The following is a 60,948-nucleotide window of genomic DNA, read 5'->3' on the forward strand; positions in this document are numbered from 1 at the left end:
TACAGGCCAGACCGTTTGACCTACAGCTACCAAATTTGGTACATGTATACCTTGGAGGTCGGGAATGTGCACCTGAGGTCCCGTTTTTTTAATTTTTAATTAGAATTTTAATTATTAATTAAACGCTAACTTTCCCGCCAAAAAAATCTCCATTTTCCCCACTTCCAAATGAGTAAAGCTTCAGTTTTTTCCCCTACAATCATGAGCCTAGGCTTAAGATTTTTCAGCCGATTATTTCAAACGATTCTGTTTATTTTCTTAATGTTTGATGCATTTAAAATTAAAGATTGTTAATTAATCGATCTCTCAGATTCATTCTGAAGTACTTTTGAATATAAATAAAACAGAATAAAGGAAATTAAAAATTTCTAATCTGCGTAGCGTTACCCCAACTGGCGTAGAAAAATTCACGCATTTGCGTTACCGTAACTGGCGTTGAAAATTCACGCATGCGCATTGTGTTCTAATTGTTGACAAACTATTTTCAACAGATGCGGACTTGATTTAAATTATTTTTAGGTTTGTTGTATGCTTTTGTAATTAAATTGTATTTATGGTAGTTTTTGTATATGCTTATAGTTTTAAGTACATCTTTTTTTTAAGTATCAATTTAACCTGTTTTCGACCAATTATTTTAAACTATTCTGTTTATTTTTTTTTAGTGTTTGATGCATTTAAAATTAACCATTGTTAATTAATCGATCTACTCATAATGAATCGGAGAAAATTTTGTTGACAAATTCTTGAGATTTTACATAAATTAAGAAAGATATTCCTTAGTACCCATGAGGTTTAAATGCTCAGTGACTCTGTTTTCAGTAATCATATTATTAAAAAAATGCTTTGTTTCAGTAAAAAATATTATTATATTAATTGTATATTAATCATTTCCACTTTAATTTAAAGCATACATTCTACGGGTGTTAACAGAAATTTAGAGATATGTATTACGTTATGACTGAAGGGCTTTATAATATTATGAGTGAATTATATGACTATCAAAATTTGAAGTTTTAAAATATTTTGATGAAGAAGCTATTAAAGTAGGAATTACATAAAATATTTAACTATTAAAATTTTAACGAGCATTAAGATTGGCGAACAGGCTGGTCGCCAAAGGCGGCTAGCAAGTAATAAATGAAGTGAAACGATGTTTATATAAAAAAGGTGAAGATTCGAAATAATAATAAATACATCGATTATTACAAACTTAGTGCTGTTATCGCAAATTTCATTATACGATATTATTGCAATAGATCTAGAATTTTACAGATTACTGATAACAGTGATTAAGCGTGATAATTAAATAGTTATGGTAAAAGTGAGAATTTCGTTTTCTATATCTTGAGCATTCATTATGCATTCTTATTTGATACCATCTTTGTGTATGCAGGCCTTTATTTGAAAGAAATCCTTTATCATCATCTGGTGAGCCGATTTCCATTAAATCTGAGGTATAAATATTTCAAAAATATATGATATCATTATCACGATTTCTCGTAGAAAGCAATTTCGGCTGTTAGGAAATCTCAATCCTCTTCACTCCGAAAAATTGGAATTTGTTGAAATGAGCCGCTTTGTATCGCGAACACAGTATTTCTGGATTTTTTACATTGAATAAGCGGACTACTTAAGCGGATTATAAGAGTTACAATGCAACTGAGATTGTGGCGAAACGTCGCATAAATAATTTATGAATAAGGACGCCGGTTCCAGGTTGAGGTGTAGCGCATTTTCCCTGTGATCTGGGCGTTCTGGGTTCGAGTCCCAGTTCGGCCATGGTTGTTCATCTGTTCTATCTGTGAGATGTGTGAATGTGTCCTCCTGTAAAAAGGGGTTGTGCAAGCGAATGAGTGATGCACGAGTGGTTAAGTCGTACACTTGGCCCTGTTGTTGTTTCTTCTGACACTTGCCATGGACAATCCCGCTGTTACAAAGACAGTGATTTAAGCACGTGGGGAACGTCATTTGTCTTTTTTAGTAGCTCCAAAGGGAGCCAAGAGTAGAACTTAGTTACTCACGCATCACTCATTCGCTTGCAAACCCCTTTTTACAGGAGGACACATTCACACATCTCACAGATAGAACAACCATGCCCAAACCGGGACTCGAACCCATGACGCCCACATCACGTGGAAGACACGTTAATTCTATGCCAGGACGCCTGCACTCTTGGCCCTAGTTGGCGCTACTAAAAACAAGAGATGCCCCCATCGGCTTAAATCGCTGTGTCCGTAACAGCGGGCTCGTCCAAGTGGCAAGTGCCATAAGAAACAACAACAACAACATGAATAAGAAATCTGTAAATACAAAGCTTCAAATGCTACAAAATGAAATGAAATTTTCATGGTGTATTTTTGCTCATCGTGTGTGAAATAGAGTATATATTTTTACGGTTGAATCGGTTTATAGATTAAATGAAATTTAAATAAGATGTAATGGCGTACGTGATTAGAGAGGCAACAGGCAGAGTTATGTACCCTGGGCGCCACTATGATCGTAAAATTGAAGAATCAGTTTGTTAAATTTAGGAGAAAAATACTTTTTTTCTTCTGCTCTTTTTCTTTCATGTTATTCATTCAAGAGAAGAAGGTCATAAGAGAATATATTTCTTTTTACAACCTGAGGACAAATTTAAACTAAGTTCCTCAAAATAAAATAACATAAAGGAATTTATGCAGATATTTCACTTAATGGAAATTTTAAAAATATTATATATTTTTCCACATATGGTGCTTACTTATACTTATTTGTCCATAGGCTGAGTTTTTGTGTTTTATGATCAAATTTCTTAAGCCTTTAGATTAAAAACGGTATTGAAAAATATAATTATGATTGACGATCAGTTCGATTTACTATTTGTCAATCGGAACTAAACGAGTATTAATGATAATGCTTCGTTCAATACGGATAAGTATGACGTCAATGAAACTTGCTATGGCATGTTGAAATGAAGATTCGCTTAGTAAATGCTGTGGAATTCCGCGCACGTGCAATGCCATCTATTGTGTATATCAAGCATTTCCGACACACCATTGGTATGGGATTTCGAGATTTTTAGGTATATCTTGCCAATTCTAGAAGTTTTTAATTCTGATGCTGAGACAATATGCATGAAGAAGACCGAAAAGGAAAAAGAAAAGAAAATGAAAGTTTTTCTTCAAAGAAAGAAAAGTTCCAAACCTTGTTTCAAATTCAGTTCATTTTTTTTCACTCTTTCATGTTTGATGACCGATAAATATTTTCGAAATGGATCTCATACAGCTACCGCAAAGTGATACCTTTATGAAACAGATGGTTTTCGTTATAATCATCACACACCTTGTTTCAAATTCAGTTCATTTTTTTTCACTCTTTCATGTTTGCTGACCGATAAATATTTTCGAAATGGATCTCATACAGCTACCGCAAAGTGATACCTTTATGAAACAGATGGTTTTCGTTATGATCATCACACACCTTGTTTCAAATTCAGTTCATTTTTTTTCACTCTTTCATGTTTGCTGACCGATAAATATTTTCGAAATGGATCTCATACAGCTACCGCAAAGTGATACCTTTATGAAACAGATGGTTTTCGTTATGATCATCACACACCTTGTTTCAAATTCAGTTCATTTTTTTTCACTCTTTCATGTTTGCTGACCGATAAATATTTTCGAAATGGATCTCATACAGCTACCGCAAAGTGATACCTTTATGAAACAGATGGTTTTCGTTATGATCATCACACACCTTGTTTCAAATTCAGTTCATTTTTTTTTCACTCTTTCATGTTTGCTGACCGATAAATATTTTCGAAATGGATCTCATACAGCTACCGCAAAGTGATACCTTTATGAAACAGATGGTTTTCGTTATGATCATCACACACCTTTTTTCAAATTCAGTTCATTTTTTTTCACTCTTTCATGTTTGCTGACCGATAAATATTTTCGAAATGGATCTCATACAGCTACCGCAAAGTGATACCTTTACGAAACAGATGGTTTTCGTTATGATCATCACACACCTTGTTTCAAATTCAGTTCATTTTTTTTCACTCTTTCGTGTTTGCTGACCGATAAATATTTTCGAAATGGATCTCATACAGCTACCGCAAAGTGATACCTTTATGAAACAGATGGTTTTCGTTATGATCATCACACACCTTTTTTCAAATTCAGTTCATTTTTTTTCACTCTTTCATGTTTGCTGACCGATAAATATTTTCGAAATGGATCTCATACAGCTACCGCAAAGTGATACCTTTACGAAACAGATGGTTTTCGTTATGATCATCACACATAACCAGAATTCCCAAATAAATAAATAAGAAAAAGCTTGAAATTCTGAAATTTCAAACAAATTCTTACTATTCAAATTTTAATTCTTTATATTTCATTATCTAGAGCAGGGCTATGACTAAAATAACGATTAGTGTTCTGTAAAAGTATATTTTAAAATTACAAAAAATTGTTTTTTAAAATTTGAATTCATGTTAGGCACAATTCAATCAAATAATATTCATCTTCTGAGATAAAATTGTAGGCATAAATATTATACAATCACCGGGGGTGGTCCTCAAAGCATTTTCGTATACTTACTAGTAAATGTATTCGTGTAATATTAACGAAATGATATCGGAGAAAAATAGCTGTAAAAGAACGTATAAGTGTACGACCTTTGACGATTTAACTGGCGATAATCACTATGATAGCTGTATTGGCGATGGAACTGGCGATAATCACTAAAACTTCGAATGTGTATTTAAGCTCCATTTTTCCAACCAACTGGAATCCAAAATGATACAGAACTACAACTTTAATCACAAAATTCCATACTAAATTTCATATATTTAGTGAATTATCATGTTTATATGCTTGCAAAAATACAAACCAGCAGAACGCCAAACTCTAGACGGATTTGGTTCCAAATTTGATCGGTATCCATACATTAGATGTGAAATTTGTGAACAAAATTTTGTCGGTAGTAGTTATATTGTTAAATTATTTTCGGACAAACCGAACAGGTAGATTTCCCTCTTAGTGAATTTCTTATGAAATTTGATAAAAATCTAAAAATTTAGTAGAAATTAAAATTTGGTGGATAGACTATATATCAAATTTTTTAACATCTTACTCAAAGAGTTTTTGAATTATCGTTTTCGTAGCCAGACACACAGATAATTCCACCCTTACCCCCACCCAGAGTTTTTTTTGGAGTCAGAAAGGTCTAAAATGGAGAGTTTTGTCAAAATCTTGAATTGAAATTTTTTTGACGATTACAATACTATATTAAAACACTTTGCATACTACATTTACGAGGACATAAATATAACATTTCTTAAATATTGCTGGTTTTGAAAAAAAAAGTTTTATTTGTAATTAAAGAAACTTTCACAAAGTATAGACATTTTGAGTCAAAAGGATGGCTCACTGACTGGAATTTTAGAGTTTTGCCGTTTCTTTTAAAAATGATTACAATCTTTACAACAATTTTGTTCATTTTTATCAAAGTTTGAACAAGATTACTGGGAAAGAAGCTTTTCTGTTGGGTTGTCCATATACATATAATGAAACTTAGTAATATACTTAACATAACTAAAAAAAGAAGAGAGCTATATGGATGAAATTTGGTACACAAATATAGCATTCAAAATGTAGATATCTACCAAATGTGGAACTATCTACAGGTTGACCCTCTGCCATTCTGGACTTTCATAAGCATGTAAATGCGATAGCTCGAAAACGCGATGAATTAAATATAGCAAATTTTTATGTGTGTTTTCAATTACATTTGCTGTTTCGTGTCCAGTTTCGATTTCAATATCAGGGTAGAAAGAGATGCCCAAAATACGCAGCTGGTTTTCTTTTTATTGAATACTAGCTGGTATCCGGTACGTTGCTGCAGCAGAAAAAAATAATTTGGGAATTATCGTTTGAAATTTGAAACAGCTATCTTGTTTAATTAGGAATGATAGAAAGAACGATATTTGTTTTCTTTGCGACGATGAATATATTCATTGAAATTGAAGGATTTTTAAAGAAGAAGTATAAATAATATTTCAAGTTTTGTATGGTAGACAATATTTTGTTTTTTTGTTTTTCCGACTTTAGCAAAAACAAATAAATTTCTTAGCTGTCCGATTCTTGAGTATCCAACAGAAACTGATCATATGGAAAACATGGATTTTATAGGTTCAATCCGCAGATTTGAAGTGATTGATTGACTTTGCGCCTTGTTGATGGTCATCGAGAATGCAAGTCGAATGAGGAGCTGCAGTCGTTTCAAATCGAAAAGCATGTCGGTGAGAATAATGGGAATGCGTGGAATGAATCTTCTCCATTCGATTTTCCGTTAAGAATAGTTGTCTCGATTCTTGCCCATGTTGTTCTTCTGATTCTGATGCGCGTGATCGGTTAGAATATAAACGTTGTCTTTCGATTCTTGCCGCATGTTGATCTTGACATTATGAAGCACATAAATATGCAATTCATGAACGATCTGCTTCACTGCTCACTTGTCGTTCCTAGTTTGTTTGAGAAGCTCGAATTTGCTTATTTCTAGGTGCTACCCTGGTAGATCTACTAAGTGACGAGCTTTTGAGAGGCATATTTTGTGATGAAGCAGTCAGCACGATATACGCTTGTATAACCGAAATATCGTTTCTCGATTCCGAATAAAAAGAAAAATTACTGTTTTCACTGTACAATTTCCATTATTACTGTTTTCACTTTACAATTTACCTTCCGCCTCGGGGGGGCACCTCGAAATGAGGATGAGATGCTTCCGGCATGGTGGTTGGATCTCGCCACCCTGGAGGGTACACTAATAGGTGGGGGATCTGACTCCCCCCACCGATGACGGGACGTACTTCCTTCGGGGAGGGTTGTACCGTGGCCGGTGACGGCCCTTAGGACTCAACCACAGTTCCCGCCATTTGCTGTTGCGGCGGTCCGGTCATTCAGTTCTATGGTTTAAATCCGTGTGCCTTAGGGCGGGTCGGAGAGTTAGAAGGTTGACTTACAATTTACCTTGATCGGAATCGATAATAATAATTCTATTTTGCATGTGGGAGATAAACTTTAAATTTTATATGCGGTTCGCCACAGCTAAAATACTGTGTATGCTGCATGACAACATCCTGTGTAGATGTCTATTCATTAACGAGAAGAAAAAAATTAGCGCTTGCACTAAATATTTTCTATTTCATTTCACTCATATGGACGGACATCGATGACAATAATTTTATTTGGTTTGATATATTTACGATTAACTCCGAATGTATGTGCCGTTTGCTGTATATCATTTATCTTTTTTCAACTGTCAATTTTAAAATAATGTTGAAAAATAGAAATGTATCGAACGACTTGTTTGTAAATTTTATTCTGCTCAAAATAAATGCTAATAATTGTGCTGGGCCTATACCCTTCACGCAAGTGTAAGCAATAAGTTTGCAAAGTTAAATCGTAATCAGATGAAAGGTACGGCAGCGCATAAAATACGAAGAAACAAACATTAATTTTTATATTTTAGATTAACCGCTTCCCAGCGATTTATCGCCAAAAATATCATCCATGATTCCATGCTATTTCGAAATTATTATTTGTCAATGGAAAGCGGCTAATATGAAATGTTTGAATATCATGCATTATATATGTTACCGTTAAAGTATGAAATCCGTTATTTTATAGAATACCTAGTTATTCCATGAAATAACTGATCGTGTCAGTTAAAGTGTAAAGCTCTCTTGTATTTCATGGTTTAACTAGTTATTTCATAGAATAACGATCTGCAGCCCGTTAAAGTGTAAAATAATCTATATCATATATCTCGCACGACAAATACATTTACCTTCCACCCCTACTGAATTTATGAACTACAGCTCAAAGTTTAGGTACTGGTCAGGGATTTAAAAAATGTTCGTGTAAAACCCAGTGTATCAACAAAAAAGGTTTTTATTTTAGAAATAATATTCTTTGTAATTCTAAGTGTCATTTTAGTAATCCTTGTTGTAACAAATGATTTTATGGTACGTTTCCATAAATACCATTTATACGCTGCATAAATTAGATAAATTGCTTCTTTTTCATTTTAATTGTCTATCAGTTTAATTTCATTTTAGATAAATTGTTTATTTTACACTTTAGCTGTCTCTCATTAGTTAATTTATAGAATACCCAGTTATTTCATAGAATAACGAGTTAAAGTGTCAAATGAATAACATATTACACACTTTAAAGGACACGATCAGTTATTTCATGGAATAACTAGGTATTCTATGAAATAACTGCATTATGTACTTTAACGGTAACATATATATGAAAATGTTTATGTGAAAATGTTTATATGAAAATGTTTCGGGAAGATCATGTCTGTTTTCTTCTTGATTACAATATTTCAAATTTCATATAAAAAATCTAAAAAGTTTTTTTTAAATATGCTTGAACGCACCTATGTGTTTACTAAATGGAAATCAAAATTTTCATCATCGAAGCGGAAAATTTTCTCTCATAATATTTAAATGGTTAAGTAAGATTTTAATCCAAATCAATCCAATCGTCATTGGACAATAGCTGGCATTTGTCTCCTTCTGCGCAATCGGCATTTAAATGGTTGTGTCAATTTACATCTGCTTTCAAAATATACAGCTTAGGAGCAGCCGAAGTACAATAATAAGGCGCATTAAAACTGCAATTCTTTCGTATTAGGAGACAGTATTATCGTATACTCTTTTCTCGCTGGATTTTGAATTTTTCAAGAAATAATGTATGTATCCAAATTTCAATTTCCTTTTTTAAATTTAAAAATTAGAAATTTTATTGTGTCTGTTTTTTGCACCATGAAAAATGACAGTTGTAAAAGCTCGTATTTTATATTCTTCCAATAAGAATAAAATTCCATATAAGTGGTACCCGTATATCAGCAAATTCAAAAGTCACAAAAGAAATTATCTTTATTATTTATTGTTATTATATTTTATTATTATTATTATTATTATATTTTATATTCCCCTAATAGGAATAAAATTCCATATAAGAGGTATCCGTATATCGTCAAATTCAAAAGTTATAAAAGAAATTATCTGATTATATTAAGAGCGTGGTTTATCCGTTTATATGTTATTCATTTGAAATGCGAAATTTTCACTATGAAAAAGTGAAATTTCGCAGAAATAAAGAGACTGAAATTTGCGTACTATTAATGAAATATATGCGAGTTCATTCACAATGAATTTGACATTATAGCGGATGTTTTCTCTAGTGAACAATGTGTACAGATAAATAAAATAAAAGCGATACGAAACTCTACTTCGAAACATCGAAACACGGTAATGTTTTAGAATTCATACACATATTTTTATTAGTTACTAGCCGCCTTTGGCGACCAGCCGTTTCGCCAATCTTAATGTTCGTTAAAATTTTAATAATTAAATATTTTATGCAATTTCTACTTTAATAGCTTCTTCATCAAAATATTTTAAAACTTCAAATTTTGATTATCATATAATTCATTCATAATATTATAAAGGCCTTCAGTCATAGCGTAATATGTATCTCTCTCATTTTCTGTTAGCACCCGTAGAATTTATGCTTTAAATTAAAGTGGAAAGAATTTATCTTCAATTAATATAATAATATTTTTTTACTGAAACAAAGCATTTTTTTATAATCTGATTACTGAAAATAGAGTCACTCAGCGTTTACACTTTATGGGCACTAAAGAATATCTTTTTAAATTTATGTAATATCTCAAGAGTTGGTCAACAAAATTTTCTTAGATTCATTATGAGCAGATCGATTAATTAACAATGTTTAAATTTAAATGCATCAAACACTAAGAAAATAAAACGAATAGTCTAAAATAAACGGTCGAAAACAGGTTTTAAAAAACTACTTAAAAAACGATGTACTTAAAACTATAAGCATATACAAAAAATATATAACTAACATAAATACAATTTACTTACAAAAGCATGCAACTAACCCAAAAATAATTTAAATCATCCATTGATAACGTTGTCATGGCAACAATCAGAACAGAATGCGCATGCGTGAATTTTCTTCGCCGGTTACGTAACGCAAATACGTGATTTTTTCTACGCCAGTTGAGGTAACGCTATGCGGATTAGAAATTTTTAATTTCCTTTATTCTGTTTTATTTTAATTCAAAAGTACTTCAGAATGAATCTGAAAGATTGATTCATTAACAATGTTTAATTTTAAATGCATCAAACATTAAGAAAAAAAACAGAACCGATTGAAATAATCCGCCGAAAAATTTTAACCCTAGTCTCATTACTGTTGGGAGAAAAAAAAACTGAAGCCGTTCTCGTGTAGCGCTGGGGATAATGGAAGATTTTTTTGGCGGAAAAGTTGGCGGTGGGGAAAATGGAAGATTTTTTTGGCGGGAAAGTTAGTTTTTAATTAATAATTAAATTTCTAATTAAAAATTCGAAAAAAGAAACCAGAGGTGCACATTCCCAACCTCCAAGGTATACATGTACCAAAGGGACCCCAGGTGCACATTCCCGACCTCTAAGATACATGTACCAAATTTGGTAGCTGTAGGTCAAATGGTCTTTTCTGTGGAGCGCCAACACACACACACACACACACACACACACACACACACACACACACACACACACACACACACACACACACATTGAACTTTATATATAAGTATAGATGTTTTTTTAAAGCAAGCGAAGAGGGGAAAAAAACTATTCTAAAAAATTGGGTAAAGCAGGTGTTCTTATTAAATAAGTAATTTTTAAAAAAAAATGAAACAGAAAAGGGGAAAAGTTATTCTATAAAATTGTGTGAAGCAGATGTTCTGTCTTAGAAACTTCTTTTCTTTCCAGCTGTGTTGCCATAGAAACCGGCGCACAGCTGTTTACTCGTTTATGTTTATCTATTCAGATTTTATAACATCTAATCAGAGTAACGGTGAATATCAGTGTGTTCGTGTTCGTCAATAAATGTTAATTTTTTTAATAACATGATTAACGAAAACAGAGTCACTGAGCATTTAAACCTTATGGGAACTAAAAAATATCTCAAGAATTTGTAATATCTCAAGAATTTGTCCACCAGAAGGTTCGCCAATCTTAATGTTCGTTAAAATTTTTATATTTAAATATTTCATGCAATTCCCACTTTAATAGCTTCTTTATCAAAATAATTTAAAACTTCAAATTTTGATAGTCATATAATTCACTCATAATATTATAAAGGCCTTCAGTCATAGCGTAATATGTATCTCTCTCATTTTCTGTTAGCACCCGTAGAATTTATGCTTTAAATTAAAGTGGAAAGAATTAATCTGCAATTAATATAATAACATTTTTTACTGAAACAAAGAATTTTTTTATAATCTGATTAATGAAAATAGAGTCACTCAGCGTTTAAACTTTATGGGCACTAAAGAATATCTTTTTCAATTTACGTATTATCTCAAGAATTTGTCAACAAAATTTTCTTAGATTTATCATGAGCAGATCGATTCATTAACAATGTTTACTTTTAAATGCATTAAACACTAAGAAAATGAAACGAATCGTTTAAAATAGACGGTTTAAAACAGGTTTTAAAAAAACTACTTAAAAAACGATGCACTTAAAACTATAAGCATATACAAAAAATATATAACTAACATAAATACATTTTAATTACAAAAGCATGCAACGAACCTAAAAATAATTTAAATCATCCGTTGGTTGCCATGTCAACAATCAGAACACAAAGCGCATGCGTGAATTTTCAACGCCAGTTACGTAACGCAAATACGTGATTTTTTTTCTACGCCAGTTGGGGTAACGCTATGCGGATTAGAAATTTTTAATTTCCTTTATTCTGTTTTATTTTAATTCAAAAGTACTTCAGAATGAATCTGAAGGATCGATTCATTAACAATATTTAATTTTAAATGCATCAAACTTTAAGAAAATAAACAGAATCGTTTCAAATAATCCGCCGAAAAATACTAACCCTAGCCTCATTACTGTTGGGAGAAAAAAACAAACCGAAAGCCTTACTCATTTGGCGGTGGCGAAAATGGAAGATTTTTTGGCGGAAAAGTTGGCGGTGGGGAAAATTGAAGATTTTTTTGGCGGGAAAGTTAGTTTTTAATTAATAATTAAAATTCTAATTAAAATTTCAAAAAAAGGGACCCCAGGTGCACATTCCCGACCTCTAAGGTATACATGTACCAAATTTGATAGCTGTATGTCAAATAACCTGGCCTGTAGAGCGCCAACACACACACACACACACACACACACACACACACACACACACACACACACACACACACACACACACACACACACACACACACACACACATTGAGCTTTATTATAAGTATAGATAGATAGATATAGATATAGATATACCAGCAACAAATTAAATTTAAAAAATATATTTAATATTGTTACAACGTGAGTCTGTATAAGTTTAGAATACAAAACAATGAAAAACTTATTATAATATATGTTTAGCCAATATATTTTTAAATTCATTTAAATTAAAGAAACAAAAAAGAATGAAATTAAGATTAGTGTCACTGAAAACCTTGTATTTTATTAAGTCGCATAGAAACATTTTTTTCAATTACATGTTCTTAATTTAGTGAATAAGGATTATGGATTAGAAATATGGATTATTCTTTGAAATTATATTTAAAATTTAAAAACGCGTTTTTGTTGTTATCTACCATCCAAAAAGAATATACTTAATTGATTTCTCTAGGTCGAAACAGCTGTAAATACAACTGTCAATTTTGTAGAGAGTTCTGAATAATATTTCCATGATGCATATTTTATTACAGATAGTATGTTAGCCCATACACATTATTTTATTAAAAAAACAACAGGTTTGAAAAACTTTTAAACGTCCGTTGGTTTATATGATATTCAAATTGTACAATATCGGTTTTTTTCCCCAAGTTCTAGTTTTAATATTAAAGATAATATTAAAGTGTGGAAAAAATATGCCAATCATTCTGATTTTGAATGTATACTCAATGTAATTTGTATTTTCGATTAAGAGTCTATTCAAAATATGAGTCTTGACCAATAAGAAAATTAATTCTAAATTAAAGCGTTAACATATCAGCCCATCAATTTAGTCGCAGTAGAATTGTATAGTGTTCATTTAGAGCTTTCATCTTCACTTTAGAAAATAAATTCATTTTGCAACTATATTTGTAGAGTGAATGAATCGATTCACTCTTCTTTAACATTTTATGCGCTGAAAATACAACAGTTAAGAATTTGTACGTAATCGTGGAAGAATTATTTTTGAAATATCTTAGCTACAGCATCGAACTGAGATAAAGAATTATTTTAGCCCATTCAGTAGTACACATGTAGTGACGTTTCAAACCAGACAGAATAATCATTGAAGACGTTTTGGATGCTACTTCACAGAGAACATCAATTGTAGAGCTTCATGCTGAGAAGCCCCGCGATTTAAATAATAGAAGTCAACATTTAAATGCCAATGATAATAAGAAACATCACTAAAATATTTCTTACAATTTTTACTCCCTTGATACAATTTTCTTCACATGCAGAGAAATTTTGCATAGCCTCTTGATTGATGAAAACTTGAATTTTCTCATCATTAATTAAGAATAGTTGGCTGATTCAAAGATTTTTGGTTCTCAAAAATTAAATTTGGGCATTACCTCTTGAGCGATGAGTAAAATGCGATCGAATGATTTGCATTGTAGAGCTTCAATATCTACATTTATACATACAAATATTTCCTTTTAAAATGTAGATAATGTTTTTTTTTTTTCGAATTCCTGATATACTCGAATTTAAAATTTTGCCTATCATCAATCGTTATTTCATGATTAATATAATGCAATCAAAGCTAAAGGAACTCTAAAATATTTATCTTATCTGTTCACTTTAAATATAAAAAGAAAAATATTGTTAACTATAGTTTTTATTTATTTATTGCTTCAAAGCGAAAGAAAATTATAATAAAAATTTTACGTATCCTAAATAAAAGCATTTTTTAATAGAAAAATTTATTTATCTGAAAATGTCTTGAATGTACAAATTTCTGTATTTTTCCCTATGTTTTAGGATTTTCAGATTCCTGCTCCTCGCTGGGTTCACTCTTCTGCTATTTCTGACCGAAAACACAGCTGATAAATCAAAAACTATTCCTAATGTCAAAGCCTTTTTTTACTACAGGCTACTAGGTAATTACAATTTGCTAGAAAGCTTAAATTGAATTACTTATCAGTTAAAGCTACTTTTCTTTTATCTATGGGTTATTTGAAGTTTCAGATATGTTTTAAAGAAAAAGATGCTGTCAGGATAGGCTTTTAGCACTTTCATTTTTTTTTTTGTATACCTAATAATTTTAGTATTTTGAATTTTAATGTAAAACTTTTAAAAACAGTCTTTTATCATGTGAGAACACGCTGTTGTTTTGGTGAGAGGGTTTTGACGCTCGAAATTGCGTAGGCAATGAATACAGCATAAATGGCAATTTTCATGATCATCTTTTAATCGCACATATTTTTTTATCTGCTTTTACCAGTATCGCATTATCATTATGTATACTTCTTTGAAAGCAGATGCGTATTTAAAAGGTTGACCTCCTTTTACCAGAATTGCATTATTATTATGTATGCTTCTTTGACAGCAGGTGCGTTTTTAAATGGTTGACGTAGAATTATGACATCATAGCTGTTATTTCATCTCATAATCGGTCGAGCTCCCAACCTTTGTTTGCCAGCTAGAAAAATTGAAAATGAAAGTTATATATATATATATATATATATATATATATATATATATATATATATATATATATATATATATATATATATATATATATATATATATATATATATATATATATATATATATATATATATATATATACAAAAGTATTAGAATCAAGTTAATAGGAAAAACAAAAATCAAATAAAAATTAAACCAAAAAAATTATTAAAAAATATTAAAAAAGAATCCGGCCTGAAGACTTTTTCAAGGGTCACCCTCAGGCAGGGATTCAAATAAAGGGATTCCCTGCCTGAGGGTGACCCTTGAAAAAGTCTTCAGGCCGGATTCTTTTTTAATATTTTTTAATAATTTTTTTGGTTTAATTTTTATTTGATTTTTGTTTTTCCTATTAACTTGATTCTAATACTTTTGTATCAATTCATCTGTGTTTTAGAAGTAGCTGCAATTGCGCTCTCTAAATACTATGAAGTTCCTTTTTTGTTTTAGTTTAAATAGGTAATAAATTTTAGTTGCGATTTCGAAACTGTTTTGTTTCGTTTTCATTTTAGTTTCGTTTTCAAACTTTTTCTTACTTTGGATTGGTTATATATATATATATATATAAAACTTTCATTTTCAAGTGATATCGATAGATAGAGAGAGAGAGAGAGAGAGAAAGGGATTAAGAGCGATAGAGAAGTCTCGTGATTGTTTCAAATCGGTTTAAACTGGTTAATGATTTAAATTAGTTAAGACAAATAATGACTTAAAAATAATAATGTTCTCAGATGATAACTTGAAATTTGCGATGTAGATTTCATTTTAATTTTATTTCTTTATTATTGTGCTAGAAAGCAGAAATTTTTTACAATAACTTTCCGCTATTTTACTTTTTAATTAGACGTTATATTGTAAATAGCATCAAAACTTGAAATATATTGTCTTTGATAGTCAATACCAAACAATATGAGATTTAGATTTTTATATGTATATGTATAGAAAATTATGTAAAAATATAATATGGATGGACAAATATGACTATTGCTTTGTTCCTCTCTTAATCTGCTATTGATAAGACAGCAAAGTCAACGCAAATTATGTAATAGCATAATTCACATATAAGTATAATTGATAAATGATAATGCATATGGATTTTTGCAGATTAGCATTATTGAGTAGGTGATGTGTGAGTTGATTCCCATTTAATCAGAAGACAATGATAATTAATAATTAAAATATTTATTTACAAACTGGCCCAATTAATTTAAAATTAAATGTTGTAATACTTAATTCGTGCTGCTCGATATGGAAATCATACAAATTACGATACACCTGAATCGATTATCGAAAATCTATCAAAGAAGACATCTATTACCAGAAGAAGACAATTTCTAAAAGGTCCAAAGTCTGGAAAGAGTAAAAAATGACAGTGGGCAAAAACATCTACTTCTGTCTTCATTATAAATACTAATTTGCGGAAGCCTGACGCATCCTGACTGCTGCCAACAGATGATTCCAAATCAGAGCGGTAGGATTGACTGGTAAAATAGACAAGCAGAGTGGCTGATTTTAATATATAAACATATTGTAAAGTCTCGATCCAATAAAAGGTAGCGTTATGATCAAATTCTTTATTTACAGCTTCATTTACACAAAATTACAGTTCATCATCTAGGTTAAATGAGTTCTAGGTTAAATGATTCTTATTCGACACAACAAGGATAGTTCTTCAAATACTTTCGGAGAAACCTCCCGAGGAAACAGCTAGCCGACTCTTTAGCGTTCTCGGAAACAGCTCCAGGGATCCACCGAACCTTCTCGGGTGGAATTTTCGTCGGACACACCGCTCTCAGACTCCTTCTGCACGATTCTCCCCTCTCTTCCAATCTCCTCGCACTTTTATCCTGTTCCCACCCTCATTCACATCGGACCATTTTCCCGGTTATCCAATAATCGTTCAGGAAAAAATTCACTGGTCTACCGTCGACCGTGGGAATCCGTTGGGGAGCCACCCTCCACAATGTAAAGAATGCAGCTTTACATCTGTTTCAAATACAATGCAGGTGGGGTCCCTTATCTGGACTCGCACTAATTGCCCAGATGTCCTCACTTTAAAGGGGTTGACCACCTGGCACTTCTGGAAGCACTTACACTGCGGTAGGGCATCGCCATTGCTGATATTGCTGTCTGGATGCTAATTATGAAGCGTGGGAAAAGAAACGTCACCATGGTCAAGCAGGGAAGAAGCTGAATCATTACTATATAGAATCAGGCAGAGGGATGATTAACATTCATATTCGAATCTCTGTTCTACAGAAATAGCTTTACTGTTTATTGCTAAAACAGAACGCTTAACATGGAATCCAAAAAGTGAAGTACTATTTTTATATTTAGTAATTCAGTAAATTTATGGAAAATAATTTTTCTTCTTACAAAAACTATGGAAAACAAACTAAAATATCAACAACCACCTGCTAAGAATGTTTTTTATTAAGAAACAAAAATACTTATATCTTATATTTAGAATATAAACAAGTATTTAAAAAAGTGTTAAGTCAATTCCTACCTTCGCAAGAATTGAACTCGCATTCTTCACCTTCACGTGAAAAATACTGAAATACTTGCATTTTACCCATTTAGCTATCGTCTGTTGATTTCAAATCTCATCACAAACTGCCAAAACTCTATTTAAAGTATTAAAAATTAATTAATTTTAATATTTAATCAATTAATATTTGAAAAAACTGTATTAACATCAAGTATCAACCACTACAAGTTTTAAAAAATGTATTTGGACTTGAGTGGATGAATAAAAAGTCTTTTATTAACGATTGAAAATTTGAACAAGATATATAAATATATATAGGGAGAGTGTGAACTAATAGTAGGAATTGAAAAAAACGTATAAAATATGAATAACCTTGTTTGTTAATTAGTAAAAACTGAAAATATTTGCTGAAGTAAGCAGCTTTAAATCGTACATGATTTTGTTTATTAATCTTTCTTTTGTTTGCATACAGCAAATGATACACTTTGCGAGGACATGGAAAATAAGGATTGTCAACATGGGAGCTATGACATGTAAGTATAGAAAAATAAGTTCAAATATCAAAATGCAAAGGTGCACTAGCATTTGGAAGACATGTTTAATTCCATAGATTATTCTCTTGAGAAAAGTGAAATTCTAAAACATACAGTGTGCGATTTCTTTAATAACTAAATGCAAAGCGTATCATAATTCCGTACAAATTTAAAAAAATTATGAAAAAAAGATGTAAGGTCAAAAAGAATTCTGCTTTGTGAGAATATGATCTGAAGATTTGTTTCATGTGCAAAAACTGAGTTTAAAAGAAACAGAACCTCACATTACATATGGAGACTCATTGAAATCAGGCAAACATAAACTGATAATGAAATAAATCACAATAACATGTTATTGCGTTTTTGTGATAAAGTAAAAGATGTTCAACATGATGGAACCATAAGGTATCAAATATATATATATATATATATATATATATGTAATGATATTTTAATTCTAATTTCAATTTAATTAATTTCCAAAACTTTATCTTAATTTAGCCCATAGTAACTTCATTCTAAAATATTCTCTTATTTCGTGATCCAATTCCACTTTCAGTTTAATTAATTCCTCTGTAAAAGATAATGCGCCATCAGAACTACGTTTCAAATGAAAGTGATACCTCGGTGCCCTTGAAAAGGTGTCAAAGTTCATTCCCTCAGCGCGTGGCCGGAAATCCTATGTTATATAAGGCTAGTGATCATCTGTTCGTCCCTTTTTTTGCCTCTACTTAACTTTTGTGTTTGTGCCGCTCTGCGTCTAGTAAAATAATCATGTTTGTCTCCCGGGAGAGAAGAGAGAGAAGAAACCAAAATTAAAAATACCAAGTCTCTTCACTGCTTCGAACCTGCATTCTACTTAAACCAAAATATGTTACATATTATTTAGCCGACAGGATTCAAAAACCTTACACACACACACACACACACACACACACACACACACACACACACACACACACACACACACACACACACACACACACACACACACACACACACACACACACACACACACACATAGTATTTTACGTGAAACGGTCTCCTCTCTCTTAGTGATTTGAAAATTGCTCAAGCCAAATGAATGTTAATAATTTTTATCTCGCTAACTGTTTTACTTAAGCAGATTTTTCAGAATAAGAATTAAACTGATGACCATTAGAATTCCGTTACCTTATTTGTTTCATTGTAAAGAAATAGACATTTTTATAACAGGAATTATATTGATTATGAGCTCTATTATTTTATTGGTTTTATTTTACTTTAATAGATCTTTTCATACTAGGAATTCTGACGATGGATACGTGGATTCGGCTACCTTGTTTCTGGATGATCAAACCCAATGTGAACTCAAACAAACCATACGCTGTGATCCTTTATATCCGTACCGAAGAATAAATGGAAGTTGCAACAATTTAGCTCATCCAACCTGGGGAATTTCAAGAGGATGTTACTTGAGATTTCAGCCAGCATTTTATCATGGTAAAGTTGTAAAAGAAATGTCTTTAAAAACTATTTATTAATGAAAGTGCTTAAATATTTTCTCCTATGATAATATGAGCTTCAAACGCGTTATATGTAATGGTAGCTTTGCAAATCAAAAAGAAACTACGTAATACAAAACATAAGAAAAACTTGCTTTCAGCTTTTATTGAAGTAAAACTGTAACACTTAATAAAATATGTTTTAACAGCATTAAATGAAAATGATTTACTGTATACTTCATCCATTGTCATCCCGCAAGAATGGGCATTAAAAGGTATGTTAAAAAGATAATTTTGCTCTCATAAGATAATATTTTTAATCTGAATAAATGAATTATTGAGAAGGCATACAAAAAGGAAAATAAAGTATTAAATATACTAGGTAGAAAGTATTACATTTTAAAAACAAAATAATAAAGCAAATAATGTTAATTAAAAAAGAAAAAAAGTCAAGTAAAATATTTTAAGCAGAAAAAAATTGTTATTCCTAAAACAAAATATGAAATTAAATGATAATAATAAAAGTAATGATAAAAAACAATTGCAATGAAATGAAGTAAAAACTAGAAAAAGTGGAGCCACTGATTTTATTTTAAAAAATAAGAAAGAGACTTAAAATATGCAAATTTCCTGAAAAGAAGTCGAAATTTTGAGCCTATATGATGATAAAATAATTAATCGGAACAATAAAGTGGATTGTGAATATATGATTTCGAAACATCATTGGAAAAATAGTTATTTATAGGAAAATTTATGCTTATTCCAATCTTTGTTTATAACATTTTTTTTTCAATCGATGTTTATCTTCGATAAATAACTATAATTATACAATAACTATTATTAATGAATAATTTTTTCCAGCTCCGATGGAGAATAAAAAAAGGATATCAATAGAGAATAAAATGAATATCATACCAAATTGGGCAAATATGTTTATTTTCTTCCAAAAGAACCATGCGATTTCGGACATTTATCATGTCGTTGAAAAAAGTTTCGATCTCCTCTTCGAAGAATGTTGCCGCGAGGGATGTGAGATGAGCTATAACGAAGCTTTTTAACCCTTGAAAGTGTCATTTTTTTCTAGTCATATTATGTTAAAATATTTTTAGGCTTGAAATTAGAATAAGAAAAGGGATTCATTTAGCTTATTAGGTAAATTTAATTTGATTCATTAATTAATTTGGTTCATTAATAATTAAGTAACAAATCAATACACATCATTTTGTTTGAGATAAAGAACTGAAGCCTCTAAGTTTGTGACTTACTATAAAAATTTGTCAGAACTTATGCCAGCCTACATAATTTTATACAAAGATTGATAAATTTGGTGGGAAGCATACTTCCCACGGCCCTAGAAAGGGTTAAACTACAAAGTATTAAATAGAATCCATTTTTAACAGAAAAACGCTTTCAACAATGGAAAAAAAATTCCTCATTTAAATATTTGATGGAACAGTGCAAACGATTTGAATTTCGAAGCAGCAATATAATCTATTTTTATAATCTATTGTCTTCAAAGAATAAGTTTTAAAAAAATGCCAAAATTCAGGAAAAAATTGCAAACCTGTTAAATTGGTATCTTTAAAAAGACATTTTTTAAAAATTTTAAAAGTGTGTAAGTTTTATCTTTGTGAAATGATATTTTTGGATCCTTAAAGTGGAAAAATGCCGACATGAATTTTAATTTTTAATTAATTAAAATTTCAAAAAATCGCTCGGTGGTTCACATTTTTAAACTTCGAAGTATATATGTTCCAAATTTGGTAATTGTAAGTCAAACGGTCTGGTTTGTAGAACGCCAGAGCATTTACATATTCATATTTATTATTAGTAAAAATGATATTCACATGTTTTACAGTCTCATATTTTCTTTCAAAGTGACCCACAATTTCTGTAACATAGTTAACTTTATAATAATTTTTTTTCTCTTCAGGGTATGACAATTTTTCGAAATCTGCAACAGGAAATCCTTTACCTGAGCCGAGAGATATCGTTCTGAAGATTTTCAAAGATGTTCCCCGCCTTTCTACAAAGGTGTCCTTCATGTTCACGATTTATGGCCAAACTATAGCTCACGATTTATCTCGAGCAGAAATTGAAGATTGTAAGTATCTCTAAATGAATACTAGAATACTGTTTAACTCCCTTGATCTTATAATAATGATAATTTTGGGGAAATTGTGAACTTTCATCTTGGACAAGATCTCCTATATTTTAGAGTCCAGTGCAAATCAAATCACTCAAGCATCTAAAAATGTTTGTCGCCAATATGGTAACCTCAACGAGCAAACAAAATAGTTCTCCTGAAAAGTTGACCTGAAATGCTAATTTTTTGCTATTTTTTTCGCTTATTGAATTGTACATTTTATTCTAGAATTTGGTGAGAAATGAAAATTGAAGATAATCCGCAAATAAATATCCATTAAAGAATTACATAATTAAATTACATATTATAATTGAAAGTATTATTATTGCTACCAAAACATTCCAGCGTTATTTTTAAAGTGAATTGCGAAGCGATAAAATTTATTCTTTTGCAATTCTTACTGAATTAATGCATTTTTATTAAAATCGTCTGTTTATGAATTTTGTCAAAACAGAAAATGAGAAAATTTTTTTTAAACGTCTACTAGAGCTTTTTTGAAATCGTTTTATTTCACAATTTTTTCAATTTAAAAATGTTATTTTTAATGGAATTCTTCCCCATTTGTTCATCGTTTCTTGTATTTCCCATGATAATTCTTTAAGTCAGTGAGTGTTCAAGAATTGATGTCTGATGATTGTGATGATCAGAAATGTTATCAAGGCTATTGTATCATAAAATTCGATGTCTGCATGGCTGATATATATCAGGCGTTGTTTCTATTTTCCATAAAATCATTATGTTCAACGTGCTAGCGAAGTTACGAGGTACTCTCCCGCCTATAGAGAAGTCTTAGATTGATTTTTAGATAAAAAAAATTCTGCCGAGTGTCTTCGTTAGATACCGAAGACATCGCAGGCTCTATTTATCCCACTTTTTTTAATTTTTCGAAAAAATAAAAGCCCCTATATTCAATGTGCTTCCGAAACTACTAGATTCCTGCTCCTAACAAAGCTGTAAGATGTTTTTTAAGTTAAAAATTTCAGCTCGGTGCCTTTTTTAGAGGCTGAAGGCATCGAATGCTCTAATTTTGCTTCAGACCAGTTTTAAAAAAGTTCTTTATTCTTGAAAAAATTCAGAAGCAGTTACTCATAAAGTTCCTAGAAATAGTTTTCTTGGATAAAAAAATCGTAATTAATATAGCTAATAATTTTTAATAAAGAAAGACGGTAATTACAACTGTTTCACAGGATTGTTTATCGGTTTAAACATTTTACTCAGCGTTTTGGAACTTTTGGCATTGTTGGCGAAGTAAGAGGTGCACTAAACTAGGAGTTAACCCGATTTTTGTTCTTCTGAGAATAATTAAAACTTCGCAAATTCAACAGGGAGAAGTGCAAATTACATAGACCACTGACTGGTCTTACTTCTCTGATGAAAATCAGTCTCAAAAAACGTCGCAATGATCATCTAGACAACAAAACCATTTACTGATTCTGATGAGATTCAACCGTACAAAATAAGCAAATTTATTCTTTCCATGAAGCAATGGAGACTTTGTATTTTAAAAACTCATCAAGCGACAGAGCAGTTCTTTCCTTTAGTAAAAAAACTCTCGTTTGAAGCCAAATGCTTTGAGAAGAAATCAAAATTGATTCACAGATGTAAACGAATTTTTGTGACAGCGATCGTTGTGATGGTATGTTCTGTCTCTAATCAAATTTGAGGAAAAAGAAAGAGAAGCTCTACCGTTTTTGAAAGGGACACCGTGAATTTTGTAGTACAGTTGCTCTACAAGTTTTTTCTTTCTTCTTCTATTAGAGTCAGTATGGGCTGGCATCTCATACTCTGTAGGTGACAGAGGTAGGTGATGACTCTGTAGGTGATGCAACTAAAGGGTCATAAAAGAAGGTTTCAAAACAATAATCTTGTATACATTGAACAATGTAGATAATATTGAAATTTGAAATCGAGATTTTCTACTTTGATAAAATTTACTTTTAGTACATCTGATTCTTTCATCAAAAATATACTCTTTGGAAAAACTGATTGTTGCAACAAATTATAGAACATTAATTTCATTAAAGACCTAAGCTCATCTAATGGATAAAAGAATGGCATGAGCATGAATAAAAGAAAGAAGGCTACGAGTCCTATTTTCCGGGACGTTTGAGCATTTCTCTCTTCTGCTAGATTGACTGTTGAAGTCTTTTTTTTAGTGCAGTAAATGTGTGTTCAAATTTACGAAAAAAAAAAAATAGAAAGGAAATTTATATCTATATAAGTTTACCTCTAAACAATGACATAGTAAAAACAAAATGCATAAAACACTTAAACTATTTTATTATCCAGCGAAGTGTTCTCTCTGAAATTTTCTAATAGTATTTGTTAATTGTTAACCGCAGACCATTGGCGAACAGTAGTTATGAAAGAGCCTAATAGAAGCGATCTTTGCCTAATGGCATGCTAACACACCCCATCGATTACTTGCTAAAGACCAGCATTCCGAAGGAGAATATGAATTTTGGACGCTTTTTTACGATTGACTGAAGCCAAATTTTAACACAGAATTACAATTTAAGTCACAAAATAAAATACTAAATTTCATTTACTTAAGTCAATGCATCTTTTCAGTTATTGGGCTTACACGTTTGTGAAATTACAGATTGACAGAAGGTTAAAGCTTTGAGCCAAGTAACTCAAAATTTGATAAAGATATATGCTAATATAGTGAATCAAACTTAATTTAACTAAGCTGTCATATTTTTAAATTATCGTATTAATAAATACGCAATATATATATGTATATATATTTACTGGTTGTCAACCTCTTGATGGATGTATATCTGCCCTTTAAATGTTAAATCTGCCTACCAAATATTTCCATTTTATAATTATTATGTTAACATATATTCACAAACCTCCTCAGAATGGATTTATTAAATAATTGACAAAAATCTAAATACTTTGGTGTACAGATCAGGTACGAAATTTCATATGCCTGGCTCAAATTGTTTCTGAGTTCACAGACAAACAGAAATGCTATTTTCGGAAAACCAAAATTTCGGATTTGAATTTTTAGACGAGTACAGTACTTTCTTTTAGTATATTACTTGTACAATGAAGTAAAATTAAGTAAATTAATGGTCATTCAAGAATCACAGGAGTCACAAAAATTGGTATTCATATTTTCACCCATTGGCGTTGATGTATCTACGATATCTAGACCATATGACTTGCCAGGTATTAAAGGCAGAGATGATGATTCAAACCATAAGGAGAACGAAGAAGCTACTTATATTCCGTAAATGACAATCTTCTAGGCAGTGTAAAAGTATCAGGAAAAGATGAATCAGATCATAGGGGAACTATGTGATTGGATCATCACTCCTATTCCATCTTTTTTCTTAAATGATTGGTCAAGAAAGTTGCACAGGAAATTTTGGAATGAAATATAGCCCTATCGGTTCTGTAATATTATCTAATTCAGATAGGCACTGTTATCAACCATCTATATTTGGTGATTTGTATGTTCATTGTTTTGTGTAATATTGTATGGTATTAAAGTATAGTCGCAATATTCTATAATATTATCAAATATTGAATAATATAATATTACACAATATTGTACATTATTGTAAAACATTTTTTACTGTCTAGAATGCTTCCAATTAATTTGACAAACAGATACTGCTATGCTTTTTACTTTCTCGTATATAGAGAAAGTATAATAATCGTAAAAAATTCGAACTGGAGATTTTTGCGAATGTCTACGTTTTATATCTCCTTGAGTTCGAAAAACGCATTTTTGGAATAAGTCCATATATCTGTCTGTGACAAAGATAACTCAAAAGTACTTTGAGCTAAGCGGTTGAAATTTGGTATATGGTCTTTATACTAAATTTGCAGATCTTTATCAAATTTCGAGTGAAATCTGTTCAGAGGAAGTTCGGCTGTGTGGCTATTCGAATATAATTTAATACGATAATTACGAAACGAAAAGAACAATATAAATGAAATTCACTACACAAATTCAACATTTATAGTGTGGAAACCTGCCAAATTCTGTGCCATATCCAACTACGAATTGACTGTCTGTCAGTCTGTACTTTCAGAAATATATAAAAACGATAACTCAAAAACCCAATGACTTAAATATATCAAATTTGGTATGGAATTTTGTGACAATATGTTCAGTTTTGTGTCAAATTTTTGTTTCAACCAGTTGAAAAAAACATGTCTAAAACAGAAATTCGATTTTTGGATAGTACTAACAATTTGGATACTATTTGCCAGGGATTAATCGCCAAATAACTCGCCAAGCATGCATGATACGATAGATTCAGTAAAAATGTTAAATTCACGCCAAAAAGTTAATATTTGGTAACTATTGCACACCAAATCCATGTAAGGCGTTCTCTGGTATAACATGTTTATTAGAGAATATGCGAAAAGGTTTAGGCGACAACTCCTTTTGGTTTTTAGTTCAGAAATCATCATCAAGGTAAGAAATAATACTAATGTACGGTTTAACGCCAAGTACGCCAAAATCATCAACAAATTAGCCAAATTTCAAGTCATCTTGGACATCTAACCGAAATGGTAACAAGTAACTTTTAGGATTGCAATTGTCACAATTACAACTGGCATTGATGGGCCCAAAATAATTCAAATTTGGCCGCCATATATAAGTATTAAGTCCAAGCCAATTGCAACCTTGCGCATGGTTTTTCATTCATCTGATAATTTTTTTTTCATAGATTATATCTTTAGTGTTTTTAGAAATGATAACTTCTTATCAGAATAAACTCAGAGGAAGTAACACAGTGACGATTTCTGTAATTGAATTGAATATAAAGTATTTATTTTTGTTTCACTTTTATGGTTCTGTCAAGATATAAATTTCATATGAGATTTTTTAGCGTTACACACATCAATGCTTCTTGATATAATTTTCACCAATGTTTTACAATAATTTCATTATTCTAACAGTGGACGCTGAGTGCTGTGCAGAACCTGTTAATGATCCGGCTTGTGCATCCGTCCCAATAAGACATAATGATCCATTATATACTAAATACAATCAAACATGTCTATTTTTGCACAGGACTGATAAATGTACAGATTGCAGTGATAGTAAGTTTCTTTTTTACTCTAACTGATCGTTGTTATGGTTATTCATAAATATAATTTTGAGAGAAAAGGCAGGATATGAAACTTTTATAGTTTATTTTTTTCTCCTAAAGATTAAATTATAAAAAACTTTTTCCTGGAAACTTTCAATCAGTTGACATTTTTTGGGAAGTTAATTTGTGTTTACGAGAATTAAGTATACAAATAAAATTACCGATAATCAACAACCTTTATGTTTTCACCATCTCATGCATCATCTGACTGGAAAACCAATAAAAGGGGGAAAATAAGACATCCTTTCGCGAACGCAGTTGAGCAGAGAAGAAAATAAACAAACATAATATCCTTATGAAATTAAATAAAATCTACTTTATATTTATTAGAGTGCTAAAATTAAAAAAGGTTAGAAAATATCAGATAAAATTAAGTAAAAATGATAATTATAATTTGAAAAATTACCGAAGATTAGCTAAAAATAGATTATATATATTATAGATATGATTAAAAATTTAATTTATGCTTAGTGCATTTCATGGCATGTAATTATTATCTAATTTGGTCTCTCTCAGTGTTTAATAAAAATTATTTTTTGTCTTCTAGTACACTAACAGAAGTATATTTTAAAAATCTTTTACCAAATTTTGTTCTCTTTTATCGGTTTATTTTCCTTGTTTTTAATTTGAGATTTTTGCGGATTTTTATTTATATGATATTCTCTCTTAATTAAACTGAAAGTTTCTGTGAATTAAGTGAAATTCCGACACCTTACACCAAAAGATATTCATCCTCATTCATAACAAATGTTCTTTTTCTTTCTTTCATATAAAATAATTTTGGTTAAAATTATTAATATATATTTAATAATCGTCCTATGTTCTCTGTTAGTTATAATGATTTATAAATGCTAGTATAGCGACTTCATTTGAATGCACTTAGTTTCCTTTTTTACGAGTTATGATAAATGCATGCATTTCACGATAAGGACAGACACTTACTTAGTATGTAATGAAAACAGCATCAAAGTATGATGTGAATTATTACTAAGCTGAGATTCTGAGATAAGATTATTATTCTAAGCTGAGAGACGAAGCAATAAGTCTGTGCTAAGAAACTATCAGAGGGTTTAGTATGTAATGAAAACAGCATCAAAGTATGATGTGAATTATTACTAAGCTGAGATTCTGAGATAAGATTATTATTCTAAGCTGAGAGACGAAGCAATAAGTCTGTGCTAAGAAACTATCAGAGGGTTTAGTATGTAATTAAAACAGCATCAAAGTATGATGTGAATTATTACTAAGCTGAGATTCTGAGATAAGATTATTATTCTAAGCTGAGAGACGAAGCAATAAGTCTGTGCTAAGAAACTATCAGAGGGTTTAGTATGGAATGAAAACAGCATCAAAGTATGATGTGAATTATTACTAAGCTGAGATTCTGAGATAAGATTATTATTCTAAGCTGAGAGACGAAGCAATAAGTCTGTGCTAAGAAACTATCAGAGGGTTTCAGGTTCGAGACCCGACTCCACAAAAGAACCATCATGTAAGTGGGTCATAAGCACGTTAGTTCCGTCGGAGCCAAACGTCCTCCTGCTGGTGTGGTGAGGACGCTTAGAGAGGAGATGGCAGCTCAGGTGTCGTCTTCGTCTTCTGACCACGGTTCAAAATTAATAGGTCCGTCCCAAAAATTAAGACGGGACGTTAATGTAACTAATGTAAACTGAAAGTTAACCAAGAAACTACCGAAAGTAAAAGTTCTGTAGTCTCGTTTCTCCCGTTAATGATTAATTGATAATCCAAATGTTAAACATTTTAAATTTGTTGTGTTGTAATTTCTATGTACGAGATATAACATGTTTTTAATTAATATATATATATATATATATATTTAAATAGTTAGTAGACAACAGGTTAATGGTGCAACAGCTCCGTTGGATGTTTCAACTATATACGGCTCTGACCATAGGAAATGTTTGCGAGTACGAGCCAAGGATGGAACAGGTAAGCTGTTTTTAAATATATAATAACGTTTTAAGCATCCATAAATATATAAAAAAGAAAAATAAATCATAATTTTAAGGGGTAAAGGATTTCTCTTTTTGTCTATCCCTGTCGGTATAAGATTAGTGATAGCAAATATAAATTAAAATTATATCTAAAAATACAATTAATGCAGTTAGAATGACAGTCATAACTGTTTTTGTGCTGCAGATAAGGACCGCATAAAAAATCCCACAAGCATCTTCTGAAACCTTATAAATAGTTATAACAACAACAACAACAAAAAAAAAAAAAAAAAACGTATTAAAGAAAAATATTTTATGCTGTGAAGGGGAACCACATAAAAATAAGTCTCACTTAGAAAATCTGTAGAAAATTTTCGAAATAATGAGAAAAGGCTTTCCAAATAAAATAAATAATGAAATTACTGATAGAAACATTCTTTAAATTTAATTTCTCATTTTAAACGTGAAGAAATTTTTATAATCCATTCATCTTATTTTGGTATATTGGAATTTGTTCGTGCAATATATATATATATATATATATATATATATATGTGTGTGTGTGTGTGTGTGTGTGTGTGTGTGTGTGTGTGTGTGTGTGTGTGTGTGTGTGTGTGTGTGTAATGATGTTTTAAACTCTTAATTTAATCCAAATTAATTTCCAAAGCTTTATCTTAATTTAGCCCATAGTAACTTCATTCTAAAAATATTCTCTTATTTCGTGATACACTTTCGGTTTAATTAATTCCTCTGTAAAACTAATAAGCCATCAATACAACGTATCAAATGAAAGTGATAATTTCCGTTGCCCTTGAAAAGGTGTCAAAAATCACGTGTATTGAATTGACACATGGCCAGAAATCCAATGTTATATAAGACTAGTGATCATTTGTTTCGCCTCTTTTTTGAATTCTGTTTTTGTGGTGCGCTGCGCCTTCTTGTAAATAATCAGTTTTGCCTCCCGAGAGCGAATAAAACGGAATTAAAAATACCAAATCTCTTCACTGCTTCGAACCTGCATTCTACTTAAACCAAAAATATGTTACATATTATTTAGCCGATAGGATTCTCTCTCTCTCTCTCTCTCTCTATATATATATATATATATATATATATATAAATAAATTACGTGTCACGTTGTTTGTCCGCGATGGACTCCTAAACTACTTAACCGATTTTAATCAAATTTGCACACCGTGTGCAGTTTGATCTAACTTAAAAGATAGGATAGCCCTTTTTTTGAATTTTTAATTAGAATTTTAATTATTAATTAAAAACTAACTTTCCCGCAAAAAAAATCTTTTTATTTTCCCCACCGCCAAACGAGTAAGGCTTCAGTTTTTTTCCCAACAGTCATGAGGCTAGGCTTAAGATTTTTCGGCTGATTATTTGAAACGATTCTATTTATTTTCTTAATGTTTGATGCATTTAAAATTAAACATTGTTAATTAATCGATCTTTCAGATTCATTCTTAAGTACCTTTGAATTAAAATAAAACAGAATGAAGGAAATTAAAAATTTCTAATCTGCATAGCGTTACTCCAACTGGCGTAGAAAAACTCACGCATTTGCGTTACCATAACTGGCGTTGAAAATTCACGCATGCGCATTGTGTTCTGATTGTTGACATGACAACCATTATCAACGGATGATTTAAATTATTTTTAGGTTAGTTGCATGTTTTTGTAATTAAATTGCATTTATGTTAGTTATATATTTTTTGTATACGCTTATAATTTTAAGTACATCGGTTTTTTAGTTTTTTTAACCTGTTTTCAACCGATTATTTTAAACGATTCGTTTTATTTTCTTAGTGTTTGATGCATTTAAAATTAAACATTGTTAATTAATCGTTCTGGTCATAATGAATCTGAGAATATTTTGTTTACAAATTCTCTAAATATTACATAAATTAGGAAAGATATTCTTTAGTGCCCATAAAGTTTAAATGCTCAGTGACTCTATTTTCAGTAATCATATTATAAAAAATTTTTTTTTGTTTCAGTAAAAAATATTATTATATTAATTGCAGATGAATTCTTTCCACTTTAATTTTAGTATAAATTAACTAACTAACAAGGAACTAACAGAAAATTAGAGAGATACATATTACGTTATGACTGAAGGCGTTGATAATATTATGAGAGAATTATATGACTATCAAAATTTGAAGTTTTAAAATATTTTGATGAAGAAGCTATTAAAGTAGGAATTGCATAAAATATTTAATTATTAAAATTTTAACGAACATTAAGATTGGCGAACCAGCTGGTCGCCAAAGGCGGCTAGTATATATATATATATATATATATATATATATATATATATATATATATATATATATATATATATATATATATATATATATATATATATAGTAACCAATCTTAAGTAAGAAAAAGTTTGAAAACGAAACTAAAATGAAAACGAAACAAAAACAGTTTCGAAATCGCAACTAAAATTTATAACCTATTTAAACTGAAACCAAAAAAAAGAACTTCATAGTATTTAGAGAGCGCAATTGCAGCTACTTCTAAAACACAGATGAATTGATACAAAAGTATTAGAATCAAGTTAATAGGAAAAACAAAAATTCAAAAAAATTATAAAAAATATAAAAAAAAGAATCCGGCCTGAAGACTTTTTCAAGGGTCACCCTCAGGCAGGGATTCAAAGAAAGGGATTTTTTCTGTGAGGAAATACAGACATTGTCTAATAATGATTCCTCGTGACCCGAAAATCCCCTGAAATTATGCTCAAGAGATATACCATTTTAACAGAAAGGAAATATAAAACGACAAATAAGAAGAAATTAACCACAACAAAGTAAAAATACAATAACAAAAATAACAATAAAAACAAAAAATAGCACTAAAATTAAAAATTAAAAACGAAAAGGCCAGTACATACCATCAACAGTCAAGAAAACTTTAAACTATTGATTGTGATTCCAAGTTTTTAAAAAACTAGCGGTAAATTATGTAAACAGATGTAGGCACCCAGCGCCATCTATTGAGTGATCCAATATGCATGGAAAGTTCTATTTTTATTTAAGCCAAAGGATTAATCCCAAACCATACCTTGTTTAATTAAAAAATTGACATTACAGTAGTTTCTAGGAAATTCGTTTTTAATTAAATTTTTAAGGAGGTTGTTTGATGCTTCAATATAAGAATTTTTATTATTGCAAACCCTTTTGATCCTGTTAACTTGTGAGAAAATTAGATTTTTGAAAATTTTAGAGTTTAGATTGGAATGGTAGTTACATAGTTTTGTTATTTTAAAGTTGAAATCATCCCTTTTATCGTATATACCAACTATTGTTTTATCATTAGCAATTTCGATTTTTAAATCCAGAAAGGTAGCCTCAAGTTGATTTTTATTTGTATCTTTTAGAATTAAATCTTTTGGATAGCAATTAGTAATAATATTAGTATTGTCGAAGTTAATCAAAAGTAGGTCATCAATATATCTCCACCCGTTTATTAAATTATATTTAATTATTTTTTTCTCATAGTAATGCAGGAAAATATTAGCTAAAGCACTTGAGAAAGCTGTTCCCATTGGAATGCCCTTGACTTGTTTATAAAAATTAATACCATTAAACACGTAATTTTCAGTAATATTAAAATTACATAACTGAAGCCAGTTATTTTTAGGAATGATATTTTCATTTAAATATTCGTCATATATAAAAGTGCAGACCTTTATTAATTTTTCATGAGGTAGATTAGTGTATAAATTTTATTTGTAATTTTAATATTACTGAAAATTACGTGTTTAATATTATTAATTTTTATAAACAAGTCAAGGGCATTCCAATGGGAACAGCTTTCTCAAGTGCTTTAGCTAATATTTTCCTGCATTACTATGAGAAAAAAATAATTAAATATAATTTAATATTGTTAAACTGCTTTTGTTTCCGTTTTCATTTTAGTTTCGTTTTCAAACTTTTTCTTACTTAAGATTGGTTACTCGTTCTTGCATTGGTTGGAATTTAGCTGCAGGTGCGCTGTTCCACGAACTGCAAATTTTTAAATAAAATATTTTTAATAGTTTTTTTTTGGGGGGGGGAGGGTTCAATAGGTTTTTTGGTGTATTAGCCTAAAAAAATTAAGAATTTTCGGATCAAATTTACTTTTTCGTGAATTCCTTGTTTTTGGCGTTTGGGAGATACATTTTCATTTTAATAAATAAATTAAACTATGTAAAAAGTTAATAACGAATTTATCATAGCGCATGGCCCGTCCCGCGCTCTACCAAGGGGCACTGTGGATAGCTTTGTGTCAGGAGCATTCACGGAGAAAAAATTACTGACACAATTGTTTTGTTTAAAAATTCTTAAAAATACAAAAAAATATAAAATTTGTGGAAACGGAAAGTGTAAGACATGTCCATTAGCAGATAAGGAACAGATCAAAAATGAAAACTCAAAATTACAAATATTCTGTAAAAACAAAAATTTGATTTATCTCCTTAATTGTTCAGAATGTAATTTAAAATATATTGGCCAAACTAGCACCGAGCTTAATTTGAGAATTAACAATCACAGATCCGATATAAAAAACTTCATAAAAAATAGGAACACTGACTTCGAACTGGAGCATTTTCAAAACCATAACTTTAACAATATTAATATCTACATTCTAGAAGACAATATTAACGAATTAAACAAAAGATTAGATCTGGAAAACATTCATATTTGCAACCTGAAAACTTTATTTCCTTATGGTCTCAATAGTAAATTAAATGCGGAAGGTTATGCAGATTTAAACAATAATTGCATTTATAACAAATTTAACATATTTAAAAATTTTCTAAATAAAGATAACTTTTCTAAAAGATTTAAAAGAGGTAAAGGGAAAGGAGGCAATTTTCAAATTATATTTGAGGAATTTCAAAATTACTGTAATCTGGAACACAATAGTGAAAACATTCACAAAATTAGGAAATACATTTTTGGTCTTAGAAATAATAAAATGAAATGGTTTTTAAATAATAAATTCGGGGAATTAGAGTTTAAAAATTCGTACACTAAATGTATTATTCTAGATCTTATTAAATGTAAACTTAACATTGGAAAAAACGATTTACTTTTTAATAATAAAAATAATGTTTTCAAAGAATACTGTGTGATTAAATTCTTGGATATTTACTTCGAATATCTAAAAATTACCCAAAATTATACATAATAATAATATATTTTTTCCTCTTGCAGATAAAACAACTGTATCAGTAGCGTTTAGTTACACTTCAACTTTAAAGAAAAAAAATTTGTAATTATAATTACTATAGCAAAAATTTAGATAAAATAAATAAAACAGATTGTTACTGTAACAAAGAAAAATATAAAGATTTTATAGATATTGATAAAGGTCATATTATTACAGGTAATTTAAAAATTATTGAATCCAACTCTTTAAGAGATTTGATGGGAAGAGGAACAAAATTTAGATTAAGAGAAAAAATAAAACATAACAAAATTTTGATTCCTATTGGTAATGATTTGGATGTTTTTATTGCCAAATTATCTAGAAAATACCATTGACCTGCGGAAGGTTTCAGGGAATGGAAAGTGAGAATTTTAAAGGAAATTAAACTAAAAATGAATACTGATTTTGACAGATCTAAAGAACGTGGGATTTATTTTAGTAAAACATTAAAAAACGAAATAAAAAATTTAAAAGAAAAATTTGTTATTACAGTAATAGATAAATCAGCAAAAAATTTCTGTTTAATTTGTAAATATTATTATAAAGAACTTTTAATTAATGAATATAACTTAAATAATGAATATAACTTAAAGAACACCGGGAAAAAGGAATTAGATAAACGAATGCTAGCTTTCGCAAAAAAAAAAAAAAAAAACCAAAACTGAGACTTGCTCTCTTAACTATCCTTATTTATTCCCAACAGTTAAATTTCATAAAAATCCATTAAAATTCAGATTCGTAACCTGTAGAACTGGCAGTTATAATTACTATACGGGTAAACATTTCTTTAAATACTTAAAAATTATCCTGGACAAAATAAAAAATGAAGACAACTTTATTATTTCTAGTAACAAAGAAGTATTGGATTTTCTTAAAGATAACAACATTAATAAACTTAATACTTTTGATTTCGAAAATTTATACACTAATCTACCTCATGAAAAATTAATAAAGGTCTGCACTTTTATATATGACGAATATTTAAATGAAAATATCATTCCTAAAAATAACTGGCTTCAGTTATGTAATTTTAATATTACTGAAAATTACGTGTTTAATGGTATTAATTTTTATAAACAAGTCAAGGGCATTCCAATGGGGACAGCTTTCTCAAGTGCTTTAGCTAATATTTTCCTGCATTACTATGAGAAAAAAATAATTAAATATAATTTAATAAACGGGTGGAGATATATTGATGACCTACTTTTGATTAACTTCGACAATACTAATATTATTACTAATTGCTATCCAAAAGATTTAATTCTAAAAGATACAAATAAAAATCAACTTGAGGCTACCTTTCTGGATTTAAAAATCGAAATTGCTAATGATAAAACAATAGTTGGTATATACGATAAAAGGGATGATTTCAACTTTAAAATAACAAAACTATGTAACTACCATTCCAATCTAAACTCTAAAATTTTCAAAAATCTAATTTTCTCACAAGTTAACAGGATCAAAAGGGTTTGCAATAATAAAAATTCTTATATTGAAGCATCAAACAACCTCCTTAAAAATTTAATTAAAAACGAATTTCCTAGAAACTACTGTAATGTCAATTTTTTAATTAAACAAGGTATGGTTTGGGATTAATCCTTTGGCTTAAATAAAAATAGAACTTTCCATGCATATTGGATCACTCAATAGATGGCGCTGGGTGCCTACATCTGTTTACATAATTTACCGCTAGTTTTTTAAAAACAGGGAATCACAATCAATAGTTTAAAGTTTTCTTGACTGTTGATGGTATGTACTGGCCTTTTCGTTTTTAATTTTTAATTTTAGTGCTATTTTTTGTTTTTATTGTTATTTTTGTTATTGTATTTTTACTTTGTTGTGGTTAATTTCTTCTTATTTGTCGTTTTATATTTACTTTCTGTTAAAATGGTATATTTCTTGAGCATAATTTCAGGGGATTTTCGGGTCACGAGGAATCATTATTAGACAATGTCTGTATTTCCTCACAGAAAAAATCCCTTTCTTTGAATCCCTGCCTGAGGGTGACCCTTGAAAAAGTCTTCAGGCCGGATTCTTTTTTTTATATTTTTTATAATTTTTTTGGTTTAATTTTTTTGAATTTTTGTTTTTCCTATTAACTTGATTCTAATACTTTTGTATATATATATATATATATATATATATATATATAAATGTATTAGAATCAAGTTAATAGAAAAAACAAAAATCAAATAAAAATTATTAAAAAAATATTAAAAAAAGAAGAATTTTTATTTGATTTTTGTTTTTCCTATTAATTTGATTCTAATACTTTTGTATCAATTCATCTGTGTTTTAGAAGTAGCTGCAATTGCGCTCTCTAAATACTATGAAGTTCCTTTTTGGTTTTAGTATAAATAGGTAATAAATTTTAGTTGCGATTTCGAAACTGTTTTGTTTCGTTTTCATTTTAGTTTCGTTTTCAAACTTTTTCTTACTTTAGATTTTATATATATATATATATATATATATATATATATATATATATATATATATATATATATATATATATATATATATATATATATATATATATATATATATATATATATATACATATATATATATATATATATATATATATATATATATATATATATATATATATATATATATATATATATATATATATATATATATATATATATATATATTAGTGTACACATGCGTACTGATAGGAAACCTTATAACGGTGTTACAATGCTCACACATTTCAAATCTATAAACCGAGGAAAAAAAATCACTCTAAAAATATAATCGCATAAAAAAAAGTGCAAAAGGATTTTTTACTGTATTTAGTAATATCTTTTGAAGTATGTCTATATGCACGGTATTTGCAAACTAATATGGTCTCATTGCTTCATTGTATTAGTCTAAAAACTTCCACTTTCTCGCACCTGCTACACATACAAACATTTAATACAATCGGCTTTTGGTCTTCAAGATATATCAAGATAAGTATCTGCTTAGGATATCTTAAAACGCTCTCAGCTCATTATATTTTAAGAGATTCACTCAATATCTTTTTTTTACGAGTTATAAGATGTGCGTACTTCTTCATATGGAATCTGCTATTAAAAATAATTCAGAAATATGTTTTAATCAGTGGGTGTTGTCTCCCCAAAACTTTCTCGCATACTCTCTAAAAAAGACGTTATCCCAGAAAACGCCTTAGATGCCACAGTGGTCAATAGTACTGTAATGTCCTGATCTAGACTGATCAAATAACGAAGCAGAATTTCCAGACAATTCTTTATTTTACAGCCCTATATATACAAAGAACAACTTGTTCTAATCTTGATTAAATAAATAGCTATTTGCACCTGTAGCTATTTATAATAGCTATTTGTTGTAGGAGATACAACAGTCAAAGTCGAAGGTTTTTCTTGAAAACTCAGTTCTCCATCACGTCAACATGACCACTCCAGGGGACTCTCAGACTCCGAACTCGTGGGCATAGTCGAAGCGTCTACTGCAATTCGTTTCTTCTCCCCTCCTAAAAAAATCTTCGCGCTTTATTTCGGCGACAATCTCCGCCTCTTAATTTACATTGGCCATTTGAGATTTCTTTCGGCCAATCTGGGTTTAGCAATATGCTCCCTCAGCGGCGCCAGTAAATCGTGGGAAGGTCTTTTTAGTGATGCACCTTTCATAACTGACTATTCTGGAACAGGGAGTTATCATAGTCCTTTCACAAAGAGAAACATCTAGCATCCAGATGTTTGGACACCCCTTTCTCTTTGAAGGCACTATCAATACCTCTTGGAAGAGGAATTCCACATGTGGTCTGTCACTGTAATCGCTAATTAACAGATGCGAGACCACCCAGGTGAAAAGATCCACCATCTGGCTATCTCGAGGGGTTTAGTAAGTAACAGCGACGACACATCTGGCTGTAAATGTCTTATTAGTACTGGGAAACAGGGAATGTTATAGTACGAAATATTACCCTTTGACGTAATTTCGCATTTTTACTGAATGTATCATGTCATCCTTGGCGTGATTTTGGCGATTATTCCCTGGCAAGTGGTAAATAGTATCTGAAAATCGAATTTGTATTTTAAACACGTTTTTACCAATTGATTGAAACAAAAAATTGACAAAAACTACACTTGTAGTATTAAAACAACAACACCATACCAAATTTAATATATTTGTACGTATTTGAGTTACCAAATTTGCATGTTTCTGAAAGTACAGACCAACAGAAGATTGTTGGATTTGGCTCAAAATTTGGTAGGTGTTTTCACTACTGATGTGAATCAAATGTTATCTATAAAGTTTTCTTCGTTTTGTAGTTATCGTGTTCACTTATATTCGAACAACCAGGCAGACAAGTTTCCTCAAAATGGATTCGTCCCGAAATTTGATATCGAAGACTATTCTGCTCCCGAAGAAGGGCGACCTCAACTCTCCCAGCAATTGGCGTCCCATCTACAAACTGTTAGCTAAGTGCCTTGCCGGCCGCCTCACCGACTGGTGTGAGAAATACGACGTCCTCTCCAGGTGCCAGAAAGGATTCATGCCACACGACGGCGTCCTGGAACACAACCTCCTACCACAGGAGCGTTTCAACGACGCAAGGAAAAAGACAAAAGATGTGTGTGTCGCCTGGTTGGATGTAACCTATACCTTTGGGGCCATCCCGCATTGCGCCATCCAAAATGCACTCCAGGTTGCCAAAGTTGGGGATGTCTTCTCGGCTCTCATCTGTGACCTCTACTCCGAGAGCTCGAAGAGGATCATGTCCAATGACTCGAGCACGGAAAGAATTCCGATCTTGAGTGGAGTGAAACAGGGGTGTCCGTTGAGGAGCATTCTTTTCAACTTGGCTAGAAACTTTCAACTTGGCTAGAAACTTTCAACTTGGCTTCTAGCAGTCTTCTTATTGACCCAGCAATAAGAAGACTGCAAGAAGATAGCAACCGCCACAGGGTGCTCGCCTTCGCAGACGACATCGCCCTGATTGAAGAAACGCCGGCTCTCCTCCAGACTAAGCTCGACTGACTTTTCCAAGAACTGTCCAGGATACAGCTCGAGCTGGACCAAATTTCATCAGTTTAGTGCAAACATTTTTTGAGTTATCAGACAGACAGACATTTTCAAAAAATGTGTTTTTCGAACTCAGGAAGGTTTAAAATGTGGAGATTCGTCAAAATCTTGATTTCGAATTTTTTGACGATTAGAATATTTTCTATTTATTACGTATGCCAGAAAGCAAAAAATGATCAAAGTTCGGGAAATATTTCACACCATTAAAAATAGATTTTTTAGGCTTCAAAATGGCGTAAATATTTAATTTTTAGTATAATTTTTTCAAAAGATAAAAGAAAAAAATTTCTCTAATTTTTAAAATTTTTTATAATTTTAATAAAAATTTGAAAAAAAAAAGTGCTTTAATTTTCACTGTCCCCAAAAAAGTAATTCGAATTTGAGATTTTATATCGAATGCTTTGGAGTGTTGTCACATTCATGGATACAAAATGAACTAAATGAATTTACTGCAATTATTATATATTTGTTTTATGAAATAATTAATAATGTATAAAGTATATTTACATAGATAAATGTTCATACAAATGGAAAATGTATGCATATAAGTAACAATGAAATACAGATAAACAGTGTTTACGATATATTACTGGTTGTTCTTAGTAAACTTATTTAACTAATTTTTTTGACAGTTTAAATTTTATGATAAAGATATTTAATTGAAATTTAATGTAATACTGCAATTGTTTTCTTTTTTTTTGAGATTTTATTTGGTATATAGCATATCTAGGTCACTTTATGACCTTATTAAATTAATTTTTTTTTCAGGTAAATTACTAGCGAATGTAACTGAAATGGGGGAAATGCTACCTCTTGACCATCAAGCTCATAGACTTTTCTGCCCTTCTAAGAAAAACTGCTTTTTAGCCGGTGAGTAAAATGTGAAATTCGGTTAATATAACTTCTAGAAAAAAATGCTAAATTAATAAATCGACTTAATCAACAAGGGTAAGAAATTACTGCAGTATATGCAATCTCTTCAGTTTAAGATGATTTGGAACCAACTAATCATTTTTTGGAGAATTTGATTTTTTTTATTTGGAATTAGATTTTAAAGATATTTTACATAAGCTCATCTCTGTAACTATCATCAATCAAAAACTGGATTTATTATAAAATGTTTCTAATGTCTAAATGTTTTTATAAATATTCCTCTTTTTCTTAAATTTTTAAAAACTTTTTAAATATGCATTTTTTTTACAAAATTTTTTGTATAAAAAAATAGCAAACATAAATTTGAGTATGACTTTCTCCCTGCCACTGTTATTTGGTTTTTATTCTTTTTTATTGTCAATTTTTCTGAAAATTTCAGAATCTTAGAGTTAAAGCATCATTTCTCAACCTTTCAGTATTTGCGGCCCAGTTTTCAAACCTCATTTTCATCTCGCCCCCCGCTACAATAAAATGTATACAACAATAATGTATATTGAGTATTTTGGATTCTGTTTTGAAATTATTTTTAACTAACTGCCAAAACAAGAGTAAAAGCTCGCCAACGTTGGCGAGAAACCACTTCTGGCATTTTACCAAGCGGACGGTGAACAGATAAAACGAATGAAAACGGGGAAAATTTAAATATTATATTTGAAATGAAAGCTAAACAGGGAGATAACGATAAAAGAATATGAAAGTAGAAAAATTCGTTAATAAAAGTTAACCTAGAAGGGGAGAGTTAAATTTAGAAAATCGGAATACATTTTTTCGAATAATAAAAGAAATAAAACAGAAGCATGAGTAAACAAAAGAGAAAAAAAAAGTAATGTTTGTGGAAGAGAATCCACACGACCGATGCTGTCTCGAGCATGCGTAGAGCAAATGTTTTCTCATAGGAAGAAGGAAAATGTTTGATAACGCAAGTTTCAATTCTAGCCAGCCTCATTCGAGTCGATCCTTCTATCGTTATCGAATCTATAGTGAATGTGTATGTTATACATGTTTTCTTGTAAATTGTAATTCTCCATATTAAATATTCATGGCAGCAGACTCATGGATTTATGGATAAATTTTTAAGCGGAAATAAGCGAGCATTAGACGATAGTGAAGCATCAACAAGTACAAAGACGAGTGTGGTTCCGAAAATAAAATCAAGAAAATATTCTCGAGAATACTTAAATTTTGGGTTTACCAGTACTGAAGTAAATGAAGAAGAAAGACCCCTGTGTATCATTTGCTCAAAAATGTTGACCACAGACAGAATGAAACCTAATAAACTTAAACGACATTTGGAAACGCTTTATAGTGAGTATGTCAACAAACCCAGAGAATTCTTCGAATTAAAATTAAAATCATATAAAAAGCAAAAATCATTTTTTAAAGAAACTTTGTCTGTGAATAAAAAAGCTTTAATTGCATCTTACAAAGTTTCATATAAAATAACCAGATGTAAAACACCTCACATCCTTGGTGAATAACTTATTTTGCCAACAGCAATTGAGATTGTAGAAACTATGTTTGGAGATAATTTTTCAAAACACTTGCAGTGCATACCTCTTTCAAATGATATCGTTGCTCGTTGAATTGGTGATATAGCTGAAGATGTATAGTGTCAGCTTTTCTCGAAGTTGCGTGACAAATTGTTTTCAATACAGCTTGATGAAGCAACAAATAGTAATAAAGATGCTCATTTAATTGCCTATGTTCGATTTTGTAATAATATGTCAGTAGTAGAACTACTTTTCTGCAATCCAATAGCACTCAAAACCACAGCGCTCCCATTATTTGCTATTTTAATGAATTTATGAACGAGGCAAACATAGAATGGAAAAATTGCGTCGGAATATGCACCGATGGTGCTCGTTCAATGTCCAGAATATTCCAAGGTATACAAGCACTTATATATCAAAAATCGCCTGAGTGCGTCTTGACGCATTGCATGATCCACAGAGAAGCTTTGGCGTCGAAAGAAATGAGTCCTGGTCTGAATATTGTGTTAACTATGGTTGTAACCGTAGTAAATTATAAAAAAATGAGCCCCTGAAATCAAAATCTTTTTCGCACTTTGTGAAGACATGGGTTCGGTACATTCAACGTTTCTATTTTATTGCGAGGCAAGATGGTTACCATGTGGGAAATTTTTGCAACGTGTTTAGGAATTAAGAGTAGAAATCGCCATTTTCCTAAAAGAAGAAATCAGACCAGAGTCAAAGAATTTTCGCTGTGGTTTATTTGTGATTAAATTGAGCTACTTGGTCGACATATTCGAGAAATTAAATAACTTGAATCTTCAACTCCAAGGAGCAAATACACATATGTTCGATACGAGTGATAAAGTTAATGTTTTTTGTAGAAAATTGGAAATGTGGAGCAGAAATTTAAAGCAAAAAATCTAACAATGTTTGCAAATGTGGATGATTGTACTAAAACTTACAAGGCTGACGAAGAACATGTAAAAGTTGTTTTTGTAACCATTGAAAATCATTTTGCTGGCAAAGAATTTTAAAAAAGTATTTTCTTACTGACGATAAACTGATAGCAAGTTACGAGTGGGTTAGGGATCCATTTCATAAAACTCCCGAAGGATTCTCAAATAATGAGGAAGAAAAATTCATAGATTTCACAGCAAGTGAAGGACAATTTAATAATAAATCACTATTTGAATTTTGGGCAAGGATGATTTTTCTGCACTACAAACAAGGGCATTTCGCATTCTATTACATTTTTCAACATCCTACCTTTGTGAAACTGATTTCTTTGAAGACAAAACATAGATCTAGGCTAAACATAGAAACAGAACTGAAAGTGGCTATTTCTAATATTAAGCCTACCTTCGAAAAACTTTGCTCTGCAAAACAGGCCCAAGGAAGTAACTAATAATTATTAAATTTTTTTTTAATTAGTAAGTTGTTTTACTCGAATAAGTTATTAAATATGTCGAAATGTATTTTGTTTTCTATGTGTATGTGTGCTTTCCGTTCAATCAGTTAATCAATTTTTTAAATAATATTTTTTCTTAGATATTCTCGCTCCCCCCTCTAGTGTGCTCGCGCCCCCCTAGGGGGGCGCGCCCCACAGGTTGAGAATCGCTGAGTTAAAGAATCCATAAAATAATGATACCTAGAGTTAAAGAATCCCAGATTTTTAAAAATAGGATATGAATAAATATCAAACGTGAAAAAGAAAAAAAAAAATTTTTTTTATTTCAATTTAAAGTTATTGTCCCTTCATTTATATAATGTAAAATACATAAAATAATGAATCCTAGAGTTTTAAAAATAGGATATGAATAAATATCAAACATGAAGAAATATCAATTTAAAGTTTTTATCCCTTCATTAATATAATGTCAAAATCCATAAAATAATGAATAATTTTTATAAAATATTATTTAATAAAAAATGCTCTTAAAAGCTACTCATTTATTACTATCTTAATTAAAAACTTATTTAAACTGCTTACCATAAAAATCATAAGAATTTAAAGTATTAAAATATCATAGCGCTATATAATAAGCGATAATATATATAGCGCTATCAGTTAGAACGCGTTTTCCCTAGTTAATTCGCGTTTTGACTGATTTCGGGTTTTCCCTGTAACATATATATATAATTCAATACCAAATTTCATTTATTTGTCATTGCGTTTTTGAGTTATAAAGTTTTCATACACGCTAAAGCACCAACCAGAAAAACCTTTGAGAGACTCAGTTTAAAATTTATTAAGAAAGTGTATTTTAGTTTTAAACTTGTATATCAAGTAAGTACCTTACGTTTTGTAATTAAAGAGCTCACTTGGAATCGGAGAGACAAAATTCCTCTGAATGGATTTCTTTCACAATTTAATGGAAATCTGAAATTGTGGTGTAGAATTTAATACCAAATATCTTTTATCGAACTCGGTATATTTTTTGAGTTAGCGTGTTCAGAAATACGAATATACATAATTCCAAAAATTTGCTTTTCGAACTGGAGAACGTCTGAATCATGTATCGTTAAAATTTGGTGTTCGAATTTTTCGACGATTAAATTATTTTTTTCTCTATATACTTCGTGTGCGAGAGAGTTAAAAACTGTATAGAAATAATATTGGTAATGGAAAAGTTGGTGTTTTAAATTTGAAAGTGTTTTTTGTGAATAAAATACTAAATATTTACTTAGAAAGAACATGGCATTCTTAAACCATTTCAAAGTCATGCATTTCTCATGACGCATCAATAGATTATCTTGCTTTGGTCTATTAATAAGTAAAAAAGAAATTGCTTCAATAGGTTTACCATATGAAATCTATGTTTTTTAACAAACGGATTTAAAACATGAATGATGAAATGCATTTTCTTTCGTCGTTGGTAGGAGATATGCGTGTCAATCAGCATGTTTTCCTTACCTCCATGGAGACACTTTTTATGAGGGAACATAACAGAATTGCTACAAGACTAAAGAAGCTAAATCCACACTGGGAAGAAGAGAAATTGTTTCAAGAAGCCAGGTTTGAAATTAAATTTTTGGATTTGTCTTTAACTTTCATACTGATGACAGTACTCTGAAAAACATATTTCTTTCATGCTGACTATACTGTCAAAAGTGAAAAAAAAAATTATTCGAATTTCTTATATCAAACATGTAGCGAATATAAGTTTACTGGATTGATTTATCTACATTGTTTCTTTTGGCTTGATTGCATACTTTGCTTAAATTAAAATACTACTTTATTTAACATTAAACAATTTTCATAACGAAACCTAGCATAGAAATATTATGATGTTAAAATATTTGATGGCAGTACTTTGAAAAATAGATTTCTTTCTACTGTATTATGCTATATTGCCTATATTTTGAAAAGTAGAAAACGAAGAAAATAATTCGAATTTGTAATATGAAATATGTAGAAAGTAAAAGTTTTCAGGATTGATTTATATCCATTGTTAAACCCCCCTCGAAATGAGGATGAGATGCTTCCGGCATGGTGGTTGGATCTCGCCATCCTGGAGAGTACACTAATAGGTGGGGGATCTGACTCCTCCCCTCGATGACTGGACGAACTTCCTTCGGGGAGGGTTGTACCGTGGCCTGTGACGGTCCTTAGGACTCAACCACAGTTCCCTCCAATGTTGCTGTTGCGGCGGTCCGGTCATTCAGTTTTTATGGTTTAAATCCGTGTGCCTTTGTGGCGGGTCGGAGAGTTAGATGGCTGACTTATCTCCATTGTTACTTTTGGCTTGAGTATATACTTTGCTTAAATTAAAATACTACTTTCTTTTATATTAACATATTTTTGTAAATAATCCTAGCCTAAAAATATCGTCATGATAAAAATCTAACGTTTTGAAAAATTGATTATTCACAGTCTTGGAATGTTGTTGGATGTTTTGTAATGAATGTTGTTGTTTGAATGTTGTTGTAAAGGAAAGGCATTGCTACACAAATGTATTTAAAACCCAATCAAATTTTTTTGAAAATTATCATAAAATATAACACAGAAGTTTGTATCATCAAAACGTTGTATTTTTAAGTTTGTAAGGTTGCGTATATATGGTTTTAGTGAAATAATACAATGCCAAGATATTGAGAGAGAGTGTTAAAATTTTAACTCATTTTTAATGGATGAAAAATCACTATGAAATTTTAGAGATAATTATTGAGAGTCTGCTATCCAAAAAGTAACTATATACTCAATTTTATGGTCAAATGGGTTGCATGCCTAAAATTGCATGCCTTGCAGAGATAGAATTAAAAATAGATGAATATAAATTTTTGTCAATATTTCATAAATTTATTTTTTAGTACCTAGTGATATGAAGAAATAAATAGATTGGAATTGTTTTAATCTGCTTAACCCTTTCTAGGGCCGTGGGAAGTAGGCTTCCCACCAAATTTATCAATCTTTGTATGAAATGATGTAGGTTGGCATCAGTTCTGACACATTTTTTTAGTAAAGTCAGAAACTTAGATGCTTCGGTTCTTTATCTCAGACAAAATGATGTGTCTTGATTTGTTACTTAATTATTAATGAACCAAATTAATTAATTAATCATATTAAATTTATCTAATAAGCTAAATGAATCCCTTTTCTTATTCTAATTTCAAGCCTAAAAATATTTTAACATAATATGTGACTAAAAAAAAAATGGCCATTTAAAGGGTTAAATAGATTTATACTGTAGATAGAAGAAAAAAGAGAGTAAAAGAAAAAGAAAAAGTAGAAGAAAAATAAAAAGTAAAAGTAAAAAGAAAAAGTAAAAGAAAAAAAAAGAGTAAAGCCACTTTATATTTCTAATATTTTAATGATTTAGTAATTTGATATAGTTGTTAAAAAGTTAATTTAAAAAATCATGAAATTATTTATCTATATAATGTTTCTGAGATTGATTAATATTTTTATCACTTTAATTTCATTAAAACTAATAAAATTTTCGAAATTAAAAATATTGCTATTCATTAATTATTTATATTACTATTTCTTTGTGCTGTAAATATTTTTTTTATTTTACTTTTGCAGAAGAATAGTCATTGCAACTATGCAGTGCATCACCTATAAGGAATATTTGCCACTACTTCTTGGTCCCTATGTTATGAGAAAATTTGATATGGCTGTGACAAATACCTCGGATGGAACAAAGTACAATCCGAAAATTCACATTGGCGTCAGGAATGAATTCGCAACCGCAGGATTTCGGCTTCATAGCATGATCCCGAGCGAAGTTGGTTCTTTCGATTTAAAGTTTACAAATGTGTTTCGTAAACCAGACTTGATTGTAGATGGTCATTTGGAAAAAATACTGAAAGGAGCCTCTAAGGTGCCATCCGAGGAATATGACCAGTATTTTGCGCTCGATGTCACCCAACACTCGCCCGCGTAAGCTGAACACTTTTTCTAATGATATAGTCAAGATAACACATGAAATGTTAAAAATTTTGTTAATAATTTCTTTAAATTTGTCTAAGCAAGCAAGAATTATACTAGAAAGTGTAAAGCATTCAAAAATACTAATGTTTTGATAAAGTATGCAAGTGAATTGAATATTATGATTCGGTAAGAGGTATAGCGGGAACATTATCAAATTAATGTGGTTTCGCTAAAATAATAGTATCTTTTAACAATACGATGGATGCTACTTGCAATTATCATTTTGAGCCAAAGCCAAAGTAATCCCCATCTCCGAATGAACAGTACATTAAAATGTTTTGAAATTAATACAATTCTGAAAGTATATCCACACAGGCCACCTCATTTGCATTATTCATTCGATTTAAACAATTAAAAACACAGGAATGAAATTTATTCACTCACATTATTATTATTATTATTTTTACATTATCAAAAAGTTATCGAAACTATTGAGTTACCAAGCATTCGTTGGCTAAACTTTTCAGCAATAGATACAGCACAATATTGGCCTAATCTTCTTAAAGGTCGAATGACTGCTTTCTTTATTTCATTGACATTGTTCTCATATTGTACAATGCCAACTCTTCAATTCATCCGTGCTTGACAAATTATTCTTACTGCAGCTTTTTTTAGTTGTCTTTCAATTTATGTCAGCGATGATCTTCTTCAGAAAAGTCTGTTGACATTTCTGTAAACCAAGATCCTCTCTTGATTGGTCCTAATCAATTCTAATCCATGCGAGCTATCTGGGCGTAGAAATTGCTCTCTAAAAATGAATTGTTGATCATTACAATCTGTTGATTTTTCATGCATTAAAATTCGGGAGATCTGCTGTACGCTATTTTGAGCAATACAACTGACTGATCTTTACATTCGTAATCACTACAAGTGACGGCTACTGTGCTTTCCTGTATCCAGACTTGATGATGATTGCTTAATAACGAGAGTTTCCATTCTAAACTGTTACCTGGATAGTATATACATCCTAATCGTGGCATAATAACTAATTAAAAAAAAAAACGTAAAAAATAGTCATACATTTTCATTTGAAAAAAAAAACAACCGCTTTACATATCGTAAAAAAATTTGCTATTATATACAGTTTGAAACAAAAAAAGTAAGACTTAAGGTGTATGTACACACTTGAAACTTCGAAAATCGTTCAAAATATCGAATATTTTTTTATTGCTTAAGAATGTTCTCTGGTCCTTTAGCTTTCAAACGATACCAAGATGTTGTCAATATTTGAAATATTTCTCGAGTTATAATTATTTTTTTTGAGGTGCTTTCATTAAAAACTCTAGTTACGGTTTTTTTAAAACTCATTTTATGAAGAATGATATTTTTCCACTATGTTGCTTCATTCAAACAATAATAACTCAACAAGAAATGAACCAAATACATTTATGTATCAAAATAATCTGTATGAAATAGTGGATGTTTTGTGCCTCAATCAAAGTTATATTTATAGAAATAAATTTTTGATAGCTGTTTAAAAGTTAAAATGACAGAAAAAATCTCGCTTTTTCTATTCATCGTTGATGAAAAAATCGTTTAAAAAAACTATACATTTTTATAACTTGCTTGATGCAGAGAACATGAAGACTAATCTTAGGTATCATTTCCAACTAGAATTGTGTGTCTGTACAAATTAGAATTTAAGATATCATGTTTCAAAAAATAGGCTAATTAGCTCATTAAATATTATTTAATTAATTAATAATTAGTGTAATATGGTTTTTTTCTCACTGAAATGAGTTTAAACATATATTAATAACCTACTGTGAAAAAACTGGATTTTTAAAGTTAAAATTTAAAAAAAAATCTTCAAGTGTGTACGTACACCTTAAAAAAGTTACTCTCCAGACCTTATTAATGATTTTCTGTAAAATATTTTTAACTCATCAATATTTTGCGTAACATAAGCTCCATTCACAGACTGATTTATCAGTTTTTCGAAATTCCTTATTTTAAACCCATAAGTGCACGAACCGTGATTTGAATTGAGTATAATATATATTTTGGTATTTTTGAAATCAATGGTATACAAAATTCTATAACTCGATCAACGTTAATCACAGAAATGTGGAACATTTTTTTTTTGTTAAAAATATTGACATGTAAAGAATATTTTACTAAATATGATTAAAAGGGCCAAAAAATTCATTAAAATATTTCATTCGTAATTGTTTCAGTAATATATTTTTTGTCTCAAATAACAAGAGATATAATTCGTTATGGTATTTAAAGCATTCTCGAATTGAAAGTATATACTATCTCTAATAATCTCTTTCTTACCCATGCTTAGAATGGACTCATTTTATAAAAAGGTCAGATAAACAAAAGATTGTGATTTTATTTAAAGAAAGCAGAGTTGTGCACGAACTCAAAACTTTGCAACAAGTAATTAAGGATAGTTGTAACTTACTAAAAGTAAATTCCATAGTAGCCTAACATTAAATCTCGGTTTGTTGTATGATAGTGAGATCTAGTCTTAATTTCATTAAAACTCTACCTTAAATTGAAGTTTATATTAATTTTGCCCGAAATTAAAAGCTTAAGAATTTATATTTGCATATACTTTTACAAGTTTTAAGCTTTCAATACTAAGAAATATACTTTAACATTTTGCCATGGTTTTTTTATTCTTTATTTATGATTTTTTTTAAATATTTTAATGCATTAGCTAGAGCAGGAATTCTCAAATTGTGGATCGCGAGCTAATGGTGTGATGAGAGCCAATTTTTGTTGGATTGCAACAAGGTTTTGAATAAATGTGTGTCTTTTCTCAGTTTATAAAGAGGTGCAAATTTGTTCAAAAAGTTGGCAAAAACTTTCATTAAGTCATACTGTAATAAAACATCACAAAAAATAATGCAATACGGAAACAAGTGACTCGTGTCGAATAACAAGAAATGAAAAATTAAGCGTCTTTTCAAACTGCAGATTAAACGTTAAAATCTTAAATTCCAATTTTTCGAGGATAATATTACTTTTCCTATACTCCATATATAAAAGAAAATAAAAAAGTACACTAACTTCATTCTTAGGAACGTAATTCATCATGAAAAATTAATTTAACAAACCTCTCAAAACCCCAGAAATAACATTAAATTACAACACAGTGAAGGAGATGTGGATACTCTAGATTCTATTTTGTATTCATTTACTCATGAAGGAAAAGAGAATTCATGATTTGATGGATATTATTTTATAACAGTTTTTCATATAATTTTACTTATAAAGAATTTTTTTTTCGGAACAACAATAAATATCAATTGGATTGAAAGTAGATTGACTAAAGAAAGATTTCGGGCATTGATTTGAATAATATCATTTTAGAAATGAAGTCACGTTATATATTCGAAAGAGTATAATACCGAAATACAAAAGTATTTTTCATCTGCTTTCAATATTAATTTATAAAGGAATCATAAACATGCGGGGTTTCCGGTTGTATCCATAAAAAATGATAATAAATTTAATATGATGATCAAAAATAATAAAAATATATTTCCCAGCTCCATGCAGCATATTTTTGTCCAAATAGAAAGTATAAAGAAGGCAAGATTCGCTCAAATTCATTTTGTAAAATTTAAACAAAATTTATACATCTTAAATACAAAAAGAGCAGCAAGATTAACGATATTCTTGGGAATTTTATATTATTAGCGATTTCATCTGTGATATTCCAAAGGAAAAGTTTATATTGTAATATTGAGATTTCTTGAATTTCTTATTCTTGAAATAAAAAAAAAATAACCTTATCTGTCGGATGTGATCTAACTTTCTAATTACATTAAATTTTGTAACTTATTTAATTAGCAGATTACAAATTTCTTCATTTATATTTAGGAATAGTAAAATAATAATTGGATTCGATGTAGCTTCCTTCGACATTCAGAGAGGTCGAGACCATGGATTGGCCCCTTACGTTGTCATGGTGAGGTTTTGTTCTGAAGGACAACTGAACATTAAGACTTTTGATGACCTTGCCCCTCTGCTGATGCCAAAGAAAAGTGCATATATATTGAGGGAAAATTACGAGTAAGCCCTTCCTTTCTATTATATGTGTTTCAACAGCGATTGATTTGTCAGCATTAAAAATGTCCATAATTTTAACTAAATAATTTTGATTTCACATAATATAATTTTTAATATTTTTAAAATATTCATGCCCACGGCGTCGTTAAATGATGCCTTTAAAGCTCAGATTATAGAATATTTAAATAGGGATACCATAAGTATGCAAGTAATTGAAATTGTAAAAGAAAATTGCAAGTTCTTATAGAGAAATACCCTGCTTTATTGCAATGAAACTATTCCTCCAAAATAGATTTATATCTTTTTTTAATCAAATATAAATCATATAAATAATTATTTATAAGTTGAAACAATAATTATTTGTATGATTATTGAATTATTTTTTATTCTTTGAACAAATAAGTATATATATATATATATATATATATATATATATATACACTTATATCAAATTATAGAATATAAAATTACTTACATTTTCAAGATTTTATTATTTTTCAAGTTTTAATATTTTTGTAAATATGGGTTCTGAAGTCCTTTTTCGTTTTCAGTTATTTACGACCCTTTAAATCATCAAATCTGCATTTCACCAGCATTAAAAAAAACTTTTAAGTATGTGCTTTCACTTAAAAAAACTTAAAAAAAATTAATATTTGAAACACGATTTATTATTTTTTTATTAATTTTTTACGGTTTCCAAAATTTCTTGGCACCCCATGTTGCATGGTGATACTTTATCCTTTTGATGTCTACTATCACTCCTCTGAATTTGTCGGTCGAATTCGGCAACACTCTGTATATATATATATATGTGTGTGTGTGTGTGTGTGTGTGTAGAACTTATAGAGAAACGATATTTACAAACCCAGCCTCTGTACACTTTTGAGGCCGTTAGCAGTGGTTAACCTAGATAGAGATTACTAATTGAAGTGAGAAAAAAAAAGAAGAAGAAAGCTGAAAAATGATAAAAATTGATAATTAACTTTATAAACATCGATATAACATATATAAACATTGTGTATAGAATCAGAACGTCCTCCCGCTGGTGTGGTGTGGTGTGGTGTGGAGAGGGGGGTGCCAGCTCAGGTGTCGTCCTCGTCATCTGACCGCGGTTCAAAATTACGAGGTTCGTCCCAAAATAGCCCTAGTGTTGCTTCAAACGGGACGTTAATATAACTAAACTATAGAATCAGAAATATGTAGCTACTGTCTGAATCCTGTGATTTTTATTAGGCACTATTTTCTTTTGCGAGAGCATGGTTAGCTTATGAGCTTGAATAAACAATTTGGAAATAATTCTTCGCATTTTCTTATATAATAGATAATACACTTTTAACAATATCTAAGAAAAAAAATCTTTCTTTTAGAAAAATAAATATTCATTTTTAAAAGTTGTGTCTTGACGAAATCTCAAGAATGACTTCGGTAAAAAAAATAGTTTCTACTTAAGTTAATAGAAAGAAAGATTTACTTTGTGTTCTTGCTTCTGTTCTCGTTTTCCTGAAAAATTCCTTAGAATTCGATCCTTGGAAATGCAGCAGAATAAGGAAGTGAAACTATGTCAAAGGTTATAATAAAATCTTTCTGATGAAAAGATCATTTTCTAATTGTTTCCTGGTAAGACATTTAAATCATCCTTTACGAAAAAGAAAAGAAAAAGAGAGAGAGGGAGAGAAATATATTGCAATATATTTCCATAATTGGTAAATAGAAGGCTAAGTATCATATGTAGAAATGATACATTTTGCTGCAAGTTATTACAATCTAAATTTTTAATCTGTATAACCATTAATGGAAACGAAAATTCTTATTTAAATATACATTTACAACGGAAAGTGTGTTTATATATATATAACCAGTAATTTATGAACACAAACATTCTATAGAATACCTGGGCACTTTAAAGAATCCGTATTTTTTGAGGCAATGATGATATGAAATATAATAATTATTATACACTTTCCTTAATGATTGAACACAAATCTTGGGCATCCTAAAAATGACAAATGTTATTTAGGCACCATATGAAAACAAGGCCATAATAATTCTACTATTTAAATAGTTATTATTTAAGAAGCAAAGTGTGCATAAAATATTTATTCACCTTAATATCTTAGCCACGTCCAGTAGGAATAATTCAACAATTAGTAGAAACGGAAATCTCTTTCGCAAGCATATCATTATCATTTTGATTTAACACCATCAAATATAATCCTATCCGTGCTTTACGAAGCAATCTATCTTTTTTTGTATCAATATTGTTTTTCGTATTTAATCTGTTTGACATTCGATTGAAGGCTTAGGAAAGGTGTGAAAGCTTAGATAAGAAAGATGTGAAATGATTAATGTTTAGACGAGGAAATGTGTAATTGAGTGAAATGTTTTTTAAAAAAGTGTGAAATGTTAATAAATGTGTAATGTTTTTTTTTATTATATTAAGGACCAGTTTTCGGTATTCAATACCAACTTTCATTAAATTGAAGGTAACATATATAATACAAATAAATAAATTATTGTGAAAATATATTAAAAATAACGGTTTTCGAAGTACGATTTCCACCAAGAGTTCAGATATTTGACTATTTTTATTACTCACTTTCACAATTTTTTAAATGTTGCAGGTCTGTAGAAGACGTTGATTTGTACGTAGGATTACATTTGGAACGAAAATTTCCTGGTTCATTAGTCGGTCCAACAGCTCTCTGTATGATAACACAGCAGTTTTATTTCGCCAAATTTGGCGATCGATTTTATTTCGAGCATGAAGGAGAGGTACCTTCCTTCTCTAAAGGTAATTCATGTTTACAGATATTTATGAATTGAAAACCTGTGAAGTAATTGTATAGAATGTTACATTACAACATTTTAATTTTTTTGTTTCCTTTTAATTGAGAAACAATTCGGAATCGCATTTATCTCTCTCTTTTTATTTATCTGTACTGATAAAAATGTATGTGTGTGGTGGCTTTTCACCGATCAGACTGCTTGATCAGCAGCGACCAAATTTATCGCATATATATTTTCCAGGATAGGAATGCGTTTCAACAAATATGCAAACCGCATGATTTTCTTCCATGGAAAGCTAAAAATTCAGTTTAATATTTGGTAGTTCACAAGACGATAAAAGAAGTGAGGTTACAATATCGTGGGCAATTCGCAAATTGTACAGACTAAGTCTATGACAAAGGATACCGACGTGCTCTGATTGGTTTAAGCCTTGGCATCTTTTTGGCAATGTTTTGCACTCGTAATAGTGTAGTTTTCGCTTATTTGGCTCAAACTTTGTACCTTTCATTAGTATTATGGAAGATTCGAGTGAATATCAACACAATCTCATTTTTATTATATAATTGTTTTCTTTAAATATTACGACTAATACTAATTATTATTAATAATAATAAAGATTACTAGTAATACAAGTAACTAATGTTGTTTATGAACAGAAGTATAAAAACAATATGAAAGTAATTATTCAACATATGATGCAGCAATGAAATAATTCTTATTTTTCTATGATTTTGGTATCTTTATTAGATAATTTAGGCAGTCATTGAAATTTGTTGCTGAACGTTTGTTCCTTTCCCATCAACTACACATAGGTAGATGATTACTTAATGACCAAAAGGTATAAATATGTAAGCTTTAATGGAATATGTGATTTCGTAGCTAATTTTTTTAGTTATATCAAAATAATATTAAGAAGAAACACAAACAAAAATATTTTTAATAAATTGAAATTTTTATATTTCCTTAATTTAGGTTTCATAATTTGATCTTTTCTTCTGTATATGTGTTCCAGATTAATATTACATGTAAACCGTGAAAAATAGGGGGGGTGTGATAAATTCACATATTTTATTTATTTTTATAAAAATATATTTCGGTCTGGCATCTTTTTGGCAAAACATTGCTAAAAAGATGCCAAGACTTAAACCAATCAGAACACGTCGGTATCCTTTGTCATAGACTTAGTCTGTACAATTTGCGAACTCGCTACAATATCGAGAAATTTATGACCCCGGTATTTACATTTTTAATAGCCTTTTGATATGACGGAGTGTTTCAGAAAGATTAGTATACAGAATAAACATAACTTGGGTAAGGCAATCGGTCTAACACAACTTAATGTCAGAAAATTTTGCCGAATTGTGCATATGAAACTGTACTTAAAAGATATATCTAAAATCAAACATAACCAATATTCATGGGTAACTAAGTAGTCGCCAAAAGTGACAAGTTTCAAATAAATTTCTGTATCAAAATTTGATAGACATGGCTCTTTCATCAAAGCATTTTATACTTCAAATTGAAATAAGCTAGCATTACTTTAGTAAGATTTACTTTGCACATTATATTAATCAACCATCCTTATAAAATATTATCAAATGTTAGTATTGCGTGAAAAGACATAATTGTCTACTTTTTTCTATGCAAATATATTCGTGTTATTTTCTGCTGTAACTTTACTGCTTATTCTTCATGTAAAACATGTATTTAATTCTACATTAAATTTATGAGCGCAATATATGTGCTTCATCCAACCATGTTTAGCAGCATGTTTGCCGGTAACAAATAAGAACAACAGTAATCATTAAACAAAACGAATGCATTCCTTAATATACTGCTTAAAATTGGGATTCATTTACGTATTTCTCAAAAAAAAAAATGAAATAAATGGAGTCTGAAAATAAAAATAATATTATTTCTGTTTTCAACTTTCTCAAAAAATATCATAATGCACGTAATATTTTCGTTTGGTAACTTTTAATTGTGAAAAAAATTAATTAAATATTCGATGCAAGTATGGAAAAGATTGTAATTTTATTGCAACGATGAAAATTACTGTTGCTCATTATAAAGTGCATTTTTAAAGCGACGCCATAATTCTAGAAAAATTATAGATATTAGTTTAAAAGAAGTAATTTTTAATTTTTAAGACGAAGTAAAAATAATTTTTAATTTTTAGAATGGCGCAACTTATAAAGTGTCAAAGTTAGAGAAAAATTACTAATAACAAAAAAAAAGTAGTTTCTTTTTTTTCTAAGACGGTGTAAAAATACGTTTTATGCAAAAGAATCTTTGGAATTTATCACTTAAAAACGTCAAAATTTCATTTAACTTTATTTAATAAACATTTAAAATCAAATTGTTCAGAGGTATATATGGCCAGCTTAATTTTTGTTATACTGAATTGTATAGCTCTAAAGGTATTGGCTCTTTTGTCGAGTGCCACTGTTGTGAATGCCTATCATAAATTATATATTAATATGAATCTGTAAACTAGAGGGCCGTCGAGTTTGTGTGTGACGTAACTAACACGTTGCCCATCATCCGAATATTTACTCGCGATGCTTCTTAAAAGTTATTCTCCCCTTTTCTCTTCAGAACGCTCTCGCGTGCACTGCCTCTCTAAAGCTCGTATTAAAAATAAAATGTTTAATTTCATAGCTTTAATGTGAATAAAATTATTTTTCTGAAAATGTGCAATAATTGGAGTCACTACAAATACACGCAACCCTAATTACGACAATAAATCATATATCAATACAAATCTGTAAACTACAGGCTCCGTCGGGGCTGTGTGTCACGTAACTGGCTGGCTGTTCATCATCCGAGTATTGACACGCGATGCTTCTTAAAAGCTATTCTCTCCTTTTCTCTTCAGAACGCTCTCGCGTGCACTGCCTCTCTAAAGCTCGTATTAAAAATCAAATGTTTAATTTCATAGCTTTAATGTGAATAAAATTATTTTTCTGAAAATGTGCAATAATTGGAGTCACTACAAATACACACAAGCATAATTACGACCATAAATCATATATCAATATAAATCTGTAAACTACAGGCTCCGTCGAGGTTGTGTGTCACGTAACTGGCTGGCTGCTCATCATCCGAGTATTGACACGCGATGCTTCTTAAAAGCTATTCTCTCCTTTTCTTTTCAGAACGCTCTCGCGTGCACAGCCTCGGTGAAACTCGTATTAAAAATCAAATGTTTAATTTCGTTGTTTAAATGTAAATAAAATTATTTTTCTAAAAATGCGCAATGATTGGAGTCACTACAAATACACGCAAGCCTAATTACGACCATAAATCATATATCAATATAAATCTGTAAACTACAGGCTCCGTCGAGGTTGTGTGTCACGTAACTGACTGGCTGCTCATCATCCGAGTATTGACACGCGATTCTTCTTAAAGGCTATTCTCTCCTTTTCTCTTCAGAACGCTCTCGCGTGCACAGCCTCGTTGAAACTCGTATTAAAAATCAAATGTTTAATTTCGTTGTTTAAATGTAAATAAAATTATTTTTCTAAAAATGTGCAATAATTGGAGTCACTACAAATACACACAAGCATAATTACGACCATAAATCATATATCAATATAAATCTGTAAACTACAGGCTCCGTCGAGGTTGTGTGTCACGTAACTGGCTGGCTGCTCATCCTCCGAGTATTGACACGCGATGCTTCGTAAAGGCTATTCTCTCCTTTTCTCTTCAGAACGCTCTCGCTTGCACAGCCTAGTTGAAACTCGTATTAAAAATCAAATGTTTAATTTCGTTGTTTAAATGTAAATAAAATTATTTTTTTAAAAATGTGCAATAATTGGAGTCACTACAAATACACACAAGCATAATTACGACCATAAATCATATATCAATATAAATCTGTAAATTACAGGCTCCGTCGAGGTTGTGTGTCACGTAACTGGCTGGCTGCTCATCATCCGAGTATTGACACGCGATGCTTCTTAAAAGCTATTCTCTCCTTTTCTCTTCAGAACGCTCTCGCGTGCACAGCCTCGGTGAAACTCGTATTAAAAATCAAATGTTTAATTTCGTTGTTTAAATGTAAATAAAATTATTTTTCTAAAAATGTGCAATAATTGGAGTCACTACAAATACACGCAACCCTAATTACGAACATAAATCATATATCAATATAAATCTGTAAACTACAGGCTCCGTCGAGGCTGTGTGTCACGTAACTGGCTCTCTGCTCATCATCCGAGTATTGACACGCGATGCTTCTTAAAAGCTATTCTCTCCTTTTCTCTTCAGAACGCTCTCGCGTGCACTGCCTCGGTGAAACTCGTATTAAAAATCAAATGTTTATTTTCTTAGTTTAAATGTAAATGAAATTATTTTTCTAAAAATGCGCAATAATTGGAGTCACAACAAATACACGCAAGCCTAATTACGACACCACGAAACTAGCATTCGTTTTTAAAGTTAACAGAGATCTGCCTTTATTGACCAGATTCTTTGTCTGGAAATGGAAATTCTTATGCATTATATGCTGCTTCTACTTTTAACCATCAAATTGTGATACATATTAAAGTCCAGATATATCGATAGTCTTACACCTGTTTGGTTTACACTGTACATGAACCCGCCTCGGTTTCATGTTGATGTTGTTTATGCTAAGATATAAGTTTTGTCTAATATTTATTCTAGAGATGGAAATTTTACACGTTGAGATAGACGTTGATCTCTCTACATGAGAGATCAACGTCTAAATTAATCTAAATTAAATTTAATTAAAATCAACGTAAATTAAGTCTAAATTACCAAAATTTTTAGACATTGTTATCTTTTATTGAAACAATCCATCATATGTATTGCTAACATAAGAAATAAAGTGATCCTTTTTGATATTAAAATGAATTTTTAATTAAAAATATTCTTTTGATTGTTTTTTACAATGAGTATCTTTATTTGTAGATCAAAGGAATTCTCTTAAACAATGCTCCCTCGCTCGTTTTTTGTGCGATAACTCTAACATCACACACGTGCAACAGTCTCCTATGCTTCTTCCTAGTTCCACGTAAGTATTTCTTTTTTGAAAATAAAGATGTAAAATGCATGTAAATAGAGGTAAAAATTATTATAATTATACTTTTAATCTGATCATTTTTTTCCTTTACAAAAACACATTAAAAATATCTTTTTTTTCCTAACATGGCGCCAATTCAATTTATAATAAGTAATCATAAGTAAATAATGGATAAGTTAAGGTGAGAATAACTAAATTTATTTCAACCAACTCCATCAACTTCAATCAACTCAATTATCAACGCGAGTTCGCAAATTGTACAGACTAAGTCTATGGCAAAGATACCGACGTGCTCTGATTGGTTTAAGCCTTGGCATCTTTTTGGCAATGTTTTGCACTCGTAATAGTGTAGTTTTCGCTTATTTGGCTCAAACCTTGTACCTTTCATTAGTTTTATGGAAGATACGAGTGAATATCAACACGATCTAATTTTTATTAATATAATTGTTTTCTCTAAATATTACTAGTAATACTGCTAATAGTAATTAATAATAATAATAATAATAAATATTACAAATAATGCAAGTAACTAATGTTGTTTATGCACAGAAGTATAAAAACTATATGAAAGTAATTACTAAACATATGATGCAGCAATTAAATAATTCTTATTTTTCTATGATTTTCGTGCCTTTATTATATAATTTATGCAGTCATTGAATCTTGTTGCTGAACATTTGTTACTTTACCATCAACTACATATGGGGAGATGATTACTTAATGCCCAAAACGTATAAATATGTAAGCTTTAACGGAATATGTGATTTCGTAGCTAATTTTTTTTTAGTTATATCAAAATAATATTAAGAAGAAACACATACAAAAATTATTTTTAATAAATAGTAATTTGTATATTTCCTGAATTTAGGTTTCAGGATTTGATCTTTTCCGCTGTATATGTGTTCCAGATTAATATTACATGTAAACCGTAAAAAATGGGTGGGGGGGGGAATAAATCCATAAATTTTATTTATTTTTGTAAAAATATATTTCGGTATGGCATCTTTTTGGCAAAACATTGCCAAAAGGATGCCAAGGCTTAAACCAATCAGAGCACGTCGGTATCCTTTGCCATAGACTTAGTCTGTACAATTTGCGAACTCGCATTATCAACTCCATTATTATGTCTTACAATTTACTGAGAAGCCGTATTTCTTTTTCTACGTCTTTATTTTAAATGTACCTGTCTTGACATTTTACAGAGTTATAAAAATCTAATTTTGTAAAAAACGTTTCAAAAACTTCAAAATGCGTTAAACTTCTGATTAGCTTTTAGTTTCAAATAAAATTACCATTTTTTAATTAATCAGAATTACTTGGTTCTTTCATTTAATTTGAATTTTGAATCGATTTTAAAGGAGCTGCCAGGTAGTAAACTTGAAAAAAAGCAATTAAAGATTTCAATAATAATAATGCGTTAAATTGTTTTACAAATTATAAAATTTGTAAACAGCTGAAATAAAAATTAGGAAGAAATAGAAAAATAATCTTTTAATCAAAAATATGGAGATTAAAATAAAAAAATTAAGATAAAACAAAAGTAAAATTAAGTGTTGAAAACCATACAATGAAGAAATTAAGCTGTAATCAATCTCATAAGAAACATAATATCCTAAACATTCCGTGAAAAAAAATACCATGAATTAAATTACATAAAAACTCAAACCTTTATCATAATTTTGATTAGATCTACATTTTTCTAATAATAATTAACTACTTTTTAAAATTCAAATAAAATCATTTTATGAAATTAATGTTCCATTTCAAAAGAGAAAGTATTTTTTTAATATATCTCAAGATATTTTAATTTTATTAAAAATGCGCAAGGAATTTCAAAGTAAAATCATCTGTTATGTGATTTGATTTGGTTTCAGAGTTGGTTTTTTTTTTTTCAAAAGCAAGAATGGTTTTATGCTAAATAATTTCCCCGAGTTATTTTTTATTTCAGGAATCCTGCAGTACCTTGTGAAGATGTACCCAAAATAGATCTGAATTACTGGAAAGAAAATTCTTAATATAGAAATAGCTATAGAATGTTAATTTATTATTCCTGATTCTTTTATTATATTACAAAAAAATCCATGATTATAATTGATATGAATTAATTCATACCTTGTATATTTACTTTATTTTCTTATTGTGTTTCATAATAAAAAATCTACGCATAAAGGTTTATTTTTACATTAAAAAAGTGCTGTTGAAATCTTCATCAACCAAAACTGTTTAACATCTTCTAAACACCCGAACCATTTTCCTAATGCATCTTGTGTATATATCGATTAGCAAAATTGTATTGTGATTTCAATAAAGGAAGTAAATAAAAGTGAAGATAATGATAAAATTCTTAATTCTTTGACCTTTAATGAATACTCTTGGAATTCATTTTTTCTTTTTTTTTTTTTCAAAATTAATTGAATAATGAAAACTTTTCAATAGTCGAAGATGTGTGGTGGT

At 30.0% G+C, this 60,948-nt stretch overlaps 1 protein-coding gene across 1 annotated transcript; it reads left to right on the forward strand.

The window, feature by feature from the left end:
• The first annotated feature begins 8,633 nt into the window (after positions 1-8,633).
• LOC129975512 (peroxidase-like) lies at positions 8,634-60,601 on the forward strand. Its single transcript, XM_056088574.1, has 14 exons — positions 8,634-8,751; positions 14,084-14,202; positions 17,755-17,815; positions 19,101-19,297; positions 21,233-21,403; positions 26,375-26,518; positions 28,414-28,518; positions 39,558-39,659; positions 44,075-44,210; positions 46,221-46,577; positions 50,466-50,657; positions 53,276-53,445; positions 58,383-58,485; positions 60,443-60,601. Coding segments are annotated over exons 1-14 (1,926 nt in total). The 5' UTR covers positions 8,634-8,749; the 3' UTR covers positions 60,510-60,601.
• Positions 60,602-60,948: the final 347 nt, after the last annotated feature.

The sequence above is a fragment of the Argiope bruennichi genome, chromosome 7, assembly GCF_947563725.1.
Source record: "Argiope bruennichi chromosome 7, qqArgBrue1.1, whole genome shotgun sequence".
In the NCBI taxonomy this organism is placed as follows: domain Eukaryota; kingdom Metazoa; phylum Arthropoda; class Arachnida; order Araneae; family Araneidae; genus Argiope; species Argiope bruennichi.

What these genes read in the sequence shown, in the direction of transcription:
- LOC129975512 (XM_056088574.1), top strand. An exon ending in TCAGCCAGCATTTTATCATG is followed by an intron (nt 19,298 to 21,232) that starts GTAAAGTTGTAA and finishes TTTTCTCTTCAG; the next exon opens with GGTATGACAATTTTTCGAAA. An exon ending in AAATTGTTTCAAGAAGCCAG is followed by an intron (nt 44,211 to 46,220) that starts GTTTGAAATTAA and finishes TTACTTTTGCAG; the next exon opens with AAGAATAGTCATTGCAACTA.